General features: G+C 45.9%; 2 protein-coding genes across 4 annotated transcripts; one reads left to right on the top strand and one right to left on the bottom strand.

The window, feature by feature from the left end:
• Positions 1 to 1,196: 1,196 nt before the first annotated feature.
• On the top strand, positions 1,197 to 5,987 carry LOC119649236. The gene is made up of 3 exons (XM_038051299.1): positions 1,197 to 1,409; positions 1,470 to 1,887; positions 5,491 to 5,987. Exons 1-3 carry the CDS (start codon positions 1,297 to 1,299, stop codon positions 5,893 to 5,895), a joined length of 936 nt encoding a protein of 311 aa, XP_037907227.1. The 5' UTR covers positions 1,197 to 1,296; the 3' UTR covers positions 5,896 to 5,987.
• Positions 5,988 to 14,812: 8,825 nt separating this feature from the next.
• LOC119648135 (isocitrate dehydrogenase [NADP] cytoplasmic) lies at positions 14,813 to 55,991 on the bottom strand. 3 transcript variants are annotated; one of them, XM_038049677.1, is made up of 3 exons: positions 55,758 to 55,991; positions 22,590 to 22,734; positions 14,813 to 16,224 (listed from the first exon to the last, which is right to left on the bottom strand). In XM_038049677.1, exons 2-3 carry the CDS (start codon positions 22,692 to 22,694, stop codon positions 14,992 to 14,994), a joined length of 1,338 nt encoding a protein of 445 aa, XP_037905605.1. In that variant the 5' UTR covers positions 22,695 to 22,734; positions 55,758 to 55,991; the 3' UTR covers positions 14,813 to 14,991. The 3 variants fall into 3 exon arrangements, with proteins under 3 accessions (XP_037905605.1, XP_037905608.1, XP_037905606.1); XM_038049680.1 differs by lacking the exons at positions 22,590 to 22,734; positions 55,758 to 55,991 and adding exons at positions 31,951 to 31,954; positions 35,548 to 35,553; XM_038049678.1 differs by lacking the exon at positions 22,590 to 22,734 and having other exon boundaries at positions 55,758 to 55,990.
• Positions 55,992 to 72,089: the final 16,098 nt, after the last annotated feature.

The following is a 72,089-nucleotide window of genomic DNA, read 5'->3' as shown; positions in this document are numbered from 1 at the left end:
GTTGCAGAGGCCGCTTTGAGGATTGTGTTTTTCATTTGGTTCCATGATTGTTCCACATTCGTAATGGTTGGCAATCGTATGAGTGAGACCGTTTCTTCTTTCTTCTCACCAAATCGCCACCATTTAATGCGCGGCGGGCCATTGCGTTCCTCACGCTGTTTTATCGGTGGCTCAATTCGCAGGACTGCAATCAACGGCCGATGTTGAGGTGCGATGGTCTCATAGGGAACGACTTTGCAATCAGTGACAGTGGTAAAATGTTGGCGTCTTATGTGAACATAGTCGATTTGCGTTTTACTGTTCCCACTATAAAATGTAGGAAGATGAGACAATCGTTTGATGAACCATGTATTCATAAGTACAAGGTCATGAGTGTCCTCAAAATCGATTATACGCTCGCCACCTTCATTGCGCACTCCGAACCCCTTTCCCCCATGGCACCTGTTACCGTCTGCCTTTTCACCCACATGACCATTAAGGTCGCCGGCAATGATTATGTAATCGTCAGCAGGTACGTGACAAGTCTTTTCATCGAGAAGTTGCCAGAAGGCATCTTTCTCGGCATCACGTCGACCTGCCTGTGGTACATACGTGGTGAAAAGGTGAATAGTGCGATCAGCTGATATAATGGTGAGCTTCATCAGCCGATCATCAAATCATTCGACTTCTTTAATGGCATCACGGAAACTCTCTGAGATGGCAATGCCAACACCATATTGAGTGTGTGGGTTACCAAAATAGAGAAGTTTGTAGCCATTTTTACCGCGTTCGCGTTCAATGTCGCAGCTTTTGGCACCAGACCATCGGGTTTCTTGCAGAGCGCAAATGTCAATGCGCCTTTTCCGAAGGGCTCTTGCGAGTTCCTCGGTCTTTCCAGTTAGGGTACCAACATTTAGCGTGCAGACACGACCGGGGCCCGTCCTGCTGCGTCGACTGAGGTGGACGCCCTAGCATTTCTCCGAGGATTTGACTCAATCCGATCCGAAATGGTACTGATGATATGATAGCTGTCCAAGACTCCCAACAATCGTGCCTTGACAGAAAATTATTAGATAAATCTTTCAGATTCAGAATCTTCAGTTCATGAATCTTACAGTCCCGAATATGCAGCTTATCAGCGTTAACCAGTTGCAAGTCTTAATTTTACTCAAAAAAAAATTTTCCGTCAATATCAGCGTCGATTTTAGCGTCATTCTAAAAAAAGCGTCTGGAACCCTATGTGTCATAAATTTCCTAGTAATTGTGTGATATATTTTTTTATTTGTTTAAATTAAAATATTACGAAACCAAATTGAAATGTCTAACGCAACTTCGCTGCATTCATTTGCTTTTCAATTTAGCCCCAAAGTTGGTGAAAATGTTCGCGTTCGAAACGCCGACGCATTAGACAACGAGTTCCGCTATTACAGGTATTACATTAGCGGAAACTGAAGCCCCACCTTAAATAACGTTCAGACACTCTTTCCTAGTAAACTTATTGAGGACCTTACTGTCCTTCTGACCAAAAAGGAGGACCGTGAAGCTGTTCCGCCATGGGTCCAGAAGCTGTCGACTGCCGCTTACAGTGTAATGTACCTTCGCGATAAAAGGAATCGTTACATGCTCATGCTATGTCTGTCTTTGACCATTGATTCCATTGAAGGACCATTCATTGTTAGTCCGCCTGCAGGCGTACTTGTTGATTTACTGCGACTGCCACCACCAATACCTGTTCCGGCTGATTGGGAGTTAGACACTACTTGGGAGGAAGAGATTGAACAGTACCGAAAACTCGAGAAAGAACAAAAGGAAAAAGGTGTGGATACGAAGAACAAACCTCGAGTACAGTGTCCTTTTCATAGGAAAGTTTGCCCACGGGATGCCCCAACAGATAGAAAGATTGGAGTGGTATGTGTTTACGATCATATAAATATTGTTTCTTCCTAATAATGCAGGTGATTCAGTTTAATTAACAGGAGACGTCCAGGCTGCTACGCAACACCCACAAAAAAAAAGATCTGTATGCAGGACCGCAGGGAGAAAATCCATCTTTGACCTCAGTATCTTCGCAACTACACTCCCCGGGCTCAAGTTCCTTCTCAGCGCTTGGTTCAGGTTCCTTCTCTCCATCGTGATACCTCCTCCGGTGTACCACTGCATGCAGGACAATTCGGCGAATCATCCAGCCCAAAGCAGTGTAGATACTGTATCAACCACTGTCTCCCGTGAGGAACTGGGTAACGTGGTAGTTAATTTCTCCGTGTTTCCGTCCAAGCCATACCCTAAGTGTCAGGAATGGGCCTGTGCGTCCGCCGGCCCTTAGAAGACTTGTCCCATCTACGTTACCAGAGATCATGTGTGCACTGCAAACCCTTAAAGCCATCAGCCGGTAAACCGAATTCACCTGCTTCCATCTTTGAAGTCTGCGAGCGCTTCTGTTCAGATGGGTGACGCGTAAAGCAATATGGATCACACCACTCCGGCGAAAAGCAGTCTTCTACAGTGGTTCGACTCACCGACATTCGGCAACATTCTTGCAAATGCTGCGGTGGCGCTAGCTGCTTTTGACATGAATGCTCTCTTGGCCACAGTTTGGCGTCAGTTATCGACCCCAAGTATTAGAAAGACAGCTTAGAAACGACCATATATCCACCGACTTTCACCTTCATGGTGTTTTTTTCTACGGTTCATTATTAAGGTTGCTCCGGTTTTTTCGTCTGCCAGGGTCAATCCGGCTTCGTCCAGCCAAGTCTTTATTTCTCTCACCGTCTCCGTAGCGTAACCCTCCACATCCTCTGGGTGTTTTGTTGCAACAGTTTCGGCCTGATCACCGGCAAAGCCTACAATCATAGCCTCCTCTGGGATGGGAAGCATAAGCACACCATTATACATGACATTCCACAGAAAGGGATCCACTATCCACTTTTGTGGTACTCCCGTTGTGACAATGTTCTTGTTGGGACCCTCATCCGTCCCGTATAGAAGAGGTCACTCTAAGTGTTATTTCTCAACAAGACTTGCCAAATATCTAGGAACATCATCATCAATTCAGCCCCAGCTGGCGGAATCAAAAGCGTTTTTGTCGTCCAGTACCACCACGGCACAGCAACAACCAGAATTCAGTGCGTCTTTTGCCAGGATCACCTCTATGGCTATTGCATTCATCGTAGAGTAGGCGCGTCGAAATGCAAATTGCTGCTACGAAAGGCCATTGCCGCTTACGATGGTGGGTAGGGGCCTGTTATGTGTGACTCTCTCTATGACTTTCGCCATTGTATCCAGCAGGCAGATCGGAAGATACGATGCTGGATTCCCAGATGGCTAATTGGGTTTGGGAAGGAACACCAACTTTTCCTTTTTCCACTGTGCAGAGAATATCTCCTCTTTTAGGCATGCTTCGGAGGACCCAGCCTTCACTGCCAACTTCAAAGCTCCGTTAAGGTTGCCATCCAAATCTGGAGCCTTATTGTCACCGATCTTAGCACATATTTCCCGTAGCCCCTCCTCGGTAACTGTAGATATCACGCACTCGTTGACCTGGACCCCACAGTTTGTCTTCTGCTATTTTCGTGGTGAGGAAATAGAGTGGTAACAAGGTGAAGACAGGTCAACTGGGGCGATCTTCGCAGCCTTTTCATTACAATCCTGTAGGCCCCACTCCAAGGGTTTACATCGGCATTTTCGCATAACTGTTTGAAGCAGTTTTTTTTACTTTTGTAAATCGCTTCCTTTAAGCGGACTCGCAGTTGTCTCTGCCTCTCCTCTCGATCGTCGCTACCGATCCCTCTGGAAAAAGCTTCTTGCCCGGAAACTGATCTAGGAAGATAGCTGGGCTATGTAACTTGTAGTGTAGTGATCGCTGAACCGTTCTAATTACTCGTTGAAGACCGGTTTCTGTGAATTTGGCAACTTCTCCATGATCTTTTTTAAGGATCTCTAGGACACCCTCTGGGATCTTAGGCCAGAAAGAGGTGACGTCGTTTCTTTTTGTATCTGGAGCATGAATAGTATTATGCCGTTGAGGCCTAGAGATTTATATGCGGAGAAGTTGTTCAGGAAATATTTCCTTTTTTAGACCCGCATTAAACACTCGCGTAAACAGATTAACTATGACTTTCGTGTCAAGCTCAAAAGCTTTATTTGGTACCCTACCTGGAAAAGGATCCCGTTATCGGCAATTTCCCTAGCAGCGTAGAAAAAAAAAACCTGCACTTTGCTTGATTTAGTTTCTTCCTCAAGAGGTACTCGGTCAGTAAGGAGATTTTGCGTACCATATAGAACACAAATTATAAGCCAAGTAATCAGTGGAGAACCTTTTGCCCTTAATTTTTCAATATACCCGCCTTATATGCATCACCCCACGGAGTCAACCTTATTGGACAGTTGTGCTCAGTTTCACTCTTTGGAATAACCTGCCGTATGTGTAAGTCGTTGAAAAAGACAGGCCCAAGGTGAAAATTATGCAGAAAAATCTGATTTTGAGATGAAAATTATGCGTACCCCCTTATTATTCTTTGTGTTCGTTGAAATTTCTGTTTCGAGGAATCCCCCTTTTCACTCTCTCCCGCCGATGATCTATGATTTTTAAAATTTATCGCAATGTCGCCCTCTATGGTTCTGAGTGTTGACCATTTATAAAGGACAATGGACCGCGTCCTGCGGTAATGGACATGAAGATGTTGCGTTGGACTAGTGGAGTGACACGTTTTGATCACATCCGAAATAAGGATACCCGTGATCGATATGGGGTTGCACCGATCGTCGACAAACTGCTTGAGAGACGTCTTTGATGGTATGGTCACGTAATTCGCGCCAACGAGAACTCACTTGTCAAGATTGGTCTGGACATCGAATTCTATGGTAAGCGGCCAATGGGCCGGTCGAAACAACGGGGATTTAAAAGCCTCGCGATTGCATCCCGATCAGGCATTTGATAGAGCCGAATGGCGACCACGCTTGTGAACCGGACAAAGGCTGAAGAAAAAGAAGAAGTTCCATTGAAGAAGAAGAAAAATGACCTCCGTACGACGTTTTTAGATATTATCTCTATTCTTCGGGAATTGTTGCAGGAGACGAACTTCATCACATCCATGCGTTGTTCACTGACTCCTTCCATCCGTTTCATTGATTTTCAGGGAGTCGTTTATTTTCTATCTTGCGTTGCCGTGCCTGGAAATGATTCTATCGACCATACTGTTCTACGTCCCTGCCTACTGGATCTTCCAAATCTAAATATGAATGGCTGTTGTGGTTCCTCTTATTATAATAGATTGGACATACTGTTGCATCTCATTTACCATCCACCATTTGCCTTCATTGGGCCTAATGTTTTCCTGAGGACTCGACTTTGATTTTTGACTCCCCGGCCTGGTTCGTAGTCCACGTTTTGTTGCTGTAATGCAGGAGCGGTCGAATCAAATTTTTATATATTGTGAACTTTATTTTCCTGTATAGATTTGGCATTACGAAATAGATTGTTTTTTGGGCAAGCATTTTTTTATCCATTTCTAGATCCTCGACAAACAATTCCGCTTCCTACTATACATCAGTCGACCCTACGCCGCATTGCTCTTTCGTTCTGCAGATAAAATTCGCGCTGCCAAATGGATTCAGCGCCTTTGTCTAATCGATACCGAATCTTGTGCTATTGCCAAAGGAGTTCGAAACGACTACACGATGGTCCTGGTTGGATACTTAACGAATCGATGTCTCATTGGTCCCTTCCAAGAATTTCCAATGGAAAAGTTGATACCACTGCCGGAAATAGCGAAAATGTATGCAAAAGAAGGTCAACCAGTGACTGATCCGAATCATCCCCGAACTGCCCAGTTTTTCCAAGATATGCCGACACCAGCTGAGGGAGCATTTGCTTTGATTGCCTGTACTGGAGATCTATATGAACCTAAATATGGATAGTCCATGAGGGTATTATTTTCCTATGATTTGTAAGGATTATAGTCAAGGAATAGATATTGTTTAGTGGCGAGGATAGTTAAATTAGTAAGCAGTTTAGCGGTAAGTAAATATATACATATATTTTTTGTATTTCGTTTTTTATTTTGAATGCGATCAGGTCAATTTCCCGGAGGAGGAATAGACATTTGGAGACTGGCAATTCCCCTCGCGGCCAATGTTGCCTCCAGCATCGGAGACGTCCACCAACGCGCTTTTCGTCTAGTATGGAAATATACTCCGTAGCCTACATAACGACGAAATCTATGAGCGATACCATGACCGTCAGGTTGTGGATGAAATCCGGCTCACTTAATCCGTATGGATGACGATGATCCAGCCTGAAAAGTCTATAAGGGCAATATCTATGGTAGAAAAAGAAGACGAGGCAGGCCCTGCCTGACATGAAATGATGGCGTAGGCCAAGACATCGGACAGTTTTTAAGGATATCGAATTGGTAGACTTCGACGCAAAATCAGAATGTCTGGAGTTCCTTCTTAAGGCAGGCCTACACCGGATACCGTAACTTCTGCAAAGATGAATTGGGTACGGTCCCTATTTTGTGAAAGCGATGAGAATTATATTTATTTATCATCGACAGTTTGGAGGAAATAATTTAATCTACCTAAGCTTTGCTATTAAAAATATGACTGACTAAGGTACTGTCGAGCCTGCAGACAGAAATATTCATATCTGCTCTCTAATGCGCGATGTCTCCGGTATCCCTTTCTGACAGAAGCTGTAAATCTAACAAATTTAGCTCCTATAGTCCAAGGTCCCTGCAATGCATGGAAAACTGAAGCTGGTAAATATTACGAGCGTTTCATTGAAAACTTGCTCCCAGTCCTGGAGGACAAGATTTTCTACATGTAGAAAATTGGGGATTCCAGAATAGCTAATGATCATCACTTGAGTTCAACTTCAGGGGTTAGTAATATCTTGAGACAAGATCCCATCTGGGTTTAAAGATTAGCGACTACATTGCTACATATGAAAAGTGAAAGTCGCTGAAAGCTCCTAAACAGAAACTCCAGCCGTTATTGGGAGCGACGACTAGGTGATATTAGTGTCAGGGATGTTTGCTTCCATTATGCGTGGCATCGTGGAGGAAGCGGTGCGAAAGGTGTGCCTGTGGGTCGCAAGATGCGATCTCGGCATAAACCCACTCCAAATGGAACTGACGCTATTCACCACCAAGACAAGGGTACTTAAATTCCAGCCACCACGGCTGAATGAATAAAGATTGGTTATTTCCTGTAATATGAAGTATCTGGGTGTAATCCTGGATCCAAAGCTAAATTGGAGATTGAACATAGAACTGACGGCTAAGAAGGCCTGTATAATCGTCTTTGCCCACAAGAGAACCTTCGCAAAGAAATGAGGTCTCCGGGCGAGAATATTTCTCTGGATGTACCCAGCTGTGTTGCGTCCCATCCTAACGTACAGCTTCATTGTATGGTGGTAGGCTTCGGGCAAGAAGTACAATAGAACGAAGCTTAATACGATTCAAAGAACTGCGTGTGCAGGCGCTACTGGGGGCTTTGCAGTCCTGCCCAGCAGATGCTCTCAATGTACTCCTGCATCTCCTACCCCTACACCTCCACATTAAATACGTTATCGTCGTGCTGTCAGACTACGTGAGTCCGGATAATGGACAGCGAAGCCGTAGTAACATCCTAGTCGAAGTAACTTGGGAAATCTAGGCAATCCCCAAGGACTATGGCACACGTAAGCTGAACTTCACGAGAAACTTTGCTGTGGACAACCACAGTACAGTATTCTTGACACACGGATCAAAGATGGTCTGTGGAGTCGATGTAGTTTTCTCGAATACATACTGAGTCGTTTGGTCTCCCAGGTTTCGCCAGTGTAATCCAAGCGAAAGTACTGGCGATACTGAAAACCAGTCAATGGCTGGGCATGATCCGAGCCCTAAGCGCAACGTAGTCATTCTGATCGACAGCCAAGCGGCCATTAAGGTCTTGTACTCGGCGACGACTTCCTCCAGGCTGGTGAGACAGTGCAGGAACGCGCTGAACAGTCTGACGGCACGCTCAAGGTCACCCTCCTCTGGGTTCCCGGTCATAGGAACATAGAGAGGAATGAGCAGCCTGACGGACTGGCCAGGCGGGGCTATTCTCTTGACAATACAGTCGGTGTCCCGGCGGCGACTGCCAAGGGCGGATACTCATCGGACAACTTAGCAGCCGTGGACCTCCTTTCCAATTATAACAAAGTCCGGTCTTGAGAGTTCCTGTGCCAGACGCATGCAAATGCATTCAAGATTACGGCGGTCTGCATGGGACACTGGCTCATAGGGGACCATGCCCTACCGTTCGCATCGCCAATGCTGCGGAGAATAGGGGGGAAACCCTCAGGCACTTCCTTTGCGACATGCCCAGCTCCAGCTAGAGTCAGGCTACGGATTCTGGGTAAACCATTCTTTAGGGACCTCAGAGAGATTTCTAGCTGCAGGGTGAAAGAACTGCTTTCTTTCGTGAATGTTACGGACTGGCTCTGAAGATCTGAGCCGACTGGACTCTGCCTCTCTGCTCTCATAACAATAGTCACGGTCTTAGGAGTTTGTGGCATCAAAACGGCGTACTTACTTACTTACCCTCCTCAATAACCCCCCACACAATTTTGGGCTCCAGCTCTCCGCTTTCCAGAGCTCAGATGCGTCGTCAGGTCCTACTACTTTACCCATTTTCATTTGCTTTATTGCTTCCTGGACTTCAGTTGCGCTGAATTAACCCCACGGTATTCTTAAGACACGGATTGATTTTGCGACCACAATTAGTGCCCTGCTGAGGCAAGCACAATGGTACCAGTCACATGGATGCAAGAGTTTAAATCTCCACCGAACTAACGAGTACGCACCCAAGTTGTAAACGCAACTCTACATTTGTGGCCCGAAGGTCTCTGGTCGGCTTGAATGTAACCAACAACTCCCACAAGGGGCCCAACCGTAGTTTGAAAATACATGGCCCAGGAATTTTCTTGGGATATATGACTGCAAAGGTCTATCCCGGTTCCCATGGTATCAGTATAACTCTGAAGAGGTTTCTTGATCGAATCCACTTTAGATGAAGGTTTGATCCCCATAATTAGTCTTGCAGCATTCGCTTACTGCATTACGATCAGGCGGGCGAGAAATGTATGGCAAAGCGTTTCTTTTCACGGACCTTTATTTGGATATCGTCATTCCAAAGCTAAGTATGGTTGATGAACTGATTACCAAGACCGCGTTTTCGATCGTGTTTTTAACTTGCCTCCACGATTCTTCCATATTCGTAATGGTTGGTAATCGCGAAAGATATTTTCTTCTATTTTCTCACGAAATCATTCTTTTAATGACGGCGGTGGGCTAGTGCGTTCCTCACGCTGCTTTATCAGTAGCTTGATTTGTAAGACAGCAACCAACGGCCGACGTTGAGGTACGATGGTCTTATAGGGGAAGGCTTTACAGTTAGTAACGATTACAAAATGTCGGTGTCTAATAAGGATATAGTAAATTTGTGTTTTACTGTTCAGACAATAAAATATAGGAAGAGACAATCGTTTGATGAACCTGTAGTGCCCGTGGCTTCGTGACGGAAACAGAATTTCATTTGCCTTTTTCAAGATTAATTTGATCAAATAATACATTATATAGTGTGCAACTACTTTAAATTTCGCTGCATATTGCGCACTATTGAATGAATTTGGGGCAATTGATGGTGACAGAGGGAAATGATCTGCCGCATCTGTCAAAGTGCTGTGTATGTTGCTGGCAACATGAACTCCAGAGTTCAAGACGATGCTAGCGAAAGCCAGGATCGTGTCATGGGGACAGCTGATCAACGGCGAGCGATTCAACAACGGCATAAGAAAAGAGGACTAAGTTGATAACTTTTGAAAGTGTCGGATGGTGAGGAAAATTAGAAAGACAAGGGTTGTTCGTGAAAAAAATTAGAGTTGAATCAGCAGAGAATCAAAAGAATTCAGTCGTCAAGGACATTATTCGCTTTTGGAGGAGTCGTGGGCAAGAAAATTGGGAGACATCGATCTCGACATTAATTTGAGGGGTAGGGGTAAGTGTTCGCTGATTTTGCTTCATGGGAAAACTGCTTGCGGAGATTCGGTTCGTTGGTGATCAAGGGAAAAGTTGGGTGTTGAAATCGCGTAATGAAAATAGAATAGGAGGCTGCGAGGCGAAGTAAAAGGGAAACCCAGGCTAAACCATTAGATGCATTTGACACTTGAGGGAAATAGGACAGAAGACGCCTTAATTAAGCAGAAAAGGAAAAAAACAATAATTATAAAAATAAATAAAATAAAAATAAAAAAACTCCGCCGAAGCCGGTCCCAAGCCCGGTTGTGAAAGGAGGAGGGATGGATAGCTTCAGTCTGAATGGCTGTACGCCACCGCAGCGTCTCAGGGGGTAGGTGAGGAAAGTGCAGGAACTTTGCAGTCTTGCAGATTACTCACTAAGGAAGCTATCTACACACCTGGCAGCTAGGGATAAAATGCACCACCAAAAAATGAGAAGAAGGAGAAATTTAAGGTCCGGTACGGATAACCGGCGGGAGTCGTCTGACTTGGTGACTGGGTCGGGCTCTCGTAATGGACAGCACGGCGTCGAAACCGCTAGTCGTGGGGCGGTTCGACGTCTAGGCGCCACGACGACCAGGAGCACAGCTCCGCCTGCTGCAGCTGTTTCGCCGCAATCTGTGGCGACCACTTCAGCAGGTTCGCGTAGGAAGCGGATGAAATGGACTGAAGAAATGAACCTCTTCATCATCCGCTCCTACTACGAAATAACGGCGGGGGCGGGTATAACATCTTACCGCCCCTTATTGCACCAGAGATTCGTCGAGCGTTTCCCGCAATTCGCGCACGTGACTGTGCAGCGAGTCGCAGACCAGTACCGCTTCATCACTCGCAGTGACACAATCCCGGCCACCATCAGGGAACGTGTTCGACTTGAAGTCATCGGGGAAACTGGTGACCGAGAGTCGATGGGGGCAGAGGCGGCGGCATCAACAACACCACGCCGCACTGCAGGCAACAGGTTCAGTACTCGCCGAAGCACTCTTCTCCGCCGTCCAGCTGAGGTTTCCGCTGAAGTTCGGGACGAATTCCAAAGAGCGTGTATAGAATTCTCGGATATGGATCCTTTGCATAGACCAGGTATTCCCAGGCTCTATGCATCTCCAGCAACTCCGGGAATTCTATCTCAAATCAATGATGAGATTGCGTCTCGACTGTGTGCTGATATGTCGCTGCTGCAACTACAATCACTTGTGTATTGTGGTGGAGTTGCGGCTATCAGATTGCACGGTCAGAAGATTCGCTTTCGCGTTATTGGTTTGAGTGACAAAAGAGATCCACCATGGAAAATTCGTCTGGAACGTCGGCGAGACTCACTAAGGCAGGACATTGCTAGACTGATTCAGATCAGCACTGGCAATGCCAGCCGACGGGTGAGAAATAAAGTGCAGAGGGTTTACCGGAACTATGCCATCCCCTGTGAGACACCCGTAGTTGAAATTCTGGACACACTAAAACAGAAACTTTCTGTCATATGCAGTCGGTTACGACGGTATGGCGAAAGTTATTCCAGACGTGTCCAGAATGCAACATACGCGAGGAACCAGCGGAGCTTTTTCAGATCTCTCAACGAATCCCAACAGAGCGCCCAGACAATACAGTTCTCGGTGACGGAAGCGAAAGAGTATTGGGGTGGACTTTGGGGGTTACCTGCCCAGCATGCTGAGCATGCTGAGTGGATCACCGCCGAAGGCACCCGCCATGCCAATACACCTGGCATGAATTTCGCGGATGTTACCGAAGAGGAAGTTCGACGAGCCATAAACATCTCAAAGAACTGGAGGGGTCCAGGTCTGGATCGGGTGCAGAATTTCTGGTATAAGAAATTTACCAGCGTACACAGTCGGTTGGCACGCAGTATAAATGAGGTCATGAGTCGGCCGGTGGAATTTCCACCTTTCCTCACTGCGGGAATTACCTACCTTATCCCTAAGAAGGACACGGTGCAGGACCCCGCAGACACAATACCGATCACTTGCTTACCAACCCTCTACAAATTCATCACGTCCATTATTAGTGGAAGGATCAATGCGCACCTCGAGACCAACAACATTCTGTCCGAGGAGCAGAAGGGCTGCCGAATTGGGTCAAGGGGTTGCAAAGAGCAACTCATTATCGACTCGGTAGTTGTAGGACAAGCAACTAGAGGCCAGAGCAACCTCTTCAGTTGCTATATCGATTATGCCAAGGCTTTCGACAGCGTTCCGCATACCTGGCTAATCGATATCCTACATCTGTATCGCATTGATCCGAAACTAATAAAGTTTTTGGCGACAGTCATGGAAGGGTGGCATACCACCTTATCAGTCCGTACATCTGAGGGTGCTAATACCTCAGAGCCCATCCGTATACGGAGGGGCATGTTCCAGGGGGATTCATTGAGTCCTCTTTGGTTTTGTGTGGCACTGAACCCCCTTTTATGGCTACTGAATGATGCTAGAGGGCATGGTTTTGCAATAAAGTATGGCCTACGTGCTAAGTGCGAACTGACACACTTGATGTACTTAGATGACATCAAGCTGTATGCTGGTACTGACAACCATCTTAGAAGTCTGTTGCGAATAATAGACATGTTCAGCCGTGATATTCGGATGGAGTTTGGATTAGACAAATGTCGAATCCAAGCCATCCGCAAAGTCATCACGAGCCACATGCCGGACATAGCATTGGTGACCTCCACATCGAAGCTATGACCGAGACACTTCTACAAGTACCTAGGAATTCTGCAAGGAACCCATGCTTGAGTTGGTGATCTGAAAGAAGCTCTGCTGTCCGAATTCCTGCGACGTGTAAAGCTGGTGCTGAAATCGCATCTCTCGGGGAAAAATAAAATAAGCGCGTTGAATGTATTCGCCATCCCTTCACTGGCTTATGCATTCGGAATATTGCCGTGGACGAAGACCGACCTCGAAAACGTCCAGCGGCGGATACGGACAACCATGTCCAAATTCCGAATCCATCACCCAAAGTCTGCCGTGGAGCGGATGAACCTGCCTCGTGACATCGGAGGTAGAGGCGTGGTTGACGTGGCGGCACAACATCATCGCCAAGTCGACTCGCTGCGCGCTTATTTTTACAGCAAAGAGCAGGCGAGCCCCTTGCATGCGGCTGTCTGTAAGGTAGACTGTGGACTGACTCCACTTAACTTGAAGGATCGATCCTTCAATCCTCTGAGTGGGGTGAAGTCGGACCAAGAGCGGATCGATGAATGGAAGTCGAAGGCAATGCACGGTAAACACACGAATTGTCTTTGGCAGCCATTTGTCGATTTGCATCTGTCGAACAGATGGCTGTGTGCTGGGGAGCTCTTTGCTGAGACGGAGGGGTTCATGTGTGCCATTCAGGATGGCGTGGTCGCCACCCGAGCTTATAAAAAGCTCATCATGAAAGAACGGGTGGAGAACGACCAGTGCAGAATGTGTGGTTCGGTGTTAGAGACGTTGGACCATCTCATTTCTGGCTGTACTGTTATGGCACCGGTGCAATACATCACCAGGCATATTGCTGTATGTAAGGTTATCCATCAAAACCTTGCATATAAGCATGGGCTGATCACGGGAACATGTCCGGTTTACCGATATGAGCCGCAAGCAGTACTTGATAGTTCGGCTTACAGCATGTATTGGGACCGGCAAGTTCTGACTGATCGCCATACCGCACACAAGCCTGACGTACTGCTAGTTGACAAGACGGTTCGCTCCGCGTATATTATTGATGTTGCTATCCCCCATAATAGCAACATTGAACGGAAATACGTGGAGAAGAAGGTGAACTATGAGCCATTGGCTCGGGAAATCAAAGAAATTTGGCGTCTCGAGCGGGTGGTTGTAGTTCCCATAATATTGTCAAGTACAGGTATTGTACCTTCCCTTGATGTCCTGGGACTTTCGCACAGTCTGGTTCAAACCATGCAGAAGGACACCATTCTGCATACGTGCTCGATGTTGCGGGGAGTACTCGACGGATTCTCCCACTGACCTACCACCGGCCCCCACCACCAGCGTCCATTTAGTTTTTAAGTAGGTAGGATCGTCCGAGCCTAAATGCTTGGCACTTAGTGCTAGTATTAGGTAACATCCGGCATCTGCCGAGATTGTGATAACTCGGAAATAAAAATAAATAAAAAAAATAAAAATTTTACTGAGAATGACATTTTAAGGAGTTGCAACATCTTGTAAGATGATATGTGAATACAACTATTGCTGTGAAGTAACTCTCTCATCAGTTTAAGGATTTCCTTCTTCCCTCCTCCTCCTTAGCTTTAATACAATTAGGGACATCCTCTAACGAATGGCCTGAAGATGTCGAGGAATGGAGGGAACTTAAGGGGCCGTGCCTCGTTGAACATCTGAGGTAGAGGAAGGAAGGATTGAGCTTGTGACCCATCGTGGATTTTCCCCCTCGATCGCGGCGCTCGGGTCCATAGATTTACGGCTTCGCCCGCGCGCCCGAGCTACCGCGCCCGAGGGCTACCAAAATACGGTAGTTTATAGTTATTTTTACTGCGTTCGCGTTCTATGTCGCAGCTTTTGGGACCACACTAGCGAGTTTCGTGTAGAGTGCAAAGGGCAATACACCTTTCCCGGAGAGCTCTTGCGAGGTCTTTCGTTTTTCCAATGAGTTTACTAATATTGAGCGTGCAGATACGTATTTGTTTGCGCTAGACTAATTAATTTACTTACCCTGGCGCCGTCCGTGAACCCTTGACCATTTCTCCACATTTGAGTTCGGCTCCATTAAACTTTTCCCTAAACTCCTTTTAGAAAAGAAAAATAAAGAAAAAACGATGAACTATCAAAGATTTATTCGTTTTTCCATAAAAAAGAATACAATCAGCACATAAGGCAGAATACAATTAAACATTCACCATTTTACAAACACTTTCCCATGTCTTTTGATCGAAAGTCGCCATTTCCCGCAACACCTTTTTCCCTTACAGCTGAGATCGCTGTTCTGCCGAATCTAGTCATGCCAGGGCCTTCTTCAGATTATCAGCAAGTTTATTCAAAAATTCGATTGTTTCCAAATAATCGCTACGTTGTACATTTGCCATGCCCTTTATGCAAATAGCCAAATCCTTTGTCATGAAGCCACTTTCAATTGTGTCTATGCATACTTTCTCCAAAGTTTCGGCGAAATTCTTCAAGTCCTTGTTGTTATCGAGCTTGGCACGATGCAAGAGACCCTGAGTCCATGCGAAGATTGAAGCGATTGGATTGGTTGAGGTCTCCTTGCCTTGTTGCCAGAAACGATAGTGGCGAGTGACTGTACCGTGGGCAGCTTCTGCTTCAACAGTTTTTCCGTCTGGGCAAATGAGGACGGAAGTCATCAAGCCGAGGGATCCATAGCCTTGAGCGACGGAGTCAGACTGGACGTCGCCATCGTAGTTCTTGCAGGCCCAGACGAAACCTCCTTCGGATTTCATGGCTTGGGCGACCATGTCGTCGATGAGGCGATGTTCGTACCAGATACCTGCTGCTTCGTATTTTGCCTTGTATTCTTTTTCGTAGATTTCTTGGAAGATGTCCTTGAAGCGGCCATCGTACTTCTTCAAGATGGTGTTCTTTGTGCTTAGATAGAGTGGTAGTTTGCGTTCCAGCGCGTATTTGAGTGAGGAATGAGCGAAGTCAATGATGGAAGCATCTGTGTTGTACATGCCCAAAGCAACGCCAGCTCCTTCATATTCGGTGACAACATGCTGGATTGGTTCACCTCCGTCTTTTGGTTTGAATGTCATCAGCAAGGTTCCGGCTCCTGGAACAACAAAGTCCGTTGCTTTGTACTGATCGGCGTGCGCATGACGTCCGATGATGATTGGTTTCTTCCAGCCAGATACCAGCCTGGGTACGTTCTTGCAGATGATGGCCTCTCGGAACACGGTACCTCCTAGGATGTTACGAATTGTGCCGTTCGGTGATTTCCACATTTTCTTCAGGTTGAATTCCTTGACTCGTGCCTCATCGGGTGTGATGGTTGCACATTTAATACCAACATTGTATTTTTTGATTGCCTCAGCACAATCGACAGTTACTTTATCCTCAGTCTTGTCGCGGTTTTCGATGCCCAGATCGTATGTATGCAGTTCGATGTCGAGGAAAGGCAGAATGAGTTTGTTCTTGATTTCATCCCAGATGATGCGAGTCATCTCGTCGCCAAGGATGTCGACAACGGGACCGGATTTAATTTTGTCTGCAACCATCTGCAATGGAAAAGGACGATATGAGTAACATGGGTCCAAGATATTGGGTTCCATTTTGTCGTTTGGAAACGAATTTTTTTGAAAATGTTCAAAACGTCACCCAACCTGATAGATAGCTAGTTTCGGCCAACTAGTTCAATTAACCTAGAATGAGTAGCAATATATGAGGTTGTTGCATATGAAATAGCTGTTTTGGCAATCAAGTGAAGTTAGTTGCGATTTTGGTGTATCAAACCACCACCAATTGGCGCTGTTGGTGTTGAATATTGAAGTACAAATACTCCTACATTTCACCAAGGAGTCATTTCAGTTTTGACCATCGTTTGGATAACAGGGAATAGAAAGGAAAAAAAGGATGAAAAAGAGCCAAGAACGTATACTTTTTCTGTATGAGTCCAAACTCGGTCATAAAGCGGCGGAGGCGACCAAGAACATTAACAGCGCATTTGGAGCTGATACGGTAACCGAATGAACCACACGGCGGTGGTTCGAAAAATTCCGGTCAGGCTACGTAAACCTTCAAAGTGAGCCACGTGGACATCCAGGACCATCGATTGACAACGACGAGCTGCGTTTGCTAGTCGAATCCGACACACGTCAGTCTGTGAGGGACATTGCAGAGAAACTGGGTGTATTCTATTCGACAGTTTCCCGGCACTTGCAACGACTTGGAAATGTGAAAAAGCTCGACTAATGGGTTCCGCATGCCCTTACGGAGCAAAACAGGGCGCTTCGAATGGAAAATTTCAGTTCTCTACTCACCCGCAACAGAATCGATCCCTTTTTGCACAGAATAGTGACATGTGATAAAAGGAGGATATTTTCGACAATCATCGCCAATCAGCACAATGGCTAGATGCTGATGAGCCACCGAAGCATATGCCGAAACCGAGGCCCCTTCCGAAGAAGGTAATGGTGACTGTTTGGTGGTCTACAGCTGGAGTTATCCACTATTCTTTTTTGGCACCTGGAGAAACGACAAATACTGTGCCCAACTCGAGGAAATGCACCAAAAATTGAGTATTCAACGCCCGAGATTGGTCAACAGAGATGGTGTGATACTCCTTCACGGCAATGCACGACCTCATGTATCCAGACCAACGGTTCAAAAGTTGAACGAATTGTAGTATGAGACTCTGCTCCATCCACCATATTCACCGGAGCTTTCGCCAAGCGACTACCATTTTTTAAGCATTTGGATAATTTTTTGGCGGAAAAACAATTTAGGAGCGAAGAGGCTGTCAAAATTACAACTCCGCCATGCTATTAACATAGTACGTTGATCCCAAGCCCAGGTAAAGGAGGAGGGTTTGAGGCAACGTACCCTGTACTATCCTCAGTAAAAACAAAAATAAAATGCTGAGATCAGGGAAAGAGATAAATAGAGTATAGTTGGAGTTATTCTACTATGCTAAATCCTACCTGATCTCTCTTGGTGACAGGCCCCGCGACAGGTCGACCAAGAAAATGCATACAATGTCGTTACTAACATGATGATCGGATTGAGTCACAAGAATCGGATAAATGCTAGGGCGTCCACCTCAGTCGACGCGGCAGGACGGGCTCCGGTCCTGTCGAGAAATGGGCAAGGGTTCTTGACGCATGGACGGTGTCAGGACGTAAGCAAGTTAGTCCGAACACAACGATCAAAACGAATACGTGTCTGCATGCTAAATGTTGGTACCCTAACTGGAAAGACCAAGGAACTCGCAAGAGCCCTTCGGAAAAGGCGCATTGATATCTGCGCTCTGCAAGAAACCCAATGGTCTGGTGCCAAGAGCTGCGACATTGAACAACAAACTTCTCTATTTTGGTATCTCACACAACACTCAATATGGTGTTGGCATTGCCATCTCAGAGGGTTTCTGTGATGCCATTAAAGAAGTCGAACGATTTGATGATCGGCTGATGAAGCTCACCATTATATCCGCTGATCGCACTATTCACTTCTTCACCGCGTATGCACCACAGACAGGTCGACCTGATGCCGAGAAAGATGCCTTCTAGCAACTTCTCGATGAAAAGACTTGTCACGTGCTTGCTGACGATTATATAATCATTGCCGGCGACCTTAATGGTCATGTGGGTGAAAAGGCAGACGGTAACAGGTGCCATGGGGGAAAAAGGTTCGGAGCGCGCAATGAGGGTGACGAGCGTATAATCGATTTTGCGGACACCCATGACCTTGTACTTATGAATACATGGTTCATCAAACGATTGTCCCATCTTCCTACATTTTATAGTGGGAACAGTAAAACGCAAATCGACTATATTTTCATAAGACGCCAACATTTTACACCGTCACTGATTGCAAAGCCCTTCCCTATGAGATCATCGAACCTGAACATCGGCCGTTGATTGCCGTCCTGCGAATTAAGCCACCGATAAAAGAGCGTGAGCAATGCACTGGTCCGCGACGCATTAAATGGTGGCGATTTGGTGAGAAGAAAGAAGAAACGGTCTCACTCATACGAACCAAATGAAAGGCATAATCCACAAAGCGATCTCTGCAACCCTTGGGGTCACCAAGTCGAGTAAGCGATACATCAACCGTGATACTTGGCTTTGGAATGATGATGTTGAAATGAAGGTCCGTGAAAAGAAACGCTCTATCACAAATTTCTTGACGATAAAACGACTGCTAATTGGCAAATTTATAAGAATGTCAACCGTGAAGCAAAGAAAGCGGTCGGTGTCACCCGAGCGAACCATTACAAAAATTTTTACGATGAATTGGACACTCGGGATGGTGAGAGAGATCTGTATCGACTTGCTAAAAGTTGTAATGAAGGCACACAGGATATCGAACACTTCTGTTGCGTTAATGACAAGAACGGTACTTTGGTTATCAACCGTCGAGCCACAACGGATAGATGGCGAGAATACTTCGAGCAGATTTCAACTGAAGAATTTGCTCATCCTCCACTTCCACAATCCTTGCCGACATTGACTATCTGAGGAACCGCTCCCTGCTCTATGAAACACTAGAGGGTCAAAGGTGGATGGAGGTCACGTCGGGGGTAGCACAGGGATCCATCCTAGGGCCGGACCTCTGGAACGCTAACTATGACAGTCTGCTTAAACTCGACATGCCAGAGGAGTCGCGTCTGGTCGGCTACGCAGACGACGTTGCGGCACTTGTTGCCGGACGTACTGTTGAACAGGCGCAAAGCAGACAATTATTGATGCGACAGGTAAGCGGATGGATGACTGCTCACGGTTTCAACCTTGCGCTGGAAAAAACCGAAGTAGTCATCCTGACCAGAAGGAGAATCCCGACCTTGCGTCCCATATCGATCGGCGAGTTGACTATAGAGTCAAAACCAGCGGTTAAATACCTTGGTTTAATGCTCGACTCGAAGATGAGCTTCTTCGAGCAAATCAGAGCAGCCGCGGACAGGGCTGCAGCAGGAGTCGCAGCCTTGAGTCGGCTAATGGCGAATGTCGGGGGCCCAATATCAACTAGTCCGTCCTTCTGTATGGTGCGGAGGTATGGGCTGATGCCCTTGACAAGGAGGTGCATCGTGACCGCCTCGCTCAAGTGCAGAGGCGGGGAGCTTTGCGAGTGGCGTCTGCTTATCGCACTGTCTCCGAATCGGCTGTGATGGTGATTGCGGGAGTGATCCCCGTTGCCCTCCTTGCCAAGGAGCGCAGAGCTATCTATCGCCGTAAGGGCGAAAACTTAAGAGAAGTGGTTGCCCGTGAAGAACGTCAACGCACCCTTAACGGGTGGCAACTTTCTTGGCAAAATGAGCCAAGGGGCAAGTGGACTGCGCGGCTCATCGACAAATTAAACCCATGGTTGAACAGAAAGCACGGTGAGATTGATTACTTCCTTACCCAACTTCTAAGTGGGCATGGAGGTTTTCAGTCTTACCTGCACAGGGTTGGGAAGGCGCGATCTCCTGATTGTGTGTTCTGCAATAGAGTGGCGGATGACGCTGAACACACCTTTTTCTCTTGTGAGAGGTGGGACGGCCTCCGCCAGAAGCTTTATGCAGACACAGGGGAGGTCTCTCCAGACAACATTGTCAGAGAGATGCTGAAGAGCGCTGGCAGCTGGAATCGTATTGCGCATTATGTTCGGGCTCTTCTTACTACGAAGAAGATTGAACTCGACCGGCACAGGGATAAGGGGGGAACTAACAACTCCTTTCCTCCACTCCCCTCCCGTTGGTGAAAGGAATTCCCTGTCTTGAAGGCTCCCAAAGCCGGGAGAGCTAGCCCGAAGTAATGCGTCAAACGGTTCCAGGCTAACTCTCTGATGACAGGGAGGTGTTTAGTTGGTAGTCCGTCAGCGTGCTGTTGCGGGAGTCCAACACTCTGTGCGTAAACGCATTCACCTACCTTACACCCAAAAAAAAAAAAAAAACCAATTAGCGCAACTGAAGTCGAGGAGGCAATAAAACAAATGAAATCGGGGAAAGCAACAGGACCTGACGACATCGCATCTGAGCTCTGGAAAGCGAAGAGCTGGGACCCAGCACTGTGGCTCAGTGAATTCTTTAACCGGGTTATTCAGGAAGGAAGGACACCATCTGACTGGCAAGAAAGTACCACTGTTCCAATATGGAAAAAGAAAGGTAGTCCAGCAGAATGTTCAAATTACCGTCCGATCCGGTTACTTCCCCATACCATGATTTTTGAACGCATTCTTGACAACCGTATTGGCGAAATCGTTGAAATAACCGTGAATCAAGCCGGATTTGTCAAAAACTACTGACGCAATACACGCTGCGCGGTTACTCATGGAGAAACACCGTGAGAAGCATCGCCCTCTTTACATTGCATTTCTGGATCTAGAGAAAGCGTTTGACCGTGTACCGCATGAACTCATCTGGTATGCTCTACGGCAACACTTCGTGCCAGAAGAACTCGTGCGGTGGGTTCAATTGCTCTACCACGATCCGAAAAGTAAAGTTCGAAGTATGGCGGGTGTATCAAAAGCGCTTCGTGTCTCTGTTGGTGTTCATCAAGGAAGCGCCCTCTCACCACTTCTCTTTGTTCTTGTTATGGACACCGTCACACGGGATATCCAACGTCCAGCGCCCTACACACTGCTTTATGCAGATGATGTTTTCCTAGCGTCTCATAGCAAAAATGATCTCGAGCAACTTGTTCAAAAATGGAATGATCGCCTCATGCAACACGGTCTCGGATTGAATTTAAACAAAATTGAATTTTTCGACCGATCCCCATGAAACAGGCACAATCACTGTCAGCGGCAGTGATCTGCCCAGAACTGAGCGATTTAAATATCTCGGGTCAACGCTATCAGAAAATGGAGAACTGCGTTATGAAATTGCTTCACGCATTAACGCAACCTGGATGAAGTGGCGTTCCACAACTGGTGTTCTTTGTGATCGACGTATCAATGAACGTCTCAAATTTAAAATTTACCGGAATGTCGTCCGTCCAGTCGCTCTCTATGGTTCTGAGTGTTTGCCGACTATAAAGGACAATGAACGGCGCCTTGCGGTAATGGAGACGAAGATGCTATGTTGGACTAGTGGCGTCACACGTTTAGATCACATCCGAGATAAGGATATCCGCGATCGTTATGGGGTTGCACCGATCGTGGAAAAGTTGCGAGAGAGGCGTCTTCGATGGTATGATCACGCAATTCGTACAAACGAGAATTCACTTGCCAAGATTGGTCTGAACATCGAAGTCGATGGTAAAAAGGCAGACCTAAACAACGGTGGCTTGATACCCTAGATGGGGATTTGAAAGCCTCAAGATTGCACCCAGATCAGGCATTCGATAGAGCCAAATGGCGAAGCCGATCACGACGAGCCGACCCTTACTTACTGAAGCTTTACAGTCATTTCAAATTTTAGGTCAAAAACGGCCATTTCATTTGCAACAACCTAATGGATAGGATTTCTGAATGGAAGTGGATTCACATCCTCGATATAAGAAGGAAGAAGCCTGTAAAGAAGCGTCTCTATGAAAACTACTGGTTTTAGTCACGGTCCTTTGATAATCAGATTGCGTAGCATTCACGAAGCTAAGGCTGAAAACTCAATTCAAAATCGTAATCACTTTTTAAATGTAAACTAAATTGGACAAGCGTCGTGTTCTCTGTAATTTGTGCCACTGATATCTCTACTAAGCATGTGTATTGTCGTGCATTTTCACTGCCTTGCAATTCACTATTGAACTTGAAAAGCATCATATCAGTCGTGCAGTGTTCCAGAGGAGATGCTGTAGTGTGTAGTCATTGGAAGAATCATGAAACAAGTTCTACGATAGGAAAATAGGTCAGAGGCCTTAAACTAGGGTGAAACATGTTGTGTAAGTTAGCAACGTGTAGGCAAACCATAACATAACAACTGAACTACGGAACAAACTCAAAAACTCACAAAACTCGCTGACAGAGCAAACTGTCTCTTCGCCACTTCATGGCTCAATCCTTGGACGATTTTCGAGAAGAGCACTGGAACGATCCCTCTCCGAACTGACTGCATCTTTTTCGGTCAGTTACCACACCTCAGATACTTTCCAACTCTGCTGACCCGAATGCCAGTAATTGACGTAGTTTCGAGAAATACACCAACAGAAGATTGTTTTAAATTGATTTCTTTCTGATGACAACAATGGGGCTGGTCGTAATGAATCCACACCGGGGGATGAGCTCTGAACTTTCCCGTAATGTTTTCTCGGGAAATTATTTATTTTGCGATAATAAACAAATTATAATTGTCTGATTTATGGATTGTAATTGAGAAGCACCGATTATAATGCACTTGAACAGGGAGATAACCGTCACAATGTATCTGATCTGTCGGACTAATTTGCAATAAGGTTGAATGGCAATAGCTACATTGTTTAGTAGACTCGGGAATACTCGGGGACTATTACTTGATTATTAAAACTATTCACTATTCTTAACTAGAATCACAAAAAGTTTGCACTTAATTAAAGCATGGGCAGTGGCAATTGCGGGACCGACGCGTGAATACTGTCTGATGGGCTTCCAAGTTCATGACACAAATTCTAAGTAATTGATTGTTACTAAATGTTCGCTAGACGTTCTTTGTTGGTGACAATTGGAACATAAAAAGTTCTTCTTATCAATTGTGTAGGGAATTCGAAACAACTTGAAGTGCTGGAGAAATGAATGAATTTAGATGGCTTGATTTGGAGCGGTCGATACTCCAAAATGACGCTCGAGTGAAGCCTGATGATATGACCGGGAGTCACATAGGGGCTGTTGCTTTCTCGTTTTCTGTCTGTTCGGAAGCTACTACTTTTGTTAATTGCTGACTTCGTTATTCGCCTAGGAAAGTACAAATATGATGTGGGGGTTTTAATGGCGTTTCCATGTGCTTGTTAAGAGGAACTCTATGTATTACGAACAGATTGATTATTTACTGATAAGAATTACAAGAGAAATTTATAGGGCAAGTGGGATAATCCAATACAGTCAGCATAGATACTTGTAGCTTTATTCAATGTGATGCTACACGTCATTGTATCAGCGCCGACTGTATCGCAGCTAGCTGTTTTCACCACTTCTGTAATATAATAATAGAGAAGAGGAACAAGGGACGAGCTCTATCCTGATGAGTTCGTTCTTTTGTAAGAGTTCTTCTTGACTTAATTATCGAGGGTGGTTCATTATCTAATTTTCGACACAATGACTTGTAAGCGCTTCTTAACATAATTTCGAATTAGCCGGTTGGTCGCATTTATTGCAAAAATTTCGAATACATTATGTGCTACCATCGCGGTAGGCCAACGAAGTCCGCGACATGATTTTAGAGACGGGGGTAGATAACTCATGCAGCGGTTTACGTGAACAATTATTAAACCGGTTGAGTGCCAGCCAGAAGGAGTAAAGAAGGCACCTCATGGAAAACACCTCTATAAGTAACGAGAAACCCTCTCAGTTCTTCCGTCGGCTGCAATGTCTCAACGGTATCAAAGTTCTTGAGCTGCTAATGCGTAGTCCAACCGACCCTCAGGGGTTGTCAAGGATCCTTAACAGGGCGCTAACGATACGGGGAGTGGCGTCCCCGAGGTGCCCGAGCAAATAGTTCTGGTCCCCTAGCTCGCATAATACCTGGGTCCTAGGTAGTAGTCTCGAGAAAGTTTCTCGACGAAGAGCGAACTGCTAATGACCGATACACGCCGGGACACACTAGGAGTCCCCGGAGCCGTCGACAACTCCTTGTCGACGGCTCTGAGCTTCTGAGCACTCAGGCCGTGTTGGCCCATTGTATTCGCCACCCCCGTCTAACGGAATATTCCGGATTCGTTAACGTATCGCAGGATTTCCGTTAGTGGATGTGATGCTACCCGTGCCAATTGGAGAACATCGGCACCAAAGATCTGATGCCTGATGCGGCCATAGGCGAGGCATTCACATAGGAAATGCTCCATGGATTCCGCTTCCTCATTACAGGAGGGACACGTATCATCTTCGGTAATTCCTATTTTGAACATATGCCCAGCTAGTGAATTTGGCCTGTCAGAATGCCCACAATACACTTGCAAGTGCTCCTGCTTTTCGACAGGATAAACTTTGCGGTACGTATGTTGCGTTCTGGCAGGAAAAGTTTGGTGTGTCGAGCAGCATTTAGGCTCTGCCACCTGTCATTATGGGAAACTTCTTCCCAGTTTTTGAAAACAGATTTAGCCAATGCTACTGATACCCCAATTGCAGGCTCCGGTCCCGACATAGGGGAGATTGACCCCTCTTTCGCTAAAGCGTCCGAGATTTCATTTCCCTCTATGCCACATTGACCAGGTACCCAGAGTAGTTCCACCGTATTGAATCTAGACATAGAGTTCAAACGGTTTCTGCATTCCTGAACGATTTTCGAGGTGATCAAAGGACTGCTGAATGCCCTCAGTGCAGCTTGACTGTCACTGCAGATTGCGATGCGCCTGCCCTTCAACCGCTCGTCAATCACCCAGTTTGCCACCCTTAGGATCGCATAAACTTCGGCTTGAAAAACCGTTGCATATTGTCCCAAAGGAAAAGCCCACTTCTCGTTTTTATTCGAGAGGTAGACTCCGGCTCCAGAACCCTCTTCTGTTTTTGAGCCATCCGTGTAGAAGACTTCCGTATATCCCTCCACGCATTCCTCTGGGTCTTCCCAGTCCTCTCTACGCTTCAGGGTAACTACATATCTTCTACCAAACAGATGTATGGGGACACGAGAATCGGAAGGCATTGTAAGAACTGGATTTAGTCCTCCCAGTAACTCTTCCAATGCTCTGTGCCCCCCATATCCGTTGTTTTCCCATAGATCTAATCGAATTAGCCTATGAGCTGCTCTCATTGCAGTGCTTTGAATAAATATATCCAGGGACTGCAAATTGAGTAGTGCATTCAGAGCTGCGCCGGATGTCGTGCTCATGGCACCAGTGATACCCAGACAAACAGTTCTTTGCAGTGCGGCTAGTTTATGGTGAAAACCATTTTGTCTCACCTTAACCCACCACACTACGGATGCATATACGAACATCGGCCTAATGATGGCAACGTATATCCACATTACCACATGAGGCCTGAGTCCCCATGTCGAGGCAAAGGTCCGTCTGTACAGCCCATAAGCTGTGAGAGCTCGTTTTATCTTTACCTCTACATGTTTGTTCCAAAGAAGTTTTTTAGCTAGAGTGACTCCCAAATATTTCACTTCTTCGGAGAGTTGAAGGGTAGTACCCCTCATCTCAGGGAGACAAAGTCCATCCAGTTTTCTCCTTTTTGTGAATAAAACCTTTGTGGTTTTATTTGGATTAACTGACAAACCATGTCTAAGGCACCAGCTGTCTATCAAATCAACGGCACGCTGTATATTCCTATACGCCGTTCCAAGATCCCGATCAACAGCAAGTACAGCCACGTCATCAGCATAAACTTGAGCGTGTATTGGCAAATTTTGCAGTTCGCATAGCAGTGAGTCGATCAGCATACTCCATAGAAGCGGCGAAAGCACACCTCCTTGGGGGCAGCCCTTCGTCGCTTCTGTAGTCAGGTAGCGATCGACCCCTACCTCAGCGCACAACAATCTTTGCGTTAGCATAGCATGGATCCACTTAATTAAAGCATCATCAACACCATGCACTCTGGCGGCATCACAAAGTTTTTGAAAAGGCGCACAGTCAAAAGCCCCTTCAATGTCCTCGAACACCCCCATCGCGTACTCACCATTCAAAGTTGCATCCTCTATCTTTGTGACCAAAGAATGAAGAGCAGACTCACAGGACTTTCCACGTTGGTAAGCATGTTGGTTTTCACTAAGTGGGTGTGACCTAAGTGCGTTTCCACGAATGTGACGCTCCACCAGTCTCTCCAAACCTTTCAGCAAGAATGAAGTCAAGCTGATCTGTCTGAAGTTCTTTGGATTAGAATAGTTATCTTTCCCAGGTTTCGGTATGAAAACTACCATAACCTGTTGCCAAGAAGAAGGCACGTAGCCCAGAGCAAGACATCCTCGAAAAATATTTCTTAGAGGTCGCTCTAAATGCTCCATACCCTCCTTTAGCATTGCCGGATAGATGCCATCCACGCCAGGTGCTTTGAAATGTTCAAAGGACAGTATGGCAGCTCTCACCTTTTCATGGGTAACAACCGCTTTCGCAGTGTTCCAGTTCCCCTTGCAACACTTGCGTGTTGAAGGGGTTGCAAGAACCGTCAACTCTCCCCCTACCACTTCTCTCACCCATTCTCCCGGGTGGTGTACTTCCAGGAGGGTCTGTACTGAGTCCAGTCTGGAGCTCGTGAAAGTACCGTCGGGTTTTCTAAGAGAATCCAACTTGGCCGACTCATCCTTTTTGAGGACTCTGCACAGCCTTGAAGTCTCCCTTTCGCCTTCCAGTTCCTCACAGTACGCTCTAAAGGAGTCTCGTTTCGAGCACCTCACGAGCCTCTTATATTCACGTTGCGAGTTCCTGAAATTTAACCAGTCTTCGTTCTTGTTACTTTTGCAAGCACGATTTAGAAGTTGCCTGGTTGATTTCCTGAGTTTTTGCAGTTCTCGGTTCCACCAAGGAACCGTTTTACCGCTTTGGCCTCGGGAAATAGGACAAGCCTCTTCATAGCACTCTAAAAGTGTGCAGTTCAGAGTTTTCAATTCATCTTCCAGCACCAAAGGAGTCCTTAGTCGCCTAGGGAACTGTACTTTATTGCCAAGAAGTTCATTGAACTTTGCCCAATCCGTTTTCCTAGGGTTCCGTCTTTGTATACTGCAGACTGTTCGCCCGCAATAGTCAGATTGAATTCTAGATATCGGTGATCTGACAGTGAGACTTCGTCTAGCACTCGCCAGTGTGTAATCAACTCTAACAATTTTGGGGTACAGATTGTTAGGTCAATTACTTCTCTTCTTCTCGGTCCCACGAACGTAGGGGCGCACCCTACGTTTGCAGTCATAAGACCAGCAGAAATGATGAAATCAAATAGCTTCTCTCCTCTTGGATTGCATTTGCTACTGCCCCAACAAATATGTTGAGCATTCGCATCGCAACCTATTAAGACCAAGGTGGTAATTGTGGTCTGTATTAGGAGCCAGCCCCTTCGGGACCCTGGTAGGGTAGTGTGCATTGAACCGGTATTAGTAGACCATGTTGCCCCGGTTGAGCGCTGATTCGTCCGTGAGTTCCAGGATCATCCGGGTAGGGGCTTTGTCCCCGAGAGTATACCCGTTCCCTTGCACACGATGCTCTGGTAAACAACTTAAATGGCGAACAAAAACAAATCAAACGAGAAGATAGTGGGAATGGAGAGTGAGCTGGCTGCGTTTATTATTTTTATTATTCACAGCACGAAAATGCGCCGCTCGCCCCAGCGCCCAGCGAAGGACAAGGACTGAAATACCCGACGAGACATCGGAACGCCCAGACAAAGAGAAGGACCAAAGTGATGGGGCAGCTACAACGGAGACAAGAATCCAGACCATACCACTTAGTGCACAGTGGAAACGGCCGAAACTAAACAAATGGTTTCGAATATAAACCGAGTGGGAGGGCTATCGACTACTCTGGCGCAAGCTGAAGAGGAAAGGCTTATTAAGAAATGCGCGGCAGTTGTGAAGCACATGCGATCTGCGACGTTTCTCCATAAAAACGTCAGCAAAGGGGTGAAAAAACGGGCTGATGGAGTTGGAGGAGCTCCAGGAAAGGATTTCTTATTATAGGTGGACATGGAGAGTAAGAGAAATTTCGCAGGAAGCAGAAAGAACCGCGCCCCTCGACAAGAACACTATGAGTACCAAACGGATCGCAGACAGCCCATTGCAGAGCGAACTGGAGGAAACACGGAAAGGAGGAAGGGACATCTGAAGGAGACGTCACTCGGAGACTCTCCAGGGCTCAAAAGAAGAAAGCCAAGAAGAACAAGAGACAACAACATGTCGTACTGTCAGAAAAACCTCTGCCTAAAATTAAGGCGGACACGAAGGACGGAACACCAAAAGAAAAGGTGAGGAAACGAAGGAGGACTAGACTGCCAGCTCTGCTTATAAAGCCGACGGAAGGCAAAACTTTTGCGGAAGTCCTCAGTGAAATCCGTTACAATATTAAACCCGAAGATAACGGAGCAGAAGTGTCTTCCATTCTTCCATTAAGTGGGCATAGAGGTTTTCAGTCTTATCTGCACAAGATTGGAAAGGCGCAATGGAGTTGTGGACGACTTCCATGGCACTTTTTTCTCCTGTTGAAGGTGGGATGGGGTTTGTCAGCAGCTCTATTTAAATACATCTCTCTCCGGAAAACATTCATTGAAGACGCAGGATGGTGCGCCCTTGGAGATTCCCAACCATTCTTGGCATTCTTAGACCATAATAGTAGAGGATGCCCCTTTGAAATTTGGTGTGAGTGTGAGGAAGGGAAAGGAATCCTCAAATCAAAGAATTACTTAGTTGATTCCATGGCGTTAATTCTACGGCTGTATATGTCATTTGTCCAACTTGTTTATATTTACATAACCAAAAGAAAATTAGATTTCTCTAGAGTGCCTTTTTTTTAAATTTTTTATATAACGATATTTCGAGGGCCAGTTGTTCTCTTACTCAGTGAGTTTTAGTTTGATCAACTTATAGTCCAGCTCGTCCACAAGGACATCTCTCATTCTCCCTTTCGCATATATGGAGACTCCTCATAAACCCAATACAAAATGATGCAGCTCTTTGCACGTGTGCCGGTTCGAAGATCACATGTTCCTACCAAAATTCGTGACGATAGCTCAAGCTGCTTCGAAGTAAATCTCGAGTGGCGGACAAACGGACAGACAGCGATTGTCACCTAACCTTCCAATCTCAACTCTCCGGTCAGATGATTCTGCTAGTTACTCGAAACTGAGAAACCAAACATCGCCGGAACCATCCTCGAAAAAGTGTTCAAAACTTGTACAATTACAACCATAATCCCAGGCTGCATGCGCTGAGCTGTATCGCAGTAGTACATTAATAAATAAATATTTCGCAAATGCCTGAGCCGATCCGCTAAGCAAAAATGCATTTTCTCGCGCACTAACATAGGCATCTATCTGATCGAGCGATATAATTTCCGCAGGATCAAGAAAAGAGAGGGAAGAAGTAAGAGGGGATAATGGTTGAATAGGTTCCTATAGAGACCCTGTAACAAATGACATCCCTTCCACACCCATTTTAAGAATTTTCCCATGCTTGGTAAGGAACTTAATTACCTTAATAAACCAACGACCAGCGCTTTTCGATGCAATTAATTCTGTCATCAATCGTAAAGTAAAATTCAATTCAACATAAAATGGATCTAGTTCGCTGCATCAGTGGAATTCCAATACCCAATTAAATTGCGCGTGACAGGCCGACAAACGATAAACGGATTTTAACAACGATTTCCACGCATTTTAACCCTTATTAATTTCAATTGTCGCCAGTGAAGCAAATGAAAGCTTATTGAATAATTTCATTGTATTGATGTAATTGGCGTTTTATTGTTGCTTTGAACTGAAATCTATTATTTTATGATTGATACGCGTCAGATAAACTAGTTGGGTCTCCGTTGTTATAAGATCGTCCAGGGCAAAGGCAACTCATCAGACGCTGCCTCACCTCTGCCTTGAGAGTAGAGTGACCGAAAGTGCAACAGGTGATAATTGACTCCATTTATATATAATGACAAACTTGACAAGAGTGCGAATTATACTGAAGTGAAATCCGTCGTATGTTCACATCTAAAGTAGGCTGAAGTGTCCGCATCCACTTGATGACGAACCGGACCACTTGGGAAGCAACTTACTTCCTGGATGGATGGAGCGATTACCACCTGTCGCCAGTTTCGGTCACGGTGCTCCCAAGGCAGAGGTGAGGCAGCGTCTGACGAGTTGCCTCTGCCCTGGACGAAGCCGACAGTCAACGTTAAACTTGGGTGTTTAACTCATAACGAGGTGTTCGTCGACCACAAGAAGTATGTTGCTTCCAAAGTGGTTCGGTCCGTCATCAAGTGGATGCGGACTCAGGACTACCTGCATCCTCAACAAATAATCTCCAAACATAGGAGACTTTAAAGCCATCTATGATAGCATAGCCATTGCAAAACTGTATGCGGCCAAGGGAGAATTCGGTATCTCGACGAAATTAGTAAGACTGACTAGGCTGACACTGACCTATGTGCAAGGCCAGATAAAAGCAGCAGGATCACCCTCCAGATCATTCGACATCAACACGAATCTAAGACAAAGGGATGCCCTGTCATGCGTCCTCTGGTTGTGGATAAAATCTCGCTCAATAGGTTGCGGTGGGCGGGTTACCTAATCCGTATGGATGACGATGTTCCAGCCCGGAAGGTCTATAAGTCTATAATATCTATGGTAGCAAAATAAGACGAGGCAGACCCTGCCTGAGATGAAGCAATGGCGTAGGTCAGGACGCCAGACAGCTTTTAGGAATATCGAATTGGTGGACCTCGGCGCAAAACCGGGATGTCTGGAGTTCCTTATTAAGGCAGGCCTAGACCGGATACTGGTTGTTGCGCCGTTGATAATGCTGATGAAATGAAAATTAAACAAGTTATAAGACATATGGGACTAAGGAACTTAGGGTGCGTGCGTGTTTGAATAGATTGGTTCGGTTAAGCAGATGATAAGGCAATTAAATCGTCGAAACGTGATTTAAGTACGTGTCTTAATTTGGTCTTTGCGCTGTCCACGGTAGAGTGAAATTTTGAGACATATCTTCAGAGCGTTGATATTTTGAGACATATCTTCAGAGCGTTGATGTTTTGCCCAAAACCAGTATCGATTACTTCAGAGATTTAGCGCTGTTGAGAATGAGGAAGGTTGTACGAGGTTGCTCGAAATGTTCGAATTAGAAGGAAAACTCTCGCACAATCCACTTTTCCTATTCGTGATACAATTATTGTACACAACTAAAATTTAATTTGATTAGAGAACTCCCTTTTCCCCTCCTCCTTTCTAAACGGGAAGACACCCAATAATTTAGGGGCGTCCTCTAATTGATGACCTGAGGATGCCAAACCAAGATGGGGAGTCCCAAAATCCGCGCCCCATGAATATTTGAGGCAGGAGAAGCATTGATTTATTTATTCAATGAGGACAATACACAAAAAGCAAATTCCTTATTACATATTGTCCTCAGAGGGAGGAGCAAGTGAATGGCTTATTTTACGCTTAAAGCTAGAGAGGGAAATAGAGTCAAAGGATCCAAGCTGTTGGGCATTGTAGGACTGGCAAAGCCCCGAGATCGGAGAGTGAAGATATAATCCGCCGTGAACCTTCCTTTTCAATTGTGGGACTCCGTTCTGGAGTTTTACAGCTTAACGCGCGTGATCGAGCCGTTATTTTTTGGTTTTAATTTCAAAAATTAGCTGGTGTGATATTCCGATAGTTTTGCGCGATATCCCAATGAATGTTTGATTTTCAGGATCCGGAACAGATCTACGCATCGGCATGAGGATACGTGAGGAATTGAAATGTTCAAACTCCAGCTGGCCTTCAAACTCTCCAAATCGGTGTAAGTTCGATGGCAGGCAGTCTCCTCTAACGTAGTCCAGAGGATTCAAATCTGGGCTGCCCGAGGCCCATTCATCCGCGGTTATGAAGTCAGGAACATGCGCCGCTAACCACTGCTGAATCATCTTGGCTTTGTAAGCGGGGCCGAGTCCTGCTGAAAGTACCGCGGCTTTCCAGCGAACAGAGATTCAGTCAATGGCTCGACTACTTCCTCTAACATCTTTTCGTACACGCTCGCATTGGTTTTGACACCGGCCTAGCAGAAATGAATATCAGTTACTGCGTGATATGAGACGCCCCACCATACCATAACAGAAGTCGGATGGTGACTACGTTGGACTCGCGGAGCATTTTCTTTGGCTTCATAACAATTGTGAGCATATACTCGATCATTTTGTCGGTTGAATTTTTCCTCAATGGTAAACATTTTTACATCAGAAAGTAGAATTTTGCAATAGTTGTTACCGGGAAATCGTTGCAGAAGAGCAACACATCGAGTTCGCCGTATTTGCTTGAGTTTTGGCTTTAAAATATGGCTAACGCACCGCCAGTACCCACCGAGACCGAGATCTTCTTGTAAAAGACGACTGATGCTCAGAGGTGACGGTGAGGAAGACGGGGCGGCAACCACGTCGGCCAAAACAAAACCAAGTGGCCGAGGAGAACCTCCATACTGGTGACACCGAGAGACGCTGAACTCACTTTGGCTTGCCGGCCGTGATTCAGTAGGCGAATGCTCCAAAGGCCTAATCAGGGCGATCAGAGCCGACTCTGCACGGGGACTTATCTGAAGTGGCAATTTGGTCACGAAACCTTACCAGGGATATACTGGTACCATGGGAACCGGGATAGCCCCTGGACTCTCATACTTCGGGTGAACTCCCGTTGTATGTGAGTACAGCTCGGTTGTTTACGGTTGGCTCCCTAGTGTTGGTTATGCTCAAGCGAGAAAAGACCTTTGGGCCTCGGCGTGGTGTTGCGTTTCAACACGGGTGCGGTACTCCTTAGTTCGGTAGAGATTTAGGTAGGTCTTGCATCCACCAGTATGAACGCTAAGCCACGCACTTGGTATAGACTGGTACCGTTGTTGCTTGTCTCAGCGGCGCTGTGATTATGGTCACAAAATCAATCCGTGTCTTAAGACCATGGGATTAAGTCGTCCAGACAGGTGCTCACATAAAATCCTCAAGGACTCACAGAACTGCTATTGCGTAGTTCAACCGATTAAGGCGACGGTGGATGATCCTTTACAAACAGGGTCTATGCCCAACTTTTTTCGACACCGGGCCTCGTGGAAGCAACGTCAGCTATACAAAGACCATCGCCTTCAGCAGCAGAAACACGCTTAACGCAACTAGTTCCGCCATTGTTAAGCCAACTCGCGAAGTTGCAAACGGAGATACAATAGTTCAACAGCAGATTCACTCCGGGAATTCATCCAGAAGTATATCTCAACGTCCTCGGACCAGGTCGCCTGTCTATCATCATTAACGGCGCAACAACCGGTATCGGGTCTAGGCCTGTCTGGTGTCCTAACCTACGCCATCGCTCCATCTCAGGTAGGGTCTGCCTCGTCTTCTTTTTCTACCATAGATATTGCCCTATAGACTTTCCGGGCTGGATCATCCTCATGCATACGGATTAAGTGACCCGTCCACCATAACCTATTGAGCCGAATTGTATAGTGGGGTGTCACCTCTCTCTTCCTGTCTTGTCTCGCACCCCAACATGCGTGCATTTGACACGCAAGTTGCTTGTTCAACACAACACTTCACCCCCAGCTGAAATCAAAGGGGGGTTTCAGCGAGAAACCAGAAGTACGGCTCCCTCAACCCGACTGCCGCAAGTCTAGCCAAGAGGACCTGTTTGACCGTGAATACCGACGTTGAGACTAAAGTAATATCGGTCTCGCTCGAGGAGTTCGAAGGGGCCTTCACAAGGCGGCTTCCAAGGAGAATGCGTACAGGATTTGAGATCCCTGGGCACGTCAGCCACGGTTTTCGCGCGGTTGGCGGGTAGTAACGCCTTCAGCTTTGGCATTGCGTCATTGAGTAGATGCAACAAACTGGTTGCCTTCAGTTCCGATCTAATGTCGAGAACAGGCTTGCTGGGGAGTCTCAGATTTTCCACGTATACCAGCTTCGCGGATTTGCACCAAATTCTTCGCAATTGGCTGTTCGGAGGCCAAGAAGAACGAGTGGCAGAACCTGCGACCAAGGAGGGTCGTCTTGGGCCATTATAGCGGCCTTCAGCGTCCTGTGCCACCTTTTGAGCATCCCATTGGATTGCAGGTGGTACACGGTGGCATTTAAACCCGAGGATTTTGCCCAACTCTGAGAAAAAGGAGGACTCAAACTGCATTACGTGGTCAGTGATTATAATTGTCGGCTCATCAAAGCGTGGAATCCATTCTCAATAGAGAGCCTCTACGTAAGATTGTGCAATAATGTCTTTCAGGTCTCAGGCCACCACGTAAATCTATCGATGATTGTGAGGAAATACCTGAAACCGTGCAAGCCTTGCTTTGTAGTTTTGCATTTCTGACATGGGATGAACTGTCTGACCCAAGAATTAATATCCTTGTTCATGGACAGCCAGAAATACTTGATGATGACTAATCGATTCGTTGTCCGAATGCCTGGGTGGGTGCACCAGATCGTGAACGGCGTGAAATACTTCCTATCGGGAATCGGCCGAAATATATGGCCTTGGTCCCCTATCTAAGGTCTCGAAGTATACACTGGGTGTTGAGCCAAAAATAGCAAACTCCCTAAATGTGTATTTGGAGTTGATCCCCAAGCTCTGAAGAACTGCGTCGTTCTTTTGCGTCTCGGCAATTGCGTCAGCAATCACGTTATCTTTGCCACACACATGTTGAATTTCGGAAGTAAACGGGCTGACAAAGCTCAAGTGCCAAAGTTGACGAAGGGAGGCTTTGTCGGGCTTTTGTGTTAAAGCAAAAGTGAGGGGCTTACGCTCTATGAATAATGTGAATGGCCTGCCTTCAAGGGAATACCAAAAGTATTTAATTGCGAGGTATGCGGCGAGCAACTCACAACCATAAGTGCTCTAGTTCCGTTGAGCGGGATTAAGCTGTTTACAGAAGAAGCTCAACGGCTGCCAGATTTGATTCAATTTTTGGTGAAGAGCAGCACCTACGGCATCGAAGAATACGGCTAGGGGTGTATCTTGCTGAGGGAATACCAGAAATGTAGCATCCACCAGCTGTTGTCTGGTGGTATCAAACGCCTGTACACGCTTTGGGAACCGCACAATCAGACGAAAGTTTTTGGTTTTCGGCCCAAACAAGAAGGCGTTAAGGATCTATTGGTGGTGGGCGGCCTTGGGCAAGAAACGACGATTCTGAGATTGTTAACAATTCTTAGAAGCGGGAAGCTCGAAATCGCTTGCACTTTGACTGAGTTCAGTTGGACGCCTTCAGGGATCGTCAGGTGGCCGAGGAATCTCATCTGTGATTGTAGAAATTTGAAATTTGTATTTTTCAACGTTGGGTATTAGGCCGGCCTGAAAAACGTTGAAAAATGCACTCGAGGTGCTCTACATGTGTATATTGCCGTTCTGGTCTTCGGGAGCATGAGGGATCGGATGGTATGCTTTGACTAAGTCCAAAGTTGAGAAAACACGCGCTTAGCGAGGTTGTGCGCAAAGTCGTGGATGAGTGGTATGGGATAGCGATCTGGAATTTTTTGAGCATTCAGACACATATCATTTGCCATTTATTGGATTTGGGGACCATGTGAAGGGGCGAAGATCAACAACTGTCTGAAGGACAACAAATGCCCTGCGTAAGAAATTCTTCGAACTCTTCCCGCAAGCTTCTGCGGTGACAATGGATGCAGGTTGGAGAAAAATGGGGAGCCAGCAGTGTTGATGTGGTGCTGAATATCATGCTTAACGGGCTCAGAGAGACTACGATGATGGTGCGGTATTTTTGAAGAAGTTCGCGAATACTTGCGCCGGTAACATCTCCAAAAACAATGGAAAGAGTGCTGAGTAAGCAGGATTTTCCTTGATAACTTGAGAGAAGTTGTGGGGTCAACGAAGGATCTATTATGTATATCCACTAGCAAATCTTAGTGGCACACGAAATGCGCGCCTAAGATGGGTATACTGATGTCCGCGATTATGAAGCGTTAAGTAAACGTTCGTCGAAGTCCTAAACTCAAGTCTACCTGTCTGTAGTCATACGTGTGGATCGATGAAGAGTTTGCTGCCCCGAGTATCAATGATTGCGCTGTTAAATTGTTATGCCGGGATGCGGGAAGAATCGAAAGTTCAGCGCCTGTATCGACCAGGTAGTTGCCCCGACTTAAGGTGTCGGTATTTGCCGAAGGTTCCGACGACCTACAAATTCCATTTCGGGAGGCGGATTTAGATGTTGATTTAGTCCTGTTCCCCGAACGCAAAGCACCGATGGCCTCTGCCAACTTAAGAGACGGTGTCTGTTAAAGTTGCCACCATCTGCTGCAGCTGAGTCACCAGGCTTGAGTTATCGTAAGACACCTTACCAACCATGGCTCGCACGTGGACCTTATGAATTGTGTTCGCAATGACGGCCAACGTGTCCAGAGACCCCGAATCCGCACACGTCAGGATGGCCTGTTTGCTCTTCGGAAGCTTCTGCAGCCACAAAGGCTGTAGTAGCTCGGTGTCGACTTTGTCACCACCGAACTGCTTCATTTCACGCAGCAATTGGATTGGCGCAGGGTCACCTAGCAGCAAGGGGGTGTACAACTTTTTCACCAAATATGGTCATGAGGGGTATCCAATGAAAGATCTCGGTTAGTACTTTAGTTTTGACATTTATTGGATAGGTGGAGAGCGAGGGGATCGAAAAGTGATCAATTCTTTCACGGACCCATTCTCAGAAACTACCCAACCGAAAAATTTGAAAAAAAAGTCAAAAGACTGCCAATATATGTTGCCTAGGCTCCGAAATACCCCACAAATCGATATCTGTTTTTAGAGGATTCAAACAATACTTTCTGAAGAAGAATCCAGCGTGGGTGTACGTGCCTCAAAACACAACATATAACAAAATAAAGATGCTTCTATCTGAATATTTTGCGTTTTAGCGCTTGCATAAATCAAAATCTGATAATGACCTAACGAATTCCGGAAGCTTGACCTCATCAATTTATAAGAACTGTTTACAATCAAAACTACAAGTGCTAATTGTATCAATTACGACTTATTATTGCATTAACCAAGGTTTTTACTTGGCAGTTCTATAAACATATTAGATGCAGTTAAGCCGCTAATAGTTTCTCTGAATTGAAGACGTAAAAAATGATAAGAATCCAAGCTTTCTAATAAGCATGTGCTAAGAATGATTTGTTTCGTGACAGTAATCGGAAAATTCGGATTGGGAGACGCCATTTAGAGAGAGACAGCTCTGCCTGGTCTCAGTGGACATCATTTTAAATTATGAGCTTTCCTGAATTATCAAAGTCTTGTTCGTTGCTGAGACATATTGAGAATGATTAGCATCGGGCGAACGTCTGTTTGCTTTCAATTGATACTAATCAGAATTGTTGACTTCAACGAATTTGTTAATATTTATATGCCGACATATGGGAGTGCTTTGCATTGTAGATTAAGCTCCGAGGCACGTTTCAACGTTCAATGAGTTTTGTCAAATAAATTAAAGTGGCAACAGGTATCAATTAAATAACTGATGACCTGTGTGGAGCTGCCAAATCTCCCATGAGGCGCGTCCCTTCGTGCGGACAAGGGAAAGCGCGGCGGATACTTTATGGGGACGCATCAGGAGATGTGCATGGGAAGCAAAGGCCCACCTGTGGTTAAAAATTGGCTATGGGAAGGACATCCAGAAATCAAACCAAATATGAAGGACGAGAAAAGTAGTTTTTTACGGTGCAGGGCTTCGGAAACCCAGTATCGACGGTTTTTGGGAGTGGGCAAGCGAGCTCCCGACTGTCGATATCCAGCGACCCCAGTGCTTCAATAGTGGGAAACTTGGCCGCATCTTATGCTACAAGAGATTTTAGTGGAGTGGGAATGAGATCTACACCGGATCCCTTTCGCAAAAGCTCAAAACTTGGGAGGAAAGGAGGAAAGGAAAGGAACTCGGACTGTGTAATGATAAGAGTCGTCCAACGTGGGGCAAGTCAAGCTCAGCTGGGCTCCATTGACCTGGAGGTAGCGTGGAAGGAAGGCGAGACCCGTGATCTCGTTGATGGGGACATATCGTTAATAAAATTAACAAAAAATAAAATTGGAAACCACCAAAAGGAAGTCCAAGAGAAAAAGAAAAAAGAAGCGAAAAAAAACAAGGCAAAAGAAAGAAAAAAGAAAAAAAATGAATTACGAGGATTCCTCTCTCCCTAAAGCGTCAACTCCATATTCAATTCCCGCAAAACTCTCGGATGACCAAAAAGCCATCCCAACCTCATAAATTTTTTTCATCTGTGTGCAGAAAACTTCCACACACAGTGTTTTTTCATGAAGAGACAACAATCAAGTTTCTCCCCGTCGCAGAATATTAATAAAAAAAAAAAAAAACAAGCAAAAAGGGATCGCGAGAATTCAATCTTTCTCGTCTGGAGTCAGAGAACAAAGTGAAGATGAATCATTGAGGACGGAACGGCACAGCATATAGCCGACCACCTCCGTATTCCATCAAGGATTCATCTCACCGTCACTTCATCCCTACGAAGAAGAAAGAATATTTAATTTTCTTCAAATTCTGAAACGAAGAGATAGCCGTTTCACATAAAGATAGGAAAGGACACTCCTCAGAAGCTCGGACGGCAATACCTTTCAGCTTATAGCCGCAAAGGCCCGTAGATCCAGAGGCTTCTGGAAGGCAATCACCTATGAGACGTTAAATCTCAAGACAAACACAACAAACGACTAGCTCTTATGGTATTCTACCAAGGACAGGACAGGAAACTCTACGTTACAAGGTGGGAAAGGAATTTGAGGCTTAGGAACACTTGCTTCCGGGGAAAAAGGCGTGAAACCTAAAACTAGGAATCTGAAGGCAAGTGTACGTGGAACCTAGCCGGGAACAATATTGACAATCTATTGATTCTCTATCCGACACCACCAAACGAAGTTGTGAGCCGGAATAGGCCATCTTCCACTTGATTCAGAAAACCTGCAAACAAGAAATTAGGCCTGAATCCAGGAAATGTTGGGCCTCACGTTGGCCGCCATTTGCAATGATAAGAGTCGTCCAACGTGGGGCAGGTCAAGCTCAGCTGAGCTTGCGTGGAAGGAAGGCGATAAAGGTCGCGAGACCCGTGATCTCGTTGAAGGGACATCCTCAAAATGAATAACTGGCCTGAGGATATCGAGGAAGGGTGGGAACCTCAGGGTCTTCGCCTCATACAAGATCTGAGGCGGAAGAGGCAATAATTGAGACGGTGATCCGTGTCGACCGAGCACTTTGATGGAGCTTCAATCTTTGTGGGCGGACCTTCACGGTCAATTTAGCCAATTTGTTTAGATTTTTGGGATAGCTCTGCTCTCTAGGTCGTTATCGGCCACTCAGGATGATCGACCTGATCTCCTATAACCACTCTTACCATTACAACTGACATAGCTATTGATGCTGTAAAAGACGATCGTGGAAAGCAGCAAACTGCAACAGTTTTTGTTTCACAGGAGTTCATTAAGGTGTGGTGGAATATCCACCAAAATATTAGAACTGTGATACGTGGTATTAAGTTGCCCTATATTAGGGTGGTGAAGCTTCATGTGGCAAAGTCACGCGGGAGACGCAGCTGATGCCTCCTCAACATAAGGTAGGTGGGAACGCGGACAAACAGAGTAGTAATGGAATTAGTGAATCCCTTGGTGCCCAACAAGCGGCCAAGAAGAAAAAAAGCAGGCTTCATCACCGAAGAAAGTTGAGCTGGCGAAAGTTCTGGGTACTTCTTCGATTACGGCTCCAACTTTGACAAAAGGGGAAGAGCCTACAGCTCGTAAACCCGAAGAATGGACAAAGGTGGGCGGCAAAAAGCGGCAGAAGTAGAAAAAGAAGATTCGTCCGACAATAATTTTATTTCCAAGAAAGGAAATATATCCTACGCCGATATCCTTCGGAATTGACAGACCTGGGTAGCAGTGTGAACCGTATCAGGCGTACGCAAAAGGGGGATCTGATACTTGAACTAAACAAATCTATCGAGAAGACAGTGGATAGTTTCCATGATCAGGTGGAAAAGATGCTGCTCCTCCTCTGTAGACGTGAAAACGCGAAAGCAACAGATAGTAATCGACTGCAAAGACCTAGACGAGGTCACATCACGAGAGGATATCTGTCCTGCGCTAAGGGAACAATTCCAATTTGAGTTAAATAGAAGAAAATGCCATCAAAAGGATGAAGAAGGCATAAGGAAGTGCACAGACCGCTGTTCGTAGCTTGCCGGTGGAATCAGGGATCGAACTGATTACCGTGGGCAAGGTAAGAATAGAAGCAGCAAATATCTCTCAAGAGATGCTTCAGATGCCTCGATTTCGATCACTTTGTAGCAGCATGTGGAGAAGAGGGCCACCTTATCAAAAACTGCACGGGAGGTCCACGATGCATGTTGTGCAAAGGGAAAAAGGGAGTGGACGACCGGCACGTTGTAGATGGTGGCAGGTGCCCGGCATATAGGAGAGAGCTGAATTGTAAGGTACAAATCAACCTCAGCCATTGCGAGGCATCTCAAGACTTGCTCTCGCAAACCATTTGAGGGTCGAATGTGGACGTGGCGGTAATATGTGAACCTTACCGAAATTACGATAGTGCTATCTGGGTGAAAAACTCATCGGGAAACGCGGCGATATGAGCATGTGGACGGCAAGCCATTCAAGAAACAATGGCTGTTGCTGCTCCTCCTAGTGCAACATTAGCGCAATATGAGGAGATGCTAGACAGCTTGGTGTTGGACACTAGAGACCGCAGCCCCAAAAATCATTGTCGCCGATTTCAACGCACGAGCTTTGGAGTGGGGACGCCGAGTAACGAAAACCAGAGGCCAAATCCTGTTTGAAGCCTTCGCGGAGCTGGTCATGGTACTAGCGAACGTTCCGAGGCAGAGGGCTAGGCTCAATCGTCGATTTGACTTACCGCAGTACCTCCTTGGCGAGAGGGACCCCCACCTACACCCACAGTAATCACCAGGCCATCTTTCTCGACATCGGGAACGGGGGAAGGCGACAGTCAAGTGAACAACAAAAGCGGAAAAACCAGGATAGCTGAGTGGTCCACTGGAATTTTCGAGGAAGAGAAATTTTTGGCGGCTTTAGAACGAGGTTACGACCCGAAGGGAACGGCCCTGGAAAAAGTGAGCCAGTTATATCAATGGGTAATTGAGGCATGCGACTCTACAATGTCGCGATGCAAGTTCCATCATCGTAGAAAACAAACTACTGGTGGAACTAAGAAATCCTGCTGTTGAGAGCACCGTGCCTGCGAGCGAGGAGGCTTTGCCAAAGGAGGAGAGGAAAGGCATAACATCGGCAGTCGAAGAAGGAGTACCGCGATCTTCGCAGTAACCTTAAGAAAGCTATACGGGAAAATAAGTGGAATTGCTACAAACAGTTGTGCCTTGAAGCAAATACGAACCCGTGGGGCCCTGTTTACAAGGTTGTAATGAACAAAATTCGTGGAAAAAAATCACCCCAAGTGACGTGCCCACGACTTTTTTTTTTTAAATAATTGCAATTCTTTTCCCAGAACAGGCAGAAAGTGGACCTCATCTATTGGTTCAACAGGACGTCTTCGTAATGCCCGGGGTGACCAAGGAGGAACTACGGGAGACTTGTGAACGAATTGGCGACAATAAGGCTCCGGGATTCCGAACAAAGTCCTGATGTTGGCTACTAAAATCAGGCACGCATAGTTCATAAGTAGATTTGAATCGTGCATGGTCGAGGGAGGGTCGGAATTCTTTTCCCACAACAGGAAGATGTGAACCTCATCCAATGGTTCAACAGGACATCTTCTCAATCCTCGGGGTGACCAAGGAGAAACTACGGGAAATCTATGGACGAGTTGGGGAAAATAAAGCTCCGGGATTGGACGGGATTCTAAACAAAGCCCTGAAATTTGCTGCTAAAATCAAGCCCGCATTGTTCACAAGTAGATTTGAATCATGCATGGTGGAAGGAGTGTTTCCCGCTCAGTGCAAGAGGCAGAGGTTGGTTCTGCTACCGAAGCTTCAAAAACCACCTGGCGCCCTCTTCATACTACCCTATCTGTCTTTTAGACAGTATGGGGAAGATGTCGGAGAGGGTGCTACACAAAAGGCTGCTTCCATTCGTCGGGGGTGATCTATCGGAGCGCCAGTATGGGTTTGGCAGAGCGTGATCTACGGTCGATACTATTGCAACGGTCGTAAACCTGGCCCGGGAGGCATCGCCCGCTTGTAAGTGCTGCGCTGTGCTGACATTTGATGTCAGAAATGCCTTTAACTCGGTCAACTGGGGTCGGATTAAGGGCACCCTGGCTAAATTGGGCGTCCCTGGTAACATAGTGCAGATAATCGAGGGCTACCTCTCGGAGCGACTTGTTTGGTATGAGACGGACGACGGGCTAAAAGAAAATGTGGTGACAGCAGGTGTCCTCCAAGGCTCCGTACTGGGCCTCTGCTGTGGAACATAATGTATGACGTAGTGCTCGGCTTCCCGTAAAAAAGGAGGCAATATTTTTTGATTTTGCAGACGATCTGGCAGTGGTAGTAGTTGCGAAACACTACCAAGGCGTGGAACTGCATGTAAGTGAAATCATTCATGCTATCAAAAGCATGGCTCCAAGTGGTGAAATTGGACATGGTGGAAGGTAAGATGAAGGCGGCTCTTATTACCAGTCGCAGGAAAAACAACACTGTCAAAATCCGGGTTGGCAATCACGAGGTCGTTTCAAAATCGATCATTAGATACCTAGCCTTGAGCTTCAAGGGACACTTGGACTATACGCGCCAAAAAAGGCAGCAAAAGCTAGCTCATCTCTAGCAAGGATGACACCAAATATTGGGGGGCCGAAATTTAATCGCCGGCTGCTTACCGCAGAGGTGGTGAAATTCATCCTGCTATACGCGGCTCATGTCTGGGCGTGAGCCAGGGAAGGGTAAATTCGGCATATCGGCCAATCGTACAGTGCATATAGGATGGTATCAGGTGAGGCAGTGTGTGTCACCGCGGGGATGGATCTTCTAGTGAATGAGGCACATTGACTCTACCGGAGGATGAATCTGGCCGAAGTAACTGCGGACTTCCGAGAAGTCACTAGGAAGGAGTTATACAAGAGATGGCAGCAACGATGGGATAGTTCCGAAAAAGGCCTCTGGACTCATACACCCCCCTCCCGGCGAGAGATGGGTCGAGAATTAAATTATCACCTAATGCTGTTCCTTACGGAACACGGTGGATACAGAAAGTACTTGCATCCCTTCGGATTTAATGAGTCCCCAGACTGTCCCGATTGCGTTGCTGCACCCAAGGACCCGGAGGATGTTATGTTCCACTGTCCATGATTCGCGAACGAAAGAGGGCGGTTAAACGATGTCCTTAATGCAGTTATCGGACCCCATAATTTCGTGGAGGAGATGGTGAGGTCAGCAGCCAACTGGAGTGCGTTAAATGGAACAATAACTGCGATACAGAAGAAGCTGTAGGAACTGGAACGAGCCCGGAAAGCGCGACGGACGCGTGACTTAGTTGTGCTGGTGTAAACAAGAGCCCTCCTCGCGAAGTAATACTTCACAGAGAAACATGCACTCTGCACTGTTGTTGGCCAAATATTTCTAGAGCGGTCTAACATATCCGTCCCCCATCCGGGAATAGCGGATTCGATTGCATGGCTTAACCCACTGCAAAACTGTTATCCTTTCTAAATTACGCTGTCTGCTAAGCTATACGTAGGAAAAGTCATGAGACCTGGTCTGAATTATGATATTGTATTGCATACTTTAGATTGAATGATGCTGTAGATACCGGGCACCCTGTTCGCAATTGTGTTTACCGAGGCTTGAAGCACTAGAATCTGGTTTCGTTTTTCTATGAAAATGCCAAGTAATGATGACGGTCCGTTCTAGGTGAACGAGGTTTCCGCGTTCTTTTTTGCTATGATGCATAAGTTCATATTTGTTTCATTTGTAATTACAGCGAAACTGGTTTATTGTTACTTTCGAACGGGCCCCTTTTTTAGAATAACAGCTTTTCGAGCCACCACTCAAAGAAATTCATTAATTAATCTTTTTGTAATCGAAAGTCAACGCCCGTGAACATTATGCAACAAGTTTATCAAATATTTATATGATCCAGGGCAAAAATCTCCTCTTTGATAAGCCACACTTCAACAAACTCCCAGCAAAAAGAAAAGGAAAATACATTTCACCCAATCTACTGGCTTAGTAATCTCAAACGTCGACATTCGGACGATTAGTGAGGTGATTAGCGATTAACAACTGTTGGACACATGCCAAAAATCCAGACCCATTTAAAAAGCATACCATGTGCGTACTATCAGTATCGTTTTGGGGCATGCCAGCAATCCCAATTTCAAGCGATTGGCCCCGTATCTTCATTGAATCCCAGAATTTACTCCGACGTTACGTATAATTTAATGAATAACCAGGAATCAAAGTGGCAAAGAAGCGCTAAACTTGTTGATTTGTTGATGAAGACGAAATAGATAATGACAGGCAAGGCCAAGGTTCGCTATTAAGTAATAGATAATTTTGAGGCGGAAAACGTGCTATGGCGTGATTAATATTGCAAGATGGAAAAATAACGCATTTTTGTTTTCTCGCATGAATTCAGCGTGGAATGATTTCTTATAATTGATTGTGGGCTTCTATTCTTTGACGGAATGCAGACACAAATAACCGAAATATCTTTAAAAAAAGATATACTGTTGTGACGATTCTGAAAAATTTATTTCCACGAGAAGATACTTTAGTGCCCACACTTGAAGACTAAGTGGGCGTAGACTTAGCGTCCTTGATGCATGCAGAAACAGCAATCTCGTGATGCAACTTGATAGCTTTAATATTATATTCGCAATTACAACTAGGTGGAATGGGACAGTCGTTCATACTAAATCAAATGCTTCTTACTATTTTCCAGAAAAAAATCAAAACAAGGCATCTGTTTTGTAATTTTTCCACGCTAGGTCCTCATTTGCGAGGAGATCATAGCCTGCGGCGCCACTCATCCTACGCAAAGTCTTCGTCTTCATAACCGTGAGGTGGCGTTCATTGTCTTTGATAGTCGGTCAGTATACGAAGCTAAAGAGGGCAATAGAGCAAACGACACTGCATCAACCACATATTGCAGTTTACAATTGATGATTCGGTGTGGCACGTGGTCAAAAAGCTTCTCTAGATCTAGGAATGCAATGTAAAGAGGGCGGCTTGTGTGCATGTGTATATGGTGGGGGAGATCATAGTGACTCATTGTACTCGATTCCCAATCTAAGGGAATATTCTAGATTGGTTTATGTGTTCCAGGATTTCCGCGCTCTAATTGCTGGCCTTATTCCCGGCATGGGAGAAATTGAAACCTCTTCTGTTAAGGAATCCGAGATTTTTCTGCACTACAGTGACCAGGTACCTAGAGTAGTTTTACCGTATTGAATCTAGATGTTGAAAGAACTGCTCAACGTCTTCAGTGAAGCTTGACTATCGCTGCAGATTAAGATCACCTACGTCAATCACCCATGTGGCTTTCTATTCGAAAGGTAGAATCCTCCTCCAGACCTCTATTTTATTTTTGAGCCATTCGTGAGGAAAAACTCAGTATTTTCCTGGTTCAAGTTTTCTTTACGTTTCAGGATAACTTCATATTTTCTACTAAACCGATAATGGTGATCTGAGAAAACCGGTTTTGTGGCGAAGTGATACAAAGCATCAGCTATTTCTAACCGGCTTTTTGGCCCGCCGCGCTTCGGATGCACGATATCGCTCCGCCCCCAAGCTGAAACGTAAGGGCTTTGGCAAGAGAACCCGTGGTGGGGCTATTCGGCTGCGGTCGATATCTGATGATTACGGCGGGAACACCAAAACGCGGAATCCACTCAACACATGCTGCGCTGTTATATCCTTCAGAGGTATTGCCTCAGGCCACCGTGTAAACCGATCAATGATCGTGAGGCAATACTTGTAGTCGTGCTAGTCTCACAGAGGGCCCATAATGTCGAGGTTCATGATGTGGAAGCGCCTTGTCCACTTAAGTAATACGTTTACTTCCTTCCTAGCATATCTAGTGACTTTACACCTTTAGCATGCGATGGACTTTTTGACCCAAGAAATCAGGTCCTGGACGGCCATACTATCTTTGCTAGAGACTAGCCGGTTTGTTGTCCGAATTCCAGGGTGCTCAAGATCGTGCACAGAGAAAAAAACAATTCTTTACGAAAAGGGACCGAAATATCTGGCGTAGGTCCCTTTTCAGAGATCTCGCCGCAGATACAGTAATGTGAGTCGAAGATAGGGAACTCGTTGAACTTGTATTTGGAGTTCGACTGCAGGTTCCGAAGAACTGTGTCATCCTTCTAGGTGGTGACAGCGACTGCCGAATGATCGACTTCGGCTGGAATGTTAATCTCGGAGATCCGGGACAAAACGTCAGCGACTAAGTTGTTGACCTGTTGAATGGCCGATGTGAAGTGGCTGATGTAGGCTACGTGCCGAAGTTGGCGAGGGGCCTTGTCGGGCTTTTGTCATAAGGCAAAAGTCAGAGGCTTATGGCCCGTGAACCGCTTGTTTTCAAGAGAATGTCGCAAGTGCTTACTACTTAGATACACGGCTAGTAATTCACGATCATAGCTGCTGTAACTCCGTTGAGCAGGATTCAACTATTTTGAGAAGAAACCCAACGGTTGCCATCCTTTAGTGAAGAGCAGCGAATCGATGCCTGAGGCATCGATGAACACGGTTAGAGGTGCATCTTGTTGAGGGAGTGACGAAAGTGTAGCATCTACCAGCTGTTGCTACGTGGTTTCAAACGCTTAGACGGTTTCTGGAGAGCAAACAACCTCCTGCGAGTCTTTAGTGTTATCACCAGACAGGAAGGTGTTAAGTAATGCTCTCCTTGCCTCTCTTTCCAAAGCCAAGGTTCATGATCCGGTGAGAGAGCCAACAGATGCCATCAGCGTTGTCGAGGTGTTTCAGGAAAGATGTTATCGTCAATTGAATTTCTTCACGTTCTTCGGACGAGGCAGCATGAAGAACGTCACCGATAACAAGAAGAAATAATATCGGTGACAGGATGCAACCCAGGCGGACTCCGTTTTGGACCTAGAAATACGCCGAAATTCTATCTCGATGACATATGTCGCTCTGATAATAGCTATTAAATTCTCCGGAATGCCCCTCCTACGTAGAGCACTTCAGATACATGCTATCGAAAGCTTTCTCCAATTGTCACACTCAAAACCGGTGCCCTTTTTTGAAACCTTAACGATCATCCCCTTCTTCCACTCTCAGTGAAAGATCTCGGATTCACAAGACTTCCGTACGAATGTACGTAGCAGATTTGCAGGTGTAGTGATAAATACCTCTGCGGGGAGACCGTCAAGCCCAATGGTTTACTCGGTTTGAGTGCATTGATGGCCGAAATGATTTCTCTTCTGCTTAGAGGAACAGTGCGCGGATACGCGATGTTACTTTGACCAGGCATTTATGTTGATGTGGATGTAATGTGGTTAAACACCTTGGTGAAGTGTTCTTTCCACCGCTTCAGTTGTCAAACATCGTTGATTGAGAAGTCGTTAATGTCCTTCGCAGGACCATCGTAACATTTGCGACCACACGCGAGCTCTTTCGTGATACGGTATACAGTTCTAAAATCATTGCGATGTGCGCTATCTTCTGCTTTCCTGACCAGCGCAATAGCAGATTCTCTACGGTGTAGACTATTCTGAACTTTCCGAGATTTTGCTCGGTTTCGAAGTTTAAACGCGTCACGTTCGGCCTCACTTGCAGTGGTCAGTAGAGCCTTCAACCCCTTGCGTTCATCGATCCGCTACCACGGTTCCACAGTCAGCCAGATCTTATGACGGCCTTTCAGGACATGGCCGACGACCTGTGCAGCACCCAAGAAAAGAGCATTTCTGATGGCTTCTGATATTTTCATCTTTAATTGAAACCTAACTGACCTTAGGGCAGGCTCTGTGCTCGAATAATGTGCCACCGATAACGAGGCGGTGGAAGTAGCAGAGATCCACGAACCTCCCACCATTACCATTAAGGTCCCCAAGACATGTCCGAGAAAGGTGTTGTCAGATCCAATCTTGGCAATCAGATCACACAAATCGATCAGAACGTCACCCTGAACCATGTTTAATTGCTCATAGAAAACATCTTTCTTCACTACATCGGTAGTCCCCGTTGACGCGTAGCATTGCACAATTGTGACGCTCGTTAACCTGGACCAAAATCTAGCAGTTAGAAGCCTGTCATGCGGTAGCCGTCAAAAGCAACCCGACACCGGATTCGCGTCTGCTACCACTTGGCGTTCCAGAGTACAAAAGCAAATTGCCACAAGGGGGAGAGGAGTACTTACCATCTTACTTCGCTTAGGCCCAGAATGTCCAGTTTATGTTGCTGGAATTCCCGCTCAAGTTGCAGAAAGCGAGCATTCTGAGGACTTTCGTTACCGTTATCGAGGAGCTAGCGCACATTCCAGAGACGAATCATAATCCGTTTTCGATAAACAAAGGTCGTTGCCGTGAGGTCAGTCCCTATCCGAGGCGTTGTTGACGTTTCGGTAGCAGTAGATTTTTGAAATTTACAGGTTGCTAGCCCACAAATAAGGGGTTTGCTTGAGGTTGGTTATATATATATATAGTTAAAAAAGCCCACGGACCCTCTTCCCGCCCAACCGGACCGAGAGGCGACCAACCTAAGGATGGGCTGAAGGCAACATCCAGAGGACCGCATCACAGCGATGATGCGTTTTAACGCAAGGTGTGTGCGACCATGCGAAAATGTATTACTACATCCCGATTGTCGCAAACACTTCAGCCAATGACGCGGAGGTTCTACAATACAGAGACATGGATCTTATATCGAAGACAGTGCGGATCAAGACTGAAACCCATTAGGTCAGATTGTTACCGGACAAGACTCTTCGGACTATAGCACAGGTTGCAAGGATAACCGCTTTTTGCATCTCCATGTATAGTCCAGCCCTAAGATCGAGCGTTTTCAGCGCTTTATGTAAGTTCTGCGGGACTAATCCCGTCGCTGAAATTACTACTGGGACTACTTCGATCTTTTGTAGTCTCCAAGCCTGCTTCATATCGTCTGCCAGGGGGCCGTAGTTCCGGATTTTTTCGTGCTGTTTTTCAACAGTGTTCCGGTCCAACGGTACGGCTACATCGTTTATAAAGCACACTCGTTCTTCCTTTAGAAGCAGAACTAGATCGGGTCTGTTATGATTAACACTGTGGTCGGTGGCAATAGTGTGATCCCACAGTAGTTTGACCCGATCATTTTCCAAGATTCTCTGCGGAGTATACTTATAGTAAGGATGGTATGTTGCCACTAAGTTATACTTCAACGGAAGGTTTTGATGGAGAATCTTGCAGACGGAGTTATGACGATTGGTGTACTCGGTACCGCTCAACATCCTGCACGCAGATTTTATGTGCTGGATGGTCTCCTCTTCACAGTTGCATAACCTACAACTGGAGTTGGTGATTGAGGAGTCGTTTATAATTTTTTGTTGGGAGCGAAGCATCCTGAATTGAAGTTAGGAATGCTTCGGTCTCATAGAAAAGTACACTATTTGTCAACCATTTGTTGGAGGCTTCGATGTCAATGCCTGACAAAAACAAATTTTTGATATGACCTCCGTGAATGGGTTTCTCTTTCCACATGTCGATCTTCTGTTGGACTGAAGTAACATTCGACATGGGATCCCATTCTCTGCTTCTCAAGTTCAAAGGAAATAATTTATTATCTGCCATGACGGTAGCCTGATGTATTTGGCTAGAGGATTGTTTCTCATAGAAAAACTCACGAAGAGAATGCACTTGATTGCAGTGCAACGTTTTTAAATCAAGTACTTACCCTGATGACGTGGGATAGTGATCCTCAATTTTTCGGCAGCTCTATTGTGCATGTTGTTGTTTACAAGAACTACCCTTACCCGTCTATTGGCAGATTCTAAATCAGTATTACTCCACTGTATCACACCGAAAGTGTATAGAAGGACGGGAATGGCGAAGGTATTGATTGCCATGATCTTATTTTTCCCGTACAGCTCAGTTTTAAGGACAAGATCCAGACGCCGTTCAAATTCTCCCAGCCACTTAGATTTAATTATTGCCACAGCAGGTGTTGTTGCTTGCAATATGCCGAGGTATTTGTAGACGTCGTCCGAATCCATACCCTCAATTCGGATGTTATTTTGGCTGTATCCTTCGTTGTCGGTGTGTTTTCCCTGAACAATCGTTTTTATGCGACATTTTTCCAAACCCAACTGCATGCCGATATCCCTGCTGAACTGGATGATGATGTCCAGCAAGGAGCGAAGTTGGTTCTCGTCTTTGGCATACAGTTTGATGTCGTCAATGTACATTAAATGGCTTAATGTACATTTCGACAATATGCCATGCTTGACTAGGAACCCGTATTTGCTTTCATGCAAAAGATGGGATAGCGGATTCAAAGCCAAACAAAACCACAGTGGGCTTAGAGAGTCGCCTTGGAAAATGCCACGCCTGATTGGTATCTCTCCTGATGTTTGTGAGGATACCGATAGCTTCGTGCTCCAATTCTTCATTAATGTCCTCAGAAGAAGAACGACATTCGGGTTGATTTTATACAAGCGTAACACTTGTAGTAGAATGTGATATGGAGTCAAAGGCTGATTTATAATCGATGTAGGCTGTCGAAATGTTTCGTTTTTGGTGAACAGCCTGCTTTACAGCTACCGTATCGATTATAAGCTGTTCTTTGCAGCCTCGGGAGCCCTTTGCGCATCCTTTTTACTCCTCAGCTATCAATTTATGAACATCAAGATGTTTTGAGATGTTCGCGCACAGAACTGAAGTGAAAACCTTGTAGATGGTAGGAAGACAAGTATTTGGTCGACATTTTGAAGGGCAAGAGATACCCTGTTCCTTGGGGATGAGGAAAGTTATCCCCTTGGTGAAAAATGGTGGAACTAAATCAGGATCGGCAATCATCTGATTAAATTGATTTGCCAATATCCTGTGAGTGCTCTTGAACCGCTTCAGCCAGAAGTTGTGAATCTTGTCAACTCCTGGCGCCTTCCTGTTACCTGCCTTGTCAAGGGCTGCTTCAACGTCGACTTCAGTTACGTCAGGCATGGTCATTTCGGGGAGGGCCTCGTATGAACGCATAAGGTGTGGGAGCCACGCTGCTTCTAAATTGCAACGGCTGGATTCGCTCCAAACACTTCTCCAGAAGTCTTCTGCCTGATCCAGATCGAGGTTGCCTTCCCGACTTGAGTTGGTGAGATTTTTGTAGAATCCCCGTTGGTTCTGGAATAACAAGGTGTTGTCTGTCCTTCGCTGAAAGCTTTTTTGATACCTACGGATGCGATTGGAGCATACCGCAAGTTTCTGCTTCAGCACCTCGAGGATTTCTTCGATTGGCATATCATTGGACAGATGGTAGTTTCCAATGATGTTCGCAACGCATCTGTGCACTCTTGGTGATGGATTTCCAAGGAGTGCTTGCGTCACACGACCAATCTCCTTTCTCAACTTTTCGACTCTTTTGTTGAGTCGAAACATCCAGCGCATACCTCTGTTATTCGCTCTAAGATGTTGATTATGGAGACGAATAACCGTGGCAGCTGCAACGTAGATCAGGCTGTGAACCTCTGTAGCAGTAATCTCGCTAGCCAAACGATCAGCCAAAATTCTGTCAACGGCAGCAATGATGTTAGTAGTTGCCGAAGTAAACTTCAGTTTTGGGATCTTTGGCCTAGCGTCTGGGAGAATCTCAGCATACTCTGTGAATGCGACCTGGAACGCGGTCAAAGCCTCATTATAAATTGGGTCGACATCCCCAGTTACTAAGCTTCTCCTGACTACTGGATTCATGGAGTGCCTTACAGGTGGAGTACTTGTGTCACTTCTTTGACTAGTCCGGTAATTTGATGACTCCAGCCCGAGCTCAAGTGAAACCTCTTGAAAGATTTGTTGCCTAGTTGGTAAGGCAACTCGGTTGTTATTCACTATCACCCGGTACTGGTTGACGACGTTCTGTTCCGGAACATGACTTAGCTCCGGAATTCGGGTTATGAATGCGTCATGTAGTCGATGTCTGTACCCTGATGGATTCCGTTCCAAATCCGTGACACGGTAATAGGCGTGGACGATAAATTCGTTAAGTTGGTTCGTCTAAACCATACGACGCCTAGGTCTCGCGTCCTTGGTGGTTGACGGCATAACCGAAAAAACATCCAAGGGCGAAGAGCCGCTCTGATGTTGGTGAACGACCCTTAACCGTGTTGGGTACTGTCTTCGTGTCCCTGGGGTCCCATTTAAAGAATTTAAACAAAAGTCCCCAATTAATCCCACGAGTAATGGGGAACCAGTCAGCCCTGCAACAGAGCCCCAATGTTGCAATGCCCCATGGTTACCTCCAAAGATAGGGAAGGTATTTGGAGGGGAGCCGCTGAAATACAGTGTAACGTCACTGCAATTCATCCGATAGGCGCGTCGATCCCTTCACCCCGGATTGCGGATTTGTTAAGGAGGTTTACTCCCCCTGAACGGGAAGAATCGGTAAGGGAGGACGAACACAAAGGGAAACGTTCTGCTTGTCCGCGGCTACTTATTTATAAGATTAACTTGCGATATTCGTAGCTGACCCGGTGGGTCATGTCATTATCCGCAACCCATGACACGCGCCTGGTCGCATGCAGCTCTGCGTTTGCAACTCAGGTGAGGATAAACCTGGTACGCCAGGTATATATATATATATATATACATCAACGGCGCATCAACGATTTTGGGCCGAGGTCCGCCAGTTCGATATCCCTAAAAGCTGTCTGGCGTCCTGACCTACGCTATCGCTCCATCTCAGGCAGGGTCAGCCTCGTCTTTTTTTTCTACCATAGATACTGCCCTTATAGACTTTCCGGGCTGGATCATCCTCATCCATACGGATTAAGTAACCCGCCCACCGTAACCTATTGAGCCGGATTTTATCCACAACTTGACGGTCATGGTATCGCTCATAGATTTCGTCGTTACGTAAGCTACGGACTCGTTCATCCTCATGTAGGGGGCCAAAAATTCTTCGGGGGATTCTTCTCTCGAACGTGGCAAAGAGCTCGCAATTTTTCTTGTTAAGAACCCAAGTTTCCAAGGAATACATGAGGACTGGCAGGATCATTGTCTTGCACAGTAAGAGCTTTGACCCTATGATGAGACGTTTCGAGCGGAACAGTTTTTGTAAGCTGAAATAGGCTCTGTTGGCTGACAACAACCGTGCGCGGATTTCATCATCGTAGTTGTTATCGGTTGTGATTTTCGACCCTAGATAGGAGAAATTGTCAACGGTCTCAAAGTTGTATTCCCCTATCCTTATTCTTCTTCGTGTTTGTGTTTGACCAGTGCGGTTTGATGTTGTTGGTTGATTCGTCTTCGGTGCTGACGTTGCCACCATATATTTTGTCTTGCCTTCATTGATGTGCAGCCCAAGATCTCGACCCTCAAGCCGCCTGCTCGATCTGGATGAAGGCAGTTTGTACGTCTCGGGTTGTTCTTCCTATGATGTCGATATCGTCAGCATAGGCCAGTAGTTGGGTGGACTTGAAGAGGATCGTACCTCTTGCATTCACCTCAGCATCACGGATCACTTTCTCGAGGGCCAGGTTAAAGAGGACGCATGATAGCGCATCCCCTTGTCGTAGACCGTTGTTGATGTCGAATGGTCTTGAGAGTGATCCTGCTGCTTTTATCTGGCCTCGCACATTGGTCAGGTCAGCCTAGTCAGTCTTATTAGTTTCGTCGGGATACCGAATTCTCTCATGGCCGTGTACAGTTTTACCCTGGCTATGCTATCATAGGCATTAAGGTCGATGAACAGATGGTGCAACTGGTTTATACTATGTGTCAATTGAGCCTATATGCTGGTGAAGCTTTTGTACCAAAAATTCTGCACCTGATTCAGGACATGGCTCTCCAGTTTTTCGAGTTATTTTTGGTTCGTCGAACTCCTTCTCGGTAACATCCACAAAATTCATGCCTTCGGCGATAATCCAAACAGCATGCTGAGCGCCTCTGGAGATTTTTGGACAAAAATGGAAACATCGAAGATATGAAAATGCTTTAAGGATTGGATGAAGTTATGAATTTTAAAGATCTGAACAGACTCCACGAACGTTTGGAAAAACGCCGGCTCATTTATAAGTTGTATTGAATGTGTTAACCCCAAATATACCAAGCTCAATTGTTTAATTGAAATACTTATAGAGTATGAGTGGTTTGCCAGATAAAGATAATTTTCATGGAAATTTCTGGACTTTGATTTATAATGACACGACTTGTCTCATATTCGTTTGTCGTCTTGCTGAAAAGACGATTCGTTTTATCTTCATCAGTACGGACCGAAGCTACTATCTTTCCACGATTTGTTATCTTGGGTGATTACACTTGAGTTTCTGTAAAGTGCAAATTCGTATTTTATGCTATATCGTGACTATGCGTCTCGAAAGTGCAAGCAACAAGTGGGCTAGAAGTGCAAGCCGGAGAGGTTTGTTGCTACTCGCTATCTTTATGATTGTATTCTCGCCTCTGGCAAGTGGAAAACATTAAAAATAGCCCACAGAGTTCGTGGTCAGACAAGGCTGCTGTGATTTCACGCCTCTAAATGAGTTCTTCTCAACTCCCCTCAATCTTGCACTTTTCACACGGCAATCGACCGCAGTAATTGTCTCTGTTTGCTGTAATCGATACGAAATAAATGAAAATCCCAATCAGATCCAGGTAAACTTGGAGATAGCAGGTGACTGCAGAGGGGCCGGATTAAAAACCACAGTGGAATCCGCGGAGAAGCCAATTAATTGTTTATTCATTTGGAGACTTGTAACAGGTTCTCGAGTATCACTGACGCACTCATTTACAGAATTGAGGCATTCCGGCGATCCCAAACGAGCGGAGGAATCAGCTTCCCAACCAAATACCCAACAACCACCGAGTACAGACCTCGATTGCCGGAAAATGTATGCAGAAAGCGAATGAAAATGTGGAAACTCGCCGGCCAGTGAACTTTGGTCGTGGCGACACAGGCGGTCCACTGGAGAGGGGGCTTGGGCGTGTAGCTCAGGTAACTCTATCCAACCGTCCGCCGTTCTGCCTGGGGCCTGTGCATATTAGGAATTCAAATTCCTCACCTTAACCTCTGCACCGCGGACAAGCCAATTGTCTCGATTTTCACGGACAAAGAATTAATCAAGCAGCTCCGAATCGCTGTGCGTAGCCACAGTTGCACCGTAACGCATATTGCAAGTCATCTGGCGCGTTTTTTCCTTATCAATTTATGTAGTCGGATTGGCAATGAGATAATAAACGACATAAAAAACTGAACAATTGTCTTACCTTCGATTCTGTGATGTAATTCGCGGTAATTAGCTTCGAACTGGATGTTTTGCACTAGCACCTGAGGAATCGTTCTCTGAGTATTGATCGACACTGAATTGAAAACGCAAATGCCGGTAGGACGTGGGACAAGTCACCAAAACCCTCCAAAGTGTCAAACACAAACAACGAAACCGCCGAACTGGGGACAAGACTACCCACTCCGATTTGAAGACCAAATGGAACTGAAGGAATTCACAGAGACAAGTCGTTGGACGGGAAGCACTGCAGCGAACAGAATGGAATGGAACACTTGCAGCTTTGTCCATTGGTTGATGTCTTGAATAATTTCGAAATTCGACGGAATAGTTGGCTAAACTTCAACCACACAACAGGTGGCAGTAAGGCCATTTTTGCTATGAATATTCAGTAATAACAAAATTAAATTAAAGTTTTAGCAAATAGTAAGCGAGGACTGTTTGTGAAGTTCTGGAAGAAGCTTTAGAAAGCCCGAAGTTGGTGTCCCGGAGTTGGAAAGTGAAGCCGAATGGCGGCAACTCCTAACTATTTACTTCACCACTAAAAGATGTGGCGCTCCCATCACTAGCGTGTTCAGCATGTGTTTATTAATTTGTTTGAAACGTTTTTATTGTTACAATATATGGTCGCGTTACCATAAAATAGGGGTCGAGCAGTGCACTACAGGATAGACTGACGCGGAACATAGCTCTCTTCGAGGGTGAGCTGTTCCTCCTCCAGGGCAACGCGGGGCTTTTCAGGGGCGAAGCCTCTCGTCTACCAAGTTCGTTAGTGAGTGGTGATAGCCATACCCTGTACGAGGTGACCCTACTATTAGGAGTCGAAAAACACCACCCCCTAATCCAGGGTGTCATGCGAACCGTGCCCACTGGTTAGTTTGCAGCCGGGGGTAATTGTCTGTATTCGAACGAAGCCTCACTGATACCTGGCCGCCTCAGTGAGTAAGTTTGGCTATGGCGCGGCGGACCTCGCAACCCTCATATTCATGGGAACCAAATAAGGAATGTTACAAAAATAAAAAAAACTACATCCAAACAAGCGGGACCCCGTACCCCGCACCAGGCGAAGGCATATCTCCGAAATACTGAGAGCCAGGTGACTGCACCCAAAAAGGGAGAAGTTGGGACGTCAATCAGTAGATCCAAAGTCAACATTGATATACTATGAGGACAACAATCAACAAAAACCACTGCTGGTCAAAGCACATCTAAGATCAATATATCAAACGTCAAGAAGGAGACAGGGCTTAGTGGGGCAGGTGCTACATGGTACCAGCGTTATTTGAAGGAAGCCCCTTCAAAAGGCTTAAGGCACACCTAAGTCATCCTTATCGGAGCCAAGAAAGCGGATAGCCGAGATAAGCTAGCATGAAGGGAATGCTCCCAAAAAATTCAAACCTGAACCCAAGAGAGGAGAAACCCGGGCAGGTCAGGGGCTGGCGCGGTCAAGGACATTCGATTGGCCATACTGCGAACAACATTTCCCGAGTTTGTAGACATTCGTGAGGAGCAGGAAACTATCGAAGACCTTGTCGTCAGTCAGATTTGCAAAGGATGGACTGCGAAATTTGTTTTCCCTGGGATACCCTTTCCGCCAGGTCATATGCTGGTGAATTGCACGACGGAAGACACTGCAGAGTGCCTTAGGACCATAGTTCCTAAATTGCCAAGCTGGGAAGGAGCAGAACTGTCATCATGTGCTGGGAATGATATACCAGGAGCACACATGGTGACAATCTTTCTCTCCAAAGCCACAACAATAGAGACGGAAGATGTCATGGATTTCCTAATCTCCATACGCGATTGTGGAGAGTTATCAGAGCAAGGTGGAGGGCAAGGGCAGACTTCTCAAAATCGGGGTATATGACCGATCTTTGGAGGTAATTAAACGTCAGAGTTTTCATATTAACTATCGATTTGGCAACATACCTATGCACGTGCACAGGGAAAAGCCGAGGAAAGACACCTCGGAGGAGACACCGAGTGAGAAGCATACCGAGGCCCCGAAGAACTCTCGAAAGCCATAGAGGCCGAAACCTAGATCTTCTAGGGCTTAAGGTGGGCAGCGACGCGCAGGATAACGCCATGTCCGAGGAGGGTGACACACTGACACTGGAGAAGTGCTCAAAACAATAACGGAGCCAATGGGCAGCACTAAGATAGCCTAGATAAACCTCCACCATGCGAAACCAAGAGCTTGTATAATTCTTAAACATAATTTAAAATATATGTGTCTTTCAGACTTCCTCACCGGGGACCTTGTGGCTATCCAAGTCAAACTGGAAACTGGGGAAGCACTCTAGAGGCAGTCGTGGCATGAGGGTACTTCCCAGGAGACAACATCCGAATGTCACCGGAGTCAGCCGCTAAACTCGTAAAGTACTGCGAAAAGAAGGCGTTACCGCTTCTCCTCGGCTGCGATGCCAATGCCTATCACGAACTATGGGGAAGCAGTGACACCAATCGAGGAGGTGAGTACCTTCTTGAATTTATTCTTAGCAATAAGCTAGAAACATATAACATGGAGAACACTCCAACATTTATAACCAGCGTTAGACAAGAGGCACTAGGAGGATGTGGGATGAGCCCTATCTGTCTGATCACAGAATAATCAGATTCGACATTGAGGGTAACTCTGAAGTAAAAAGAATAATAAGGAATCCCAAGAGAACGAATTGGGATTTCTTTGCAATCCATCTGAGCAACAACATTGTCCACCTTCAAGGGGGTGGTGACATCAGGAACGAACTGGAACCTTAACACAGTCGTCATTGATGCACGTGAGGCCAGCTGTCTGGCTAAGACAGTTATGTCATCAAGGGATGTACCCTGGATGACCCAAGAATGAGGAGAGCCGAGTATACCTGCTTCTCAGAACTTATTTCACGGGGTCCTCCTCGGAAGCTAGGGTAAGGTGGACAGTGGGAACTTCCAAACCATTGAATTCACCGGGAGTAGCCGCAAGGGAGTGGGAAACGCTCTGGATTTTTGAATGGGCCAATTACAAGAGAGTAGGCAAATAGTTGTCATGAATACTACTCAAGGTTGTCCACAGAGCGGGGTACTATCGCTGCTTATGTGAGCTTGATCACCCGACAGCCATTGAGGTAAAACGAGAAATAGAAGTCAAATATTTGGGAATTATGCTGGACCAAAATTTACTCTGGAAGACACATGTCGGAAACCCTTGTGTCGGAAAGCCAAGAGGGCTTTGATGACTTCTAGGTCCATAGCAGGAAGAAATGGGGTTGTAGCCCGAAAATACTATTTTGGATATTCACTGCAAAAGTAAGGTCAATAATTATGGGACAGAGCAGAGCAGAAAGAATTGCACTTAGCACACAAGCCAGGGAGTTACACAAACTCCAAAGGCTGGCTGGGGTGTTTGTCAATGGGGCAATGAGGACATGCCCAACGGCATCCCTGGGGGTTCTTCTGGGATTAACCCCTCCCCATCTGCACATACAGATGCAGGCAAAGAGGGCAATCTTCAGGAAGGCCGGGAGTATCGGTGAGTCGGGGAGTCGCCTAAATCGAAGGAAGATTGATATTCTTTCTAGACGGTATATCGAATTACAGATGCCACGAGGTATCATTTCGATAAGAAGTTTGAAACACGTTGGACAACAGGGCAAACTGGGAGAGGATGGCTGCGACCTACGGCTTAAACCAGCAACTCATTACCTGGTATACTGGCGAATTCCTCACAGCAGAGGAAGTGGATGTCGGGATAATTGGCCCAAGGAAAACCTACTTTGAATTAATGAGTAAGCACACTAGCATGTTCCAGGTGGAATTATACGTCATAGACAGATGAACCTTCTTCAACCTCCAAATGGACTATAGGGGGTAGAACATTGTCATTCTTACTGAAAGCTAAGCGGGTATCAAGATACTTAGGTCCAACCAGGTGAACTCAAAACTGGTATGGGGATGCCTTGAGAGATTTAATACGCTCGATTCGCACAATAAGGTCTGGATACTCTGGGCTCCAAGCCATGTTGGGTTGGACGAACTAACCAAGAAGGGAGCAGGGACGCCTTCACACGGGCCCTTCTCTGGAATTGGAAACGGGTTCATGGCTATGACATTAATAAACGAAGAGGAGCGGGGCGAGCTACCAGGAATGGGGCAGTTCAGGGTGCTTATTGGGGGATACGAACTCAAGTGCACAAAAGGATTCCTCATACTTCACTGGTCACTGTCGGCTAAACCATCACCTAGGGAAGCTAAAGATATCTACGGACACTCCCTGCAGGTTTTGTGCGGAGTGTGATGAAACCTGTATACACCTCCTGGGAACAGCTTGCTGCGAGTTTCAAATTTTGGGGCATTAATTGGTGGTGCCGGGGCACGGGAAGAACCGAAACCTCTGCGCCGGTATCACAATGTAGCTGTGCCGATCGCACTCTTTTCGGCCAAGTTTGCAACAAGAGCGGCCATTTCGCACTCTAATAATGTCAATTCCTCGATCTCCTCCTCGGCTCTATGGCAGATAATGTAGGACGCGCGTACACCTTGTCAGCGGAAGATGCCGCAGCCAGAGTGATTTTAACATGTCGTTGTCGACCTTGCTCCCGCCCAATTGCCTCATTTCACGAAGCAATTGACTGGGAGTTCGATCGCCCAACATTAAGCCTGCCAGTAAGAGATCCAGTTTTACTGGCTCACTTACTGACACGCTTTTTAGTTTAATATACGAGGCATCTGTGACTATGTCGGAGACGTGGACGGTGGTCTCCTTATCTAAACCCACCATTGCGTAGTTAAAACAGGTCGTGTCTGCCGTAATTCCCGACATTTGAAATTGTGCCTCCAAGTGGACGAACCATAAATCCGGGTTCCGACGCCAGAATGGGGGAACACGTAGAGCCCGTGCTGTTAACTGCGGGTCTGATGGGCCTGCCGTGCCTTTTTGGTCTGGAGACATTTTTCGAAAGCTACTGCTTCGACACGCGATGAGTTGCGGACGTGCACTGCAAAGATTTGAAATAAAAATCCTTCCTATGTTTGGAGGGAACTACTCGTCTATCAATTTTAGGTTAGACTACAAATAGCAGACAATATCTAATCTCTCTGAAAAAATCCGGCTTGGGAAAAACTGATGACTTCCAAACTCAAGTTAAGAACTCACTTGGGGAGAATGTCACAGTACGGACCCAAAAACATGAGACCTACATACAGTGCAAGGATCTTGATGAAGTGACATCCAAAGGAAAAATTTGCACTGCCTTGATGGAACAGTTCAAGTTGGAGGAACTTGCCGAGAAGTCCATTGTGAGTTTACGGGAAGCCTGTGGCAATACTTAAACGGGCACACTGCGATTACCAGTCGACGCAGTGCAGAAGCCATCGGCGGCCGGGAAGGTTCGAATCGGATGGGTTGTTTGCCGTTTGAGAGAGTAGATTTCTCTAAAAGGGTGCTTCAAGAGGCTCGCGTTTGGCCATTTCGCGAAGGCATGCACCAGTGGCATTGATGGGTCCGATCGATGCAGAAGAAGAAAGGCCATATTGCCAAAGCGTGCAATAGGGACCCCAAATGCTTATTATGCGAAGGAAGTGCGGGACGGGATTACCGGCATATTGCCGGAAGTGCTAAATGCCCGGAATTTAGGAAGGCGTTGACTTCAATGAAAAAATGAGGTTTATTCAAATAAACCTCAATCATTGTAGGGTCGCTCAAGATTTACTCGAGCAGACCATCTACGAATCCGAGGTGGAAAATCCCATCATTAGCGAACCCTATAGAAACCGTCACGGTGGCGTGTGGGTTATAGATTCGTCTGGTGGAGCGGCGATATGGGCATACGGTCGACAGGCCATACAATGTACTGGGAATCAGACATACAGCGGCTTTGTGTGGGCGAAAACAAACGGCGTATATGTGTACAGCTGTTACGCCCCACCAAGCCTGACACTGTCCGAATTCCAGGAAATGCTTGATAGTCTGGTTCTGGACGCAAGGGGCCGTAGTCCAAGGGTGATTGCTGGTGACTTCAATGCTTGGGCCCGTGAGTGGGGTAGCAGAGAGACAAATGCAAGGGGCCGCAGTCTATTAGACGCTTTCGCACAGTTGGATGTCGTTCTGGCCAACGAGGGATATGTAAACACCTTTCAGAAAGGGGGGTCTATCTCAATCGTAGACCTAATTTTTGTCAGCCCTGTACGTAGTATGTCTTGGTGCGTCAGCAACCACTACACCACAGCGATCACCATTCAATCTTCTTTGGGCTATGGATGGAGTCACCGGGCATAAGATCATCATGCCCGAAACCGAGAAAGATGTCAGGCTGGTCCGCTAAAGCTCTGGATGAGCAGACTTTCATGGAGGTGTGGTTGGACCAACCTATTAAAGCAGGCGCCTCTACGGAAAGAGCTGCCCATGTGGTCCAATACATCGCCGAAGCGTGTGACGCGTCCATGCCGAGGAGGTGCTCATTCCTCAGTAGAAGACCAAACTACTGGTGGAATGCTGAACTGGCCAGCCTTCGATCAGCCTGTCACCGAGCCAGAAGAGCGGCTTAAAGAGCGGTAAGCAGAATCGACCAAGGGCAAAAAGAGCGCACCCGCAAAACCCTCAAACTCGCCATCCGACGGAGCAAGAGGGAATGCTTTAAGGAGCTCTGTACGGAAGCGGACGTAAACCCATGGGGGAGTGCCTATAGAATCGTGATGGGGCGATTCAGAGGCCGATCATCTCCGCAGATCACGTGTCCTTCACTCTTGTTAAAAATTATCCAGGGGTTATTCCCTCAGCAGAGGAGGGTATAGACAGCTTCCAGTGAATGACATGGCAATACCGCCAGTCACCAATGACGAGCCTCTGGAGATCTGCACTAGGATAGGAGATAATAAAGCTCCGGGTCTGGATGGCGTGCCGAATAAGGCCCTCTAGCTTGCCGTAAAATGCTGAGTTGTTCGAAGCGTGCATGTCCGAGGGGATATTTCCCGCATCATGGAAACGACAGAAGTTGGTGCTACTGTCTAAGGCTGGTAAACCTCCAGCTGAGCCAACCTCCTCCAGACATATTTGCCTTTTGGACCCTGTGGGGAAAATGCTAGAGCGAGTAATCTACAATCGATTGCTCCCGGTTGTAGAGAGCCAGGGAGGCCTCTTAGATCGACGAAAATTGGTATTCCCGCCTAGCTTGCAGCTTCTGTCAACAGCTATTTGCAAAAAAGGAGGCTTTGGTATGACACTGATGACGGACCCCAGGTGTAAGTTGTCTCTGCGGGTGTCCCACAGGGCTCCGTACTGGGTCCATCATATACAACGATGTACTTAATCTTCCCCTTCCGAAGCCACGGTGGCGGGTTACGCCGAACATGTAGTGCTGGTTGTAGTCGCAAAGGATATTGAAGATGCTGAATTATACTCATGCGAAGCGATCAGTGCTGTTAAGGGTTGGTTAGAGAGTCCTGGTCTGATACTTGCGGAGGAAAAAACGGAAACGGTCCTTATCACCAAGCGTCGTTAAATAAATTATGCACATATTCAAATCGGAAATCATATCATCACTTCTAAGTCTGCCATTAAATACTTGGGAGTGACGATAGACGGGAAGCTCAGCAATAAGCAACATGTGCAGTATGCTTATGACAAAGCATCTACTGCGAGTGTAGCCCTGGCAAGGATGATGGCGAATATGGAAGGCCACGGAATGCTTCCAGGCTGCTTATAGCTAGGGTATTGAGTTAAATCCTGCTTATGCAGCTGCAGTTTGGGGAAAAGCATTACAGATCACATTTAACGGAAACAAACTGAGTGCAGTCTAAAGAAGAACAGCCCTAAGGCTCTGCTCGGCATTCAGGACCGTCTCAGATGATGCAGCATACGTCATCTCGGGAATGATGCCCCTTGACATCTTGGAAGATGAGATGACGAATATATACAATGCTGAGGCTATCACTCCTTTATCACAGACGAAGAACGCTGAGAGGAGAGGTCCATAAATAGATGGCAAGAGCAGTGGAAACACTCGGGAAAGGGTCGGTGGACTCACAGGCTCAATCCTGCCATCAAGGAGTGGTTGGAGAGATGACACGTTGAGATTAATCAGAATCTAATTCAGCTTCTCACGGCGCACGGAGGATATTGCCATTATATGCACAGGCCTAAAATGGAGACCTCACCCGACTGTTCAAATAGCGATGGAGTATCAGAGGACCCAAAGTATGTATTTTTTCACTGTCCGAGATTTGTGGAAGAAAGGAGGAATCTGGAGGAGACCAGAAAATCTGACCATGATCGGATCTATCCAAAATAAATTGCGAAAGGCAGAGGAGAAGAGAAAAGCGCGGTCACGTACGGCGCATATAGAAGAAAGGTGACTAAACTAGAGTGAGCTGACTCCGCCCTGTGGTGGAATACCTTATTGTGGTTCCGTGGGGCAGGGAGGGAGTCGGGGGTTGTTTTTGTGGGTAAAAGTCCCACACGCTGGTGTGTCCAGACCAGTGTTTTTCGAAGATTTCTACCTCCTCAAAAAAAAAAGCAGACAGCTGGACAGACAGACAGACATTGACTCGATTTTAAAAAGAGAAAAAACGAAAAGACAAGCGAATAAAAATTACAACGAAATATTTCCAATTTTGGCTTGAACTTTTGATCATTTGCTTTTACTCCCACTCTCCCAGGAAAGCGTCAGCCCTATCGAGTATTTAGCGTTGCTGCGGGGCTACCATGTCATCTGGCTCTCCATGAAGAAGAAAGAAAAACGGGGGCCATCCGTCGCGCAGATACCAAAATCGACTCAGGGCTAGTCCTTTCCTGTTAATCAGGTGAAGAAATTTTCTGTGGTATCAACTCGTTGCCAGATTTCACGTCCCTATTAGAGTAGTTTACCCCGAGTGGGTTTAGTTTTCTTAGTATTAAGTCTAAGCACGTGATTCAAATTTCTGTGTTCTGACCAAGAACCAAGAACCAAGAACCAAGAACCAAGAACCAAGAACCAAGAACCAAGAACCAAGAACCAAGAACCAAGAACCAAGAACCAAGAACCAAGAACCAAGAACCAAGAACCAAGAACCAAGAACCAAGAACCAAGAACCAAGAACCAAGAACCAAGAACCAAGAACCAAGAACCAAGAACCAAGAACCAAGAACCAAGAACCAAGAACCAAGAACCAAGAACCAAGAACCAAGAACCAAGAACCAAGAACCAAGAACCAAGAACCAAGAACCAAGAACCAAGAACCAAGAACCAAGAACCAAGAACCAAGAACCTGGTCCTGATCTCGCCGAACTGCTAGCATATTTGGGTTAGCTCCAGCCCGTGCCGTCCGGTTCGACATATTATTTCGTTCGGTGTTCACAACTGGCAAATCTGTTAAGGGAGTTTGGTTGGTTGACAGCCTTTGCGGTCGTGTTGATGCCAAGGTGATGCAAAGTTGGAGTAAAGGCATAGGGGTAAAAGCAGGATATTATGTCAACGTCCACCATATATGTTAGAGGATTTTTAACATCAATACCAGAGGAGTTTCGATTATTATAATATCTGGCAGGAGCCGAGCTGCAGATTCTCAACTTGGCTAATGAACCCATTTTCTTCAATATGTTCAGGCGAGAGTCATCGGTATCATGGTATCATCCCCCTGACATGGCGGCTCTTGGCGGAGAGTGGAACGATATGGCATGGCGCGGCAAGAATCCAGCTGTAACCGCTCTAATTCGGAATCCGCGAAAGGCAGATTGGGTGATGTAAAAAAGAGAATTGAGGGAAAGTCGCACCGCGTCCTTGAAGAACTATTGTGCCCTAACTACTATTACTGGTTATAGTGTACCTATTGATCATAGTATCTCAAGCAGGCCTATAACCGTTAGGAACTTTAGTATGTTCCCTACTTCCAGATCTTTCAGCTTTGCATCTGGGAGAACACTTAATTCTTCCAGATGCCTCGACCTACTTTGCACAAGTGCCGGACACTGTCCCATGACGTGTATAGACGTTTCGTCCTCCTCCTCACAAAACCTACAGGCAGTGTCCGTAGATATCTCAAGGTTCCCTAGGTGATAGTTCAGCCGACAATGACCAGTGAGAATTCCCACTATGATTCGGAAGTTTTTTTTTGGTGAGGTTTAAGCAATCCTTTGTGCGTATGGGTTCGTATCCCCCAATATCCTTATCGAAGCGAAACCTCGTTGTCATGTTACCCCTCGGTATCAGTAATTCGGGATACCGCCTAGAAAGAATATCAATCTTCCTTCGACTTAGGCAGCTCCCTGCCTCACTCATACTACCGGTCATCCTGAATATTGATATCCTTGCCTGCATCTGTATGTGCAGATGGAGAGGGGTTAATCCCAGAAGGACCTCTAGGGATGCCGTTGGGCATGTCCTCATAGCCCCGCTGATACACACGCAAGCCAGCCTTTGGAGCTTATGTAATTCCCTGGCTTGTGTGCTGAGTTCGGTCCAGAGGACAATCCAAGTATCACAACTGTCGTAGAGCATATCAGATGAGTTCGTGTGATATATGGTTAAACGACTTCTCTAGATCTAGAAATGCAACGTAAAGAGGGCGATGCTTCTCACGTTGTTTCTCCATGAGTAACCGCGCAGTGTGTATTGTGTCTTTAGTTCAGCAGTTCTTGACAAATCCGGCTTGATTCATGGTTATTTGAACGATTTTCCAATCACGGTTGACGAGGATTCCTTCAAAAATCTTCATGGTATGGGATAGCAACCGGATCGGATGGCAATTTAAATATTCTGTTGGACTATCTTTCTTTTTCCATATTGAAACTTCCTTTTTAATCCGATTGAAGATTTCACTGAACCACAGTGTTGGGTTCCAGATCTTTGCTTTCCAGAGCTTAAATGCGATATCGTCAGGTCCTGTTTGCCCTGATTTCATTCGTTTTATTGCTTTCTCGACTTCAGTCGCGCTGGCAGGTGGAGTTACTTCAAATCTTGGCAGTGTTTGTGGAAGTCGAAGATGAACAAGTTCTTCGGTTGAAATCTACTCGAAATATTCCGGCCATCTATCCTTGTATCGAGAAGTTCCCAGAAGGCTTTTTTCTCGGCATCAGGTTGTGATGCGTACGAGGCGAAGAAGCGAATAGTGCGATCCTGCTGATATAATGGTGAGCTTGATCAGCCGGTCATCAAATCGTTCGACTTTTTTAATGCCCCCACGGAAACTCTCTGAGATGGCAATGCCAACACCGTATTGAATGTGTGAACTGTCAAAGTAGTTTATATTGCGACCGCATTCGCATTCAATATTGCAGCTTTTGGCACCAGATCATCGGGTTTCTTGCAGAGCGTAAATATCAATGCGTTTTTTCCGAAGGGCGCTTCCGAGTTTCTCGGTCTTTCCAGTGAGGGTGCCAATATTTAGCGTGCCAATACGTATTTGTTTTGTTCGGACTAACTTTGCCCTATTCTTGACAGGGACGGGGCCCGTCCTGTAAGTTGTTAACTTCTCAACCATCCTCAAAAGGTCTGCATACAGTAATTGAAGAGCGATTTTAAAAACTGACCGTTTTCACTTTCGAAATGCCCCTGAAAACCATTTTTAACTTATTTTCTCTTTCTTCATTCAACTTTATTCCGGAAACTTTCTTTGGCGTTTCCAAAAATTCTGATCTTATTTTATAATTTTCCGCTTTTACAATTCTAATTAATCTTCTCAGTTAATAAAGATTAATAATCAAAAATTCAGACAATAACCAGTAAATCGTGGTAGCCTACATTCCTTGCGTCCATTATTCGAGCAGTTGGGTATTCTGGTATTCTGTCGTCAGCGAGGCCTCACATTCAAGCCGGCAAATAAGGTGGATCGACAGATAAACTGTGGGCAGTTAACAACAATAAACAATTGGCCAATTTGTTTGCAATTTGGAGCATTCCCAGGCATCAATCTGCCCACTCGCGATCGCATTCTTCCGTTCTCCGGTGAAAATGTCCGAAAACACACTTTTCGTTAAATTGCAATTATTATTCTGCTCACTTTGCAGTTCTTTTTATTTCAAGTCAGTTACGGACTGGATGCTCGATTGTCCGAAACTTGTTTTCAATTAAAATACGGAATTTCGAGAGTTATTTTAATTGATAGCGCGTGTAAATTGCATGAGCTACATTAACGCTTTCCGCGGAGATACATGGATGCATCTTTGGGTTGATGACTCTCTTAGTGTCGGTGATAAGGAGGCGAATAAAATTCTGTGAGTTATGGGCAGGCGAATTGCGACAAAGCCTACCGAAACCAGAATATAACTTTTACGATCTTACTCTTTGTACCATTCTTGTACGGGCCATAATGGATGTTTATTGGAAAACTTCAGGAAATTAAAGTGTGAAAGTAGAACGGGGGAAAGTTTCGAATGTAACCGGGTAACATGTGAATGTGTGGGATTCGAGAACTATTACGAAGATATTATATGATAATTTCAGTCGTAATTTGGCTGGCAATTGCAATCTTTGAAATTGCAGTCTTACCTCGAAACTTTGAACAATCGAGGCTATCCGCCTTCTTATATCTCCTCCCTGCTGATAATTGGGGCACTTCTGACCCTTGTCTTCATAGAAGGGCACCCTACCTCAATGTAGTCTGATACCCTTCACATGATTAGTAATAGAGATTACTCTCAGTCTGTTATCTTCATTTTGCCGTGCTTCCGCCATCCCGCTTGATAGCCCCTAATTGTAGCGAGTTCTTAATCCCGCCCATACCACATTAGCTGTAGGTCCCACTGAAGAGCGTTATTGAACATTTGAATGACAAAGTTCCTTTAGTGATAACTGACGAAGTTTTAGATATCGCAAATTAACTCAGCTGTAGCAGCCAGGACAACATCAGGAATGTTTGCCCAAACTTTTACGACATGCTTTAAAGAGGGAGAATCCCCTGAACATTAGAAGCTAGATAGCCCGACCCTCGTCCCCAAATTCAGGTCAATCACTGGGTGACCTCTATTCAACACCATTGGTAATCTATTTGAGCGGATGATATACAATGCACTGCTTCTTACCACGGATCAAAGAAGACCATTCTGACAGGCATTTTGCAGCCGAGATAAACTATTGACGAACTTAATATAGTGACTTAACTGGCCAAGGCCACCCTGGATGAAAGCAATGCGTTCAATTCTTCAAAAAGGAGGTCTAATCAAATTCCAGGCCCCAAAATGTATTGTACGCATCTTTGTTAAAGTTTGTCTGGGAGATGGTCGTACTGGAACTCGCACGATGAACTCTAAGTATTCCGGATAAAGTAAGGTGTACCGCAAGATTCTATTATAGGCGCTTTACTGTGATTAATTATATATTATTGTTTGGAATATTAGGGATCGTAAGTCCACATCCACTTGATGTTGGATCGGACCAAATGGAGAGCAACTTACCCCCCAAACTTTGGTTCACAGACCCCTCGTTTGGGGCGTAGCACCCAAGCATTCAAAAAAAGGGACTAAAGGTTTCGTCTAGAGTAGAGGCAACTCATCGGACGCTGACTCACCTCTGCGCTGGGAGCAGTGTGACCGAAAGTGACAACAAGTGGAAGACGCTCCTTTATATAATCGCAAAAACACGACAAAGGTGTGAATTATGCCCAAGTTTAAACCGCGAATTAATTCGCACCCTTGGCATGTTTCGCGATTTCCACCTGTTGCACCTGTTGGCCATGCTGCTCCCAAGTCAGAGGTGAGGCAGCGTCTGATGATTTTGAATTATATATTGTCAGTACCTTCCTAAAATTATTGGTGTTCGATATTGGGACAGGAAACTTCCTGAACATAATGCAGAGGTACTACTGATTAACAAGAAAAGAAAGGAAACAAGAGAGAAAATTGAAGTCGCGAACAAATAATTTACTCGCAATCAGTGCTCAAAAAATAAAAATAGGTATTTATTGGCTAAAATCCGATTTTCAAGGACAACAATTAAAGTGGCTTCCATCACTTGAGGATATTACTTTTAGGTTACTCTACGTAAGGTACAAACCTAGACCGGATACCACATCGCATTGATGGTGACTGGCTGTTTCGGGTTCTGCAAGGATAAGTCGAACTCTCTATGAGTTGACACATCCATTTTCTTTGTTATAATAAACGGGATGAAAGGAACCCTTTTATGGGCGTGAAACCTGGCCTTGCGCAGGTTTTGGACCATGGGGGGTATTGTGTCCAAAGCTTTGCCTAGAGTTCTTGTTCCCCTTTGGAATATTTGAGGGAAGTTCATTAATGTTTGGTTATCCTTTTCTACAAGGGCTCGGCGATTGCTGTACCTTCGCCTTTCAGTTTGCTCTGGAGCATCATGAGACACTCCGCGTAGCCGATTTCCGAGCCATCATACACTGAATTAAATAAACTGGTTCGTACTAGCTGATGTCTCCACTAAATGTAGGGATTTCAGGAATAGGTGGGTTGGGTCGAGGTCGGCACTCTCGACCTGGCTGCATGCACCTCGTCACCCCATGCTGAGGAATTTCAATTTCTAATCGAGAGTCTCCCAAGCATCTCCGAATGCTATCGAGAATCTGCTATATACCCCTTGAGTATTCATAGTAGCCTCGCTGCTGTCGATGTTAGATGCACCCAAGTCTGGGGCCTCCAAGCCTGGTCGTAATTCCTTATTTGCGCAGAGTCGTGATATAGCTCCTCTACTTGGACCTCCTCCTTCAACCATTGGGGTCTTGGACTCCCTTCCCGTTGATTCTTCCAACGCTTTCGAATTGATCATAACCTGAACTTCCTTGGAAATGACTGTTGCATGAACTTTTCTAATATATTTCTTCATTCTGGCATAGACCCTTTATACCAATTCAACCTTATTATCCCGGAAATACCCTAAATCCTTCGACGGGTTCTTTTGTAGAAGGCACTTATGATCGACCAAAAAGTCGGAATAAGCTTTCTCGACATCCATTGTTTCGAACTTTTACCAGGTGCGCTTATCCTGCCTTAGTTTGCACAGCGATTCTCGGATCTTCTCGCTTTTGAAAACCCGCGTTTGCTGATCTTCGGATTCTCCATTGATTCGTTTGATGAAAATACGAGACTTGATCAAAATGGCCTAGCCTTTTCTCCTTTCGCCTATTCGGAAAAGGATTGGATTTTGAGTGATCCGATTTTAATAGGTCGCTGATGGATGAATGATATCCTGCATGAGTTGTTGAGGGCTCAGTGCTGGCGGAGCTTTCTTCTGCGACCGCTCAAACATCACAGGAAAAATAGAGAGTTTGCTGAGGACGTACTGATGGAGGTGCTTCCTTCTACGATCACTCAAGCACAAGACCGTGTATAGAGGATTTATTGAGGGTACATTACTGAAGGACCTTCCTCCTGCTACCACTCAACACCACAAGAAAAAAGAGAGTTTGTTGAGGACGCACTGTTGAAGGAGCTTCCTTTTACGATCATTCATCAGCACAAGAAAAAAGACAGTTTGCTGACGGCACACTTGCTGAAGGAGCTTCCTTTTATGGCCACTCAAGCACAACTCGGAAGATAGAGGGATTCACCAGTTTTTAGGCCTCAACACAACATAACTTTTTTATAAACGGACACAAATTTTGGGGTCTCAAACTTGCAATTTTTAGGGCTTCAGTGCAACTTTTTTGGGTCTCAGAACTTAAATTATAAGGCCAATGTCCGCTCTCCATAGACATCCTGACGAACGTCGAGCGTCGCCTGCTCAACTTGTGTGTTCTTTTTTCAAAGAAGGAATTGAGGTGGTAATCTCCAGCAGAAATCGCACGTTCGAAAGGTTATTGGGCACAGAAAATGGTCATAGGATGCCCAAGGAAAAAGGCGGCATCTACAGGATGCTGTGCGAGGATTGCCCATTGATTTACGTACACGCATCATACGTTAAGATATATTTGAAAGAAGCTGATTTGGTAAAGCAGGGGAGGGAGAACATACATCAATCTTGCAGTTGCAAGGCACTGTTGACAATAGTAGGATTTCTTTAAAACTTTCCAATATCGTGCTATATATTGTGGTTTATGCTTTTACCTCGTTTTGTAGTCGTATCATGAATTATGTATGAAATTATGAGATGAGAATGAGAGATATTTTGAGGCCTAGATAGGCATTATCTTGAGTTTTTAGACTTTTCGTTCGTGTAATTTCTTAGAACAAGTCTTATCTCACATTTAGTTTGTACTACCTACCTATTTTGCAACCTGTGTCCAGTCTATCTGATTATTAAAGCACCGCTTTTATTATAGACGGACCAGATTGTAATAGTGTCCATTAAAACCACCCCCACTTTTCCCCCAAATGAAGTAATACTTTGCGGGGAGGGCTCCGGTAGACACCAGCACCATTAAGTCGATCCAGTTCCAGTAGCTTTTCGTGTATCGTAGTTGT

The sequence above is a fragment of the Hermetia illucens genome, chromosome 2 (assembly GCF_905115235.1).
Source record: "Hermetia illucens chromosome 2, iHerIll2.2.curated.20191125, whole genome shotgun sequence".
NCBI lineage: Eukaryota > Metazoa > Arthropoda > Insecta > Diptera > Stratiomyidae > Hermetia > Hermetia illucens.
This window is presented reverse-complemented; position numbering and strand designations above follow the sequence as displayed.

Coding starts and splice junctions, on each gene's coding strand:
- LOC119649236 (XM_038051299.1), top strand. CDS start 1,297: ATGTCTAACGCAACTTCGCTGCATTCATTTGCTTTTCAATTTAGCCCC. Junction 1,410..1,469: donor AACGAGTTCCGCTATTACAG/GTATTACATTAG, acceptor ACTCTTTCCTAG/TAAACTTATTGAGGACCTTA. Junction 1,888..5,490: donor CAGATAGAAAGATTGGAGTG/GTATGTGTTTAC, acceptor ATCCATTTCTAG/ATCCTCGACAAACAATTCCG.
- LOC119648135 (XM_038049677.1), bottom strand. CDS start 22,694: ATGCAGTCAGTTCGGAGAGGGATCGTTCCAGTGCTCTTCTCGAAAATC. Junction 16,225..22,589: donor TTGCTCTGTCAGCGAGTTTT/GTGAGTTTTTGA, acceptor TTTCCATTGCAG/ATGGTTGCAGACAAAATTAA.